The sequence below is a fragment of the Parasteatoda tepidariorum genome, chromosome 2, assembly GCF_982258835.1.
Source record: "Parasteatoda tepidariorum strain Cologne lab strain chromosome 2, Ptep-v5.0, whole genome shotgun sequence".
NCBI classification, from domain to species: domain Eukaryota; kingdom Metazoa; phylum Arthropoda; class Arachnida; order Araneae; family Theridiidae; genus Parasteatoda; species Parasteatoda tepidariorum.
In genome coordinates this window covers 10,378,940-10,451,028 of record NC_141756.1, presented here as the reverse complement: position 1 = coordinate 10,451,028, position 72,089 = coordinate 10,378,940, and the positions used below count along the sequence as shown (strand labels likewise).

Below are 72,089 nucleotides of genomic sequence, written 5' to 3'. Positions count from 1 at the left end.
CTAAGGAAAAGGCCGAAGAACTTGAAAAAAATCTCCAGAATATTAGTAAATCTTTCAGGAACAGAACACGCCAAACATTTGAAGAAAAATTCGTCAATAATTTTTAATTTCTATTATCAACAAACTTGCAACTGATGACTTCCGATTTCGGATACTGTTACAGATGTGTGTATTAAGGTAAAATGCATTTCTTCTGTCTTCAATTCATTACGAATTAAAGTGAAGTCAACATTGCTTTCGTCATTCCAGTGAATAAATATGAATTCAGAACATACAGAATTGTAATAGTTATAGCATATTCTTCTTCGTTATAGAATAGTATATATTTCTGTATCCATATAATTCGGAAAACAACAATAAAAAATTATCCAAGTTACTTGAAATAGTGCCATTTGTGCTGATTCTTAATTAATTTAAATCGTTTTCTTGGTAAGTTTTTTTTAATTTTGAAAGAATAAGTTCAACTAGAATTCAGCTATTCTGTTTTTAGCTACATATTCAAATTCATATCAATTATAAAATTTTGCTGTGTAGTATGTTATCTAAAAGTAATGAAGGTATAAACTATGTATCTATTATTTGAGAATAAAGTTTTCAAACAAGGAACTTATCATTTTGGAATTCTCCGGGAATCATAAATCAGGTAAGTGCAATGATTTTTACAATAAAAAATTTGCTTGTAAATATTTTTTTTTCATTTGATGATGGTTCTCTACAGAATGGTTTTTTACGTCTGATTAAGAACTATAAGAATAATAAAAAAAGAAACAATATGAAAGTTTTTATTTCAATGTTAATAATTCTTAAAATCGTTTTTTTTATCCTAAGAATTCTTTATTTTCCGTTTTTTAGTTTATAATTTTTTGATAAAAATTGTTCTCAAAATACTTTTGAAAAATTAAATGGTATAACATTATGTGTTTATGTATACTTCTTGTATATTCCAATGTTTGAAATAATATGATTCAGAAAAGTATGGAATAAAAATTCGGTACTTACGACGTATTAACGCCACCGCCGCTACAGATTTGGCGGTTTTTAAGTGCCGCCAATCTACACTTAAAATTTTTGCGACAGTTCATAAAATAAAACACTTTATTTGAAATCAAATTAGTTAATTGGATTTCGGTGGAAAATGAGCCGATATAGAGTTTAGCATAGATTCAAAACAATCATATCGCCATATGAACTCTGATGAATAAGATTCCAAATGAAATAACATTTCCAAAACGTACGTTTGCCAAGATAAAGTTTTATGTTGTGGGAATTGGTACATTTTCGTTTTTTCGGTAAAATATTTCCCTCCTGAAAAAATAAAATTGCATCTTGTTTTGTTTTTGGCAAATCCCAAAGACGAATATTAATTCGTAGCACTAAAAATGGCGACAAAAAAGAATTGTTCATTTGTTTTTGTTTCGTCAGCATTCTTTATTTTACGTTTCTTAGTTTCTAAATAATGATTTTTATTGAAACTTGAAATTTTTTGATAAAATTGTTGTCAAAAAACGTTGTTTACAAAATTAAATTTCATAAAATTATGAGGCTTATGTATACTTTTTGTTCATTTTAATTTTTGAACTAATATGATTCTTAAAACTATAGAATGTAAAGTTTAAATGGGCCTTTCATGTTATATCATTAAATTTAGTAATACTATTTCTCGGGCATTAGGTTTTAACTCTTATAAGAATATACATATTTTTTTCTGTTAATGTACAAATATTTTTCCGATGTGTTTTGGATATTAATTCTCTAATAAAAAGAGATACCATTTTGTTTTCGGTTGTACAAGAAAGAAGATCAAGCATTTTTCTTTTTTAAATTTAATAAGCCACATTAAAGAAGGAACGTTGCAATGCTACACGCTACATTAACGACGTCTCCAGAGTAACTGAATGACGGTTCATATGGAAATCGCAGGTAAGCGTCTCATACAACAACGCCCCCTATAGTTCGTTGCGATCGCGAATAGTTATTTATTACAAATATGGCAGTTATAAAAATGTCTGTAACGTGCATGCTTGTCGTAATTTTGCTTTCAAATTTAATGACTATTTACTTGTAATTGTATGTTTTATTACGGAAACATGCTTTAATGAAATAAATATTTTTTTACCTATTATTAACTAAAAATATCATATTTTTTAGGCAAAAAATATGAGATTTTTTTCAGCTTGTTTAACTGTGTAAACTTTTTATTTCATTTTTTTTTTGAAAACTGTATAATCCTTTATAATACATAGTCTTATTTTATGTGTTAGTAACGTATAAAATAAAACACTATAAATAAAATAAAATTAGGTGCATGAAATTTCAAGAAAGAATCAATCAAACAGATTTGAAAGAATAAATCATAGTTTTTTTTTTTTTCTTCAAAAATTTTGATTTTGGAAGTTAGTGAAGGATTTTTCTTCTCCATAAAATAATACTGACTTACAGCTCAAACATTTTTATGTGGCTTATTCACAAAATTAAAAAGAAGTAATAATTGAATAAATTTTACTTATCTAATCAGTTTTACTTATCTAAGAAAAAAATTGTTTTGTGTAATTACTGTCACATTTTTGGATCGTCTCCTAACTAGAATATCGGGACCATGCATTATAGATTTTGACAACCTGATATCTCAGATTCAAATTCTAAATCCAAATAAAATATAAGTTTTTTTAGAATACGAGTGTTCTTGTTCGATAAAATTTATTAAGTTATCATCCGCATACATAAAATTATAATTCTTACCGCATAAGTGTACCTATACTTATCAAAATAAAGTTAATTTGTTGCGATTTTCAGTTTAAAAACCTGGTTATGTGTTCATGACCAGCCTAAACAAAAGCAAAATTGAAAAGTGACTGAATTGTTCCCAACGGAGAGTAAGAAGCATAGGAAGAGATCAAAGATTAGTGATTTATCGAAAAATAACATAGCCAAAAATAAAGCCATCCCCCATAATCAATATAAATTTGAAAATAATTTGGCGAAAGTGAATTGCCAAAAAAGACTGTGAGCATTAGTACTACCATGTAACTGAAAAACATATTTGTGTTAAGAAATAAAGAATAAAGAATTGTAAATAAATTTTTCGTCTTCGGTTTAGTGAATTAATATGTCTTACTTAAGTATTGAAATAAAAATTTAGCCGTTACATTGATTGTTATGATGTTATGAAAGGAATAAAATATTTTTTATTTTCGCTTTTTATAAATTTCAATAATAATTAAATAAATGGTTCAATTTAATTAAAATTCGGTTAAGAACGATTAAAAATAATAAGTTTAAGATATTAAGGAAATTTTAAGAGCTCGGAAATATGCAATGCCTATTGTGGCATCACAATATACATCATGACATTTAGTGCCAGTAACATTAGTTGCAAATTTTTATTGTCTTGCTACAAAAGCTTGAAATTTCTTTTCTTTCAAAGAGTGCAAGATCTCTTCTCTAAGTATTATCAACAAAAAATTCTATTAATTGCATGACTGATAATATTTGAATAAAATAAAAAGTCTTACGCAAAGGCCGAGGATACTTCATCATCTGGTCTAACCAGTGATTAATAATCGCTTGTTTATACAAAGGAAAATGCTTCCTCTGCATTCGATGGAAAGGCGCAAAGGTTTGGTGATACGAATCACTCATAATCGCACTTTTTGAAGCTTTTCAAAATTGCCGTCAAATTTGACAACATACACTGAGTAAAGCTCAAAAAAAAAATGACCAACAAATAATTTTTAATATATTTTCCTTTCTGTTTGTTCTCAACAATTAACTTTTTTGGAAACAATGTTTAAACAATAAAACTTTATGTGCATTTCTCAGCTATTTTAATCTAGGTATTGTTACAAATATACTCTAATAATGCTTTTTTGTATTTGATTATTTAAATAAAATGTGAAAAAATTACATTGAAAAAAAAAAGAAACCAAACTAAAACATTAATCTTTCCAATATTGATTTCTCAGTGAACTGAAATTTATAAAAAAAAATAATTACAAACTTTGTAAGATGTTATAGATAAATTTATAACATAAAAAATAGGTAAAATATTCAGAAACTAGGTGCATACAATTTTTTTAAATAGTTTTTAATAATTTACTCTTGAGCAAACGATACTAATATTTGGAAGGAATAAGATTATTGGCACCTACTTTGTGCATCACACATTTTTATCGGTAGCTTAATTTTCTTTTGCATTGAAAGTACATCTCGTACGACGAAACTCAATGTTTTAAAAACATTTAAAAAGTGGTTATCTTTAGTTCAGTAACCTAAGTAATTAAAAAAAATACAGAACTTTACTTCAAATCCTATCAAAACCAGTTTACTCAATAAGGTAGAGAACAAAAGTTTTATGACTATTCAAATTATCTGGTTTACTAATACATCCGAATACCAAGCGTTCTTTAAATTAAAGTCTATCAGCATAAGTTTGATGAGTTTCCATCCATTATATCATAAAAAAATGTCCGAACACGTTTTAAATGTACTATGCGAGCTCAAATGTAAACATCTGAAAATTGATTTTTTTTTGGCAGTGAAATCAAACTTTTTGATAAAAATATTAAAATTTTAAATTTTGTATATGTAAACAGATGTTAGAAATTTTTCTTTTGTGAAAAATACTTTAACAATTTGTATTCAAGTTTTAAATTTTCTCGTTTTTGAAAATTTGACGCATTAAGACTAAATTCATTTTTAAATTTTACATAGTTAAATCTAGATTTCTGGATTATCGTTCCAAAGGTCATTTTGTTAAAATGACACATTTTTGGCAGTTTTGCTTTAAATTAATTTAACTGTTCCTTACTGACAAAAATTATGTTAAATTTGTGCTAAAGTAAATCAAGCAGCCTGAGCCTTGGCAGAAAAGTCTTAGTTTTATGTAAAACATGGCAATTTTTATGATTTATACTCTTACATTATTGTTTTAACGTTAAATCTTGGTAAATTATAGATAATATTTTATATATTTAAAAAATATGTATATAGTATTTAAAAACAGTGTTTGAAAAAATATTGAGTTTTTTTCGCTTTATATGTGATTTTTATTCAATTATAAAAACATTGGATTTGAAATTTTACGGAGGATTTTAATATAATTTTGTAGAATTCAAATATCGTATGCGAAATCCTTATTTCTAGAAATTCTAATATAAAGTTTAAACAATATATTAATGTTTAGAAAAAACGCAAATTAAATTTAATTTGAGGTGTTGCGTAGAATCCATAATATTTTATAGTTATTGAGAAAATATCAATTGCTTCAATAAGCATTCTATTAATCTTAATTAGTGTTTTAAGAACAGGTTTATTATATTTGTTTATAACCTGCTGAAAAACATCTAATCTCGCAGAAAATAAGAAATTTCATATATTATAATTGCTTTCAGTTCGAAAATCTGTAAATTTGCTTAATAAGAGGTTTATCTTTAGTTAAAATCGCAGTACATTTACTATATAAAGTCGTAATAATTTTTTTTTTTTAAATTCAATAACTTTTAAGTACTAATGTCAGTCGTGAATTTAAATATGTAAAAAGAAGTCCTTCGAAAAGTAGATACTAGCGAATTATTCCGTCAACTATTTCCGCCAACATTGCGCCGAAGTCTTTCTGGCATTTTTAAAATTTATTTTAATTTAGCAATTGATTATAAAGACATTGATAAAATACAAATATTACATATTGCATGCAAATATAGGAGATATTTAAATTTGAACTCTTTCCAAACATAATTTCAGATTTGGCGTAAATGGTCTACGGAATAAAACGTAAGTACCAAAAAGTGCAATAAAGAATTGTTTACATGTCGCATTTGTTTTTTTCTGGCTATGATATATACTTCCATTTATTGAAAATTAACTAACGGGGCTTATATGTACCCTTTTATTTTCAAAAATGTAACAAATACGAAATCAATAGTTTTTGAAACTGGTTAGTTTAATTTAGGAAATAAACTTAATGAAACTGCTTTCAAATTTGAAATAAGACATCGATAGAATAAAATAATATAAGACACGTTTAATAACTAATAATATAAGGCAACTATTAATATAAGACAATGAAATAAAATACGACACACGCTTAAATCAAATTTAAATATAGTTTGCTGATGATTTTAGATAATGATTTTGTTTATTAACTTGATGTAATATTCTTCAGATATTTGAATAAAACAGTTTTTAAAGAAAAAACTTGCGTTTTCAGTTAAATAAAATCGTTAAACAAAAGCAATTGAATATGTTTTAAGTTTAAATTAATAAAAGAATAAACTAATAAATGTATCGAGAGTCTTAGGCAGTCATTGGTACTCTTTATGAAATCGTATAAATTAAAGCTCATTTTCTCATAATTATGATGGAAATAAAATTCGACACTTGATTTTTTACAATTTTTACCCACTTTCGCCTCTTAGACAAAGCACTGAGGGAACGAGACCAGTTGAAAACCCATAAATAGCTGTGAAGAAAATAAATTAGTAAAGCTCTCTTGCTAATATAGGATTTGTGACATTTTATATAGTATTTTTTCATTGTTAATCCTTCACTAACTAAAAATATTGTCAAAGTTTTCTATCACTCCCTTTGTACAACAAATACCTTTGTACAAATATTGTCACTCCCTTTGTACAAAATATTGTCAAAGTTATTTATCACTCCCTTTGTACAACAAATACCTCTTTTCGTTAAAACCATTGCAATCTCATATACTTTGCTCTCGTTCATTTTTATTCGTTTTTGAAAATATAGAATAGACATAAAAAGTTTTATAATTGAGAACATTTTTTTTCTAAACCTTTTCTATGAAATAAAACAAATATCTTAGGGTAAGTTGAATTTTTAATGTTCGAAACATATTCCGAAAAAAATTAAATAATAACGAGTTTTCCTGACTTCACATTTAGCAAAATTAACTATACTTATTGTATTGTGATTTAATAAAATACAATTTTTATTTTTTGTAACTATCTTTATTTTAAAGAAAATTCAATTGATATCCTCTATCAGTTTTAATATTTTTTACCTATCAAAAAATTATGGCCCTGAGGAGGCAATAATTAATGAATCCATTTATTTATAACAATACTATTATAATATATCATATAATTGTACGAAAAATGTAAATAGTATTCAAAGTTCCTTTAAAACTTCACATAAAACATGACTAAAAAAATAGTTTTTTTTAGAAATAACTACGATTGAGTAATTATTGATTCTTCTTAAATTCAGGTACAACGGTATGAATCGTACCTGATATTTAGTTTAGACAAAGGTGTAATGAGGGGATCTCTTTCGGGTTTGTTTTAGTGCTTTTTTTTCCGGTACTTTTTTTCGTGATTTCCACAGTATGCTATTTTGAATATCATAAAAAATATCTAATTAGAAAGGTATAAAGGTATTATTATTGAGTATATTAAACTATGTTTGAGAAAGGAAAATGAAAATCACCCTATCTAACTGATATTTTTAGAGACTTTTGCAAAGGCAGAATAGTTAGAATTTGTAATTCGCATATAAAAAAGAAAATATTTGGAGAAAGAAAAAACTAGGAATTAAGATTTTTTCTCAACCAAAATGCTCCTTACTGTAATAGTATTAAATTTTGAAATCTTGGTTTAACATTAAAAGTTTTTAAAAAAAAATATTTGTTTCATTTTTTTTTTTTTTTTTTGGAAATTTAGTTTCAAAATATCATCTTTAAAATATGACTGTTTAAATTTAGAAACTAATACTTACTTTATTATTCAGTTCAAATTTTACTAGTAAATAAAATATTTCAATAGTCCCTGACATTTGAAGACTCCTCGTGTAGTAAATGGTGACTGATGCACGTTAAATCTGTCGAGTCGCAAAGTCCTCCATGTTCCCATAACAAATCTATACCTCTGGGATACTGAATTGGAGATCGATCGTTCTCTGATTCAGGTCAAAATTAACATCTGTGGATGAATGAATGGGTCTATGAATGGGTTAGCCCTATAAAAGGGTGTGACGTATGTGTGTGGCAGAAGTCGAATTCTTGAACATAGATGGCGACACTGGATAACAAGAACATCGCACCCCACTGCTTAAACAGGTATATGCCAACAACAACAAAAGTCTCTGAAGTATAAAAGTGTTCAAGATCTATCGACGCAATCGTAAATAAAAGTTTATCATGCAGTGAACTATTTATTTTATTCATTCACTTCGGAATTAGCTAAGAAATAAAACATTTTATTCTAAAAGTTTCGAAAGTGTAAAAGTGTTCAAGATTAGCAGACGCAATTCCAATTATATGTCTGATCTGCACATTGAGAAAAATGAAAGTTGATGATTTAATTATGGAAACGCGTCAATCAATGAAATCTCTCTCAATATAAGGCTTAATCTACAAAACCTTTATATAATATCCTTCAATTTAGTTAAATAGCTATCTTCGTCAAGTATTTCAAACTGAACTTATAAATTTTAACAATTATTACGGTATAGTAATAATTTCTCCGATATTTAATAATCTTTTTTTTTTCAAATATATTTTAAAGTTTCTAAATTTACATTAGAAATTAAAAAGAGCCATTAATTTTAAAGTTTTCCGTTCTTAAATTATTCAGTTTATCATGCTGGTATAAATTGTTGATTTTATCATTTATTATTAGATTTTATCATTATCTCTCAAAACATTGTAGGCTCAAGTACTGATAAAAAAAATGTGGATTCCTAAAATAATCAGATGATAGTGAGTTCGAGTTTCAGTAAAAACAAAAAAATAAGCAATTGGTTCAAGTACTGATAAAATAATGACGGGTTAATAAGATAGGGGGTTCATGTTTGAAACAAAAGAAGTTTGAAATATCTGGTTATATATTTTAAATCATAATGTAAACATTTCATGTTAAAAAGGCATATTTAAAGCTCTCGTGGGAAAATTTCACAGTATATAAAATGTACTTTTAGAATTTTGTTCATCAAGCAATTAGTCCCGCAGTGGACTGATCGTTAAGACACGGTTCTCAGCAGATCACCGAAGCCAAGCATCCCTGGCTGCGGTCAGTGTGCGGACCGAGGGTGTGCGGTATTAATCCTCGTTAAACTGTTCTACGTAAAGTGCTCGACTTCGCGTGCAGGTCGTCGGGTTACCGAAGCGGGGAGCCATCCCCTCTTCAGAGGATCAAATGTGTGATAGTATGTCTTCGGATCATCCCCAGGGATGTTTTCCAGACTGTCGCCAATAGCCTATTGTGCAGCTCTAGTGCAACGTAAAGGAACTGCTACCATCATCAAGCAATTAAGAGAAATATTTTCTCCTTATAATTCTACAACTCACATACAAAGGGACTTAGAGCCTCAGTAGAATATAATGTGCTTTTACAATATTTTAATGGGTCAGCTAAGTGTTTTTGTTATCCTCTGATAAAATTTCATAGTCTAGGTAGTGTAAATTATTTTTAAACAGACGAAATGAAAATAAGCTTGTTTAATCATGTTCAGGATTAAATATGAGTAAAGAAACAGGCCTTATAAGCAAGCACGTAGCTGGAAACACAAATCACAACTTGGATGTAGTGGTATTAGTTGTAATTAGTCATGAAGATAATCCATAACTTTGCTTCTCCATAAACTTTGCTTCATAGTGCACAGCTTATTATTTTTTTTCGTTAATACATATTACTAACATCAATTAAGCATCACTAGCGTCAATAATAATATGGCGACATTTTACGTCTCCTCTAAACAAATAAAGCACTTTTCTTTATAAATTTTTGTGTTTAGTTAATTCTTTATTTCAATTATTACCTATTACCGAAATTAATTAATCACCATTGGCATCAAAAATTGCTCTGCAATTTGTTGTGTTTCTCCTAAAAGAGTCAGTACCACTCTTCCATAGAAAGAACATAACTTGTTTTTACATATTAATTACGTCAATTTTAAATTATTTGGTTTATAGTACCACAATAAATAAAATAATCACGTGGTTTCATACAACAATTACAGTGACGTAGTCCACCTATATGTGGTTATGTATATTTCTAGATACTGCTAATGAAATGAACGAGAATGTACTTGTTTCGTGAACGAACATTTAATGACAACTCTCGATGCGACAGAAGACAGAAAACATATTCTACAGCAAATTTACAGTTAAAATATATCAGTTCACAATTGATACATCAGTTCTTACAGTAAACTACAATGACGCGCATGACTTTAGGAGGAAGTTAAAAATTTACTTATATATAACGCAAGAACTCTGGTGACAACGGTTATCCATTTAAAAAGGAACAAAGGATCTTTATTCACCAAGACTTCTGGGCAAGATCTGAAAATGATTGCATTTGAAATGTTCAACAGATATTTTTCTTTTCTCAACAAATTATAGTCAAATAGCAGTATTTTTTTTCAACATTTCAAATGCAATCAGCTTGAAGTATTGTTCCAAAAGACTTCACGAATCAGTATCCTGGTATTTTATCCTATTCTAATTGGTAAACTCTTGCTAATGAAGTCAGTCATTACGTTGCATATAAATTCATTAAATTCCTCATGATCTTTAAAGAAATAGATGGTTTCATATTAAAATCCTACATGCCTGCGTGATTTGAAATACGAAAGTTACCCATTTATAGCTGTAGAAAGGTGTGCCAAATTATGTGACGGAGGCTTCAAATGAATTACATGGGCATAAAACTTAAGATTGATAAATCTGAGCAACATTTATGTCTAGATCATTTCTCAAAAGAAAAAAAAATCAAATTTGACATATGTAAATGGATATCAAAATAGAACAGTAACAAAACAATAAGAGACAAACTCGACGGGAAACCACCTTCATATAATGAGTTCTGGCTTGTTCTTTTCTAACAAAAAAAAGTGAAGAAATGGGCAGTTAGAGTTACCAAAAAAAAATGGTAAACTTCTGTTTTTTTTTCTAAACAATTCTATTGGCCTACTGAATTAGCTTGTTGATCAGAGTTTAATTTATTTGGATCATTTAAACCATTAAATAAGCATAAAAATTAAACTGAGTACAGTTCGAAAGTTTTAGCCAATTTAAAAAAAAAAAAAATTAATGAAAACATCATTTCCTCAAGTTTTATTTGATTTGAAGCATTATACCTAAACGGAAGATATAAATGGATTTTAATTTTGTTTACTTTTTATTATTGGTACAATAAGCAACATTTCCTGAACATTTCCCGTTCCGAAATTTATTTCGGAAAGTACGACTATTCGACGATAGAATATTCGGATTATTCCTACTATTGAGACTTGGGAACGTTAATTTTCAATTTTAAAGAACAATAAAAAAGAAGTTACCAGAAATGGCGCCACCCCGCATCGAGTATTTCACATGCCGGTTCTTTGAATAATAGCGAGCATTTATTATTGCAAAACAAAAACACAGTTATTGCATATTTAAAATCAGTAACCCATAAGTTAAAAGAGCACCAGTAGCTGTGAGTATAAAATGTCTTTGAATGTCGATCATTCCACAAGCCGATATGTAAATTTCTTCCGATTTCTCAATTCTTTCGATTAGAAAGTTTACATTTTGGTCATAGACGCACAGAGTTCTGTTCGTGATAGCAAAATATCGAACTTTATCTTTTACTTTCTTCATAGTTTCGGGAATTTTCGATGCAAAAAATGTGATTGACACAAGTATTGATGCACCAAATCCAAAATTTATAGCATGTTGAAGTATACGAGTGAACAAAGTAGTATTTTTTTCTAAAAATATTTGAGTCATCAGCATGAATAGCGAAGAAAAATTAAAAAGTATGAGTAAAAAGGATGGAACGAAAAAGATAACCTTTAGTGATACAATTAATTTATTCATGACGAAATATCTCTCCAACATTTTCACAATTTCAGAATTAAATTCATTAGAGTTTCTTTTCGATTGTATTTCAATCAAAGTCTGTATGTATTCTGCCAGAAGCTGAGTTGAAATAGTTATCAAAACATTCATAGATAGTGTGATAGTTGAAGGGATAACGCGAAATAAAAATGTGTAAGTAAAGACTTTGAAGTAATTGAAGAAAAAGGCAACGATTTCTGAAAAAAATGTGTAACCGTAAAATCCATAGAAGCTCTTACTTTTGTAAATCATACATACATAAATAATGGGATAGAATATTCCGAAAACAAATATTAATAAATGCACCAGCAGAAAAGCTTTCAGAATTTTTGTATTCCGACAAAGTTGGTTTTTCATTTGTTTATTTAATTTTAAAGCTAAACTGAATAGATTTTTGCGCTTATTGTACCATGAGCTCCATAGACAAATAACCAACCAAATCGATAAAAAATAAGCTAAATCAAGCTTTTTCACTTTATATTTAATGAGATAACATAGCGCATTCATTAGTTGGAACATAGCTGACACTGAGAACACACAAATATACATGTATGATGCATATTTTGCTAAAGTAATTCTCTTTCCCAATCTACAGTTGTTTACCCTCATGGCTAATAATAATGAAGGTTCAATATTGTACAGCATTTTCAAATGTTTTTTCATGCTTGAAAAATGTACATTTTTTATCATGACGAGTCTTTCAAAAATTATTTATTAAATAAATTATTCGAAATTTGTACTTTTCGGTTTAATAAACACTTCAGTTGGAGCCTATTTTTCACAATTTACGAATAACGAGTCTTTCAGATTTATGACGACCATATTATTCCAAGTTAATACTTTTCGGTTTAATGAACATTTCAGTTGGGCATATTTTTCACAATTTACCAATGACGAGTTTTTCAAAAAATTATATGACGATTATATTATTCCAAATTGATACGGTTTGCTTTAATGAATATTTCAGTTGGAAATTTTTTTTCACAATTTACTAATGAAGATTCTTTCAAAAATCATACGAAGACCATATTAATCCAAGTTATTACTCTTCAGTTTAATGAACATTTCAGTTGGAGCATATTTTTCACAATTTACCAATCACGAGTCTTTCAAAAAATTATATGACGATTATATTATTCCAAATTGTCACTTTTCGTTTTAATGAGTATTTCAGTGAGAATATTTTATTCCAAATTATAATAATGGATACTAATTATGAGTTTATAAAACACAATATTACATGCAATATTACATAACACAATATTACATACACAATATTTTATGCTCTTTCTTGTAACTTGTACAATTTAATTGCACTGTTAGAATTTTCTTTCTAAAATTACTATAAAATTACCAGTATCAGACTGCCCAACAAATAAACCGTAAAGTTTACAGTTAGGAAAATTTTTAACCATTACGAAAACCTTTAAGTCAGGAAAAAATAGATTTATTGACATTGTTTTTATTTATAAGTATATTTAAACTATCAAACATTTTCAAAAAATTATGATAATGATTGAAATAATTCGCAAACATTAAAAATAAATTTGTGTATTTTGTGAAGTGTATTTAAATGTATACGATTTCAAATTTTCGAAACTCATTGGTATTTGTAATTTTTGACACTCAAATAAATGTTATCAGTTTCATAATGGCATAAATAAGTTTGCTTTCGTGGAATTGCATTGCCTGCCTTTGTGAAACATTAAATTTATAGAATGTATCCTTCCAATTGAACATGAAATTAATGAGTAGTTTTTAATATTTTTTTCGATTATGATCTAAATAGGAAAAACGTAGCAGCACTTGTTTGTTTTCCATAAACTGCACTATAATTAGATCGTTCTCAAACTATCCATCATTGCGACTATCGAAAAACATTCCATTTTATGCAACCTTTTTATTTTTATTTATTTTCCCATTAAGCAAATCAGATTTATTTTTAATTGTTATCGTTTCAAAATTCATCAATTTATCCTCCCCATTTAATATATTTAAATGTTGGTGTTTATATAAAAAAAGGTTAGCTGTTTTACATGCATTGTTCAAGTTAAAGAAAAGAAAAAGAATATGTATTTTTGTGTTTATTTTATATTACTATAGTTACGTTTTTAAAAATGACTAACAGCTTTACACAGCAGTGCTCTGGTAGAGAAAATGTAATATCATAGAAAGTTAAAAACATAGCGAAGACATAGAAAAAATTAAACATTAATGATAAATAGAGGAGAAGAAAAACAATTATTGAAAAAATATTACATTTAAAAAAAACTTTATAAATCCGAAAAAACAAAAACAAAATGGAAAGATATAATCTCTTCATCAGCTCTCACGACCATATCCGCAAACAAGAATGCTTTCCAAGATTGTATAGCAAAATGTATCAATACAATTGAAAAAATTGTATATACAAAATATATCAAATAAACTTACTTGTTCGGGAAACTTTCAAGAAGGAAATAAAATATTTCGTAATAAGATTGCAAGGTTCAAAAATAAAAAATAGAAGCTCCAAATGAACTAAAAGCGCAAGTGGAAAGAATTTGTTTCATGGCGCGCTCTTAATGCCATACAGAAAAGCATTTGATTTGTTAGTTACCAAGGACTGGCCCGGCAATGGATGTGCGCAAGGTAATAATAACATGCCAGTTGAAAACTTCACAAATCGGTCGTTGAATTCATGCAACAGACAGGTTTTTTAAAGACGCAGAACTGACAGTACAGTTTACCTACACAGCTGAGCACAGTTAACTGAGCATGTAACTGCCCACAGTTGTTCCTAAGGAATGTCAGGATACCACACTCGTTGCGATACGCGCTTCACCCATCAGTGTAGACAACAAAACGGGCCCTTACTCTTATATATATATATATATATATATATATATATATATATATATATATATATATATATATATATATATATATATATATATATATATATATATATATATATATATATATATATATATATATATATATATATACACTGGTTATCATAAATTAAGGAAAATTCACAAAAATCGCGATAACTCAAGAAATTACACATGGAATTTTATGAAACTTACCCACAATATACAACACATAGTAAGGTATTAAACAACATAAAAAGAAATTATCAGACATTAATAGTAGTATAGAAATTAGCACATGTATAAAATAAACAAATTGGAAGTATCGGTTTGCAATAGAAAAAGTACCTTTAATATGGAATATGATTGCCTCTAGAAGCAATACAGCACAAACAGCGATGTGTGATGCTTTCAATTATGCGGTCTATCAGTTCAATAGGAAGTGAGAGCCATTGCTCTTGTAAAGCAGTTGCAAGCGTGGCAAGGGTCTGAGGGGGCGGATTGATGGCAGATACACGCCTCCCTAGAGCATCCCAAACGTGCTCGATAGGATTCAAGTCCGGGGATCGAGCTGGCCACTCCATGCGAGTAATTGTTTCCTGTTGAAGATAATCATCAACAATGCGAGCTCTGTGTGGTCTTGCATTATCGTCCTGTAACAGGAAGCAATCACCAATTGCCCCGGCATATGGGCGCACATAAGCATCAAGGATGTTGTCTCGATAAACCTGAGCATTCACGGTTCCCCTTGGAAAGACATGGAGGTATGTGCGCCCTCCTAAGGATATGCCTCCCCAAACACAGACACTGCCTCTTCCGTATGCATCTCTTTCACGGATGTTTGATGGATGATAACGGGTCCCAGGTTCTCTCCATATCAAATAACGTCTACTGTCACTTTCTAGACTAAACCTGGACTCATCCGTAAAGAGAACAGGCCTCCATTGATCTGACGTCCAGTGGACATGTTGTCGGGCCCACTGCAAACGGTCTCTCCTATGGCGTGATGTGAGCGGCACGCAAATGGCTGGTCGTCTCGCATACAGACCACCTTCGTGGAGCCTTCTGCGCACAGTTGACGTTGACACCAACCTTCCGGTGGCTGCAGCAAGAGAGGATCTAAGATGTGTCGGAGTAGCGGTTCTATTCCTGCGTGCACTTAATGTCAAATATCGGTCATCGGCACTGGTCGTAACAGTTGGCCGTCCTTGACTGAACCTCCTAGATGCCGAATCTGTGGTTTGAAATTGCCTCCAAAGTCTATGAACCACAGATGGACTCACATTTAGCCATCTGGCCACTTCTGATTGACTCTGCCCTGCCTCTAGTCTCCCGATGGCTCTCCATCGTAGTTCTTCAGGCAAATGATGCCTAGAGGTCATTATTACGAATTGGCTATCTCAGATTTTCAATGTCGCAATCACAGTAAAATTTGTGTGCTTTCTCTCAAACTTGGACTTTTATGCTCCAGGCAGATGACGTAAGCCGAGTGCAGCGCCACTAATTTGCATATTGCAATTTTACTCAGCTACTCTTAGTGGACAACATATGCAAATTTTGCACGGTTTGGCTTACTTTTGAAAGAGTTATCGCTATTTTTGTGATTTTTCCTTAATTTATGATAACCAGTGTATATATATATATATATATATATATATATATATATATATATATATATATATATATATATATATATATATATATATATATATATATATATATACATAATTAATCTTCTCGTAACACCCTGTTATTTCAATTGTGTTAGATCTATGAAACTTTAAAACAAAAAAACATAATAAAATTGTTGAGATTAACAAAAGAAGGGTTCAAATAAGGCAACCAAAATCTGCGTATTTCATATTTCATTAACGTCTTTTTAAGTTAATTCCACTCTATTCTATTCTATCTATATTCTATTCTATATTATGTATTTTATATTTCATATTATACACATTCTATTCTATTCGTTATTCTATTCTATTTATCTCGTTTTATTGTTTTCCTGAAATGCTTAATATATATATTGTAAATAGGTTAATGGCTATAATCTACTGGGCGTTTCCTGAGTTTTTGATGTTCAAAGCACGCAACATTGCTGTTTTCGAGAGTGAAAATAATTCTCGCATGGTGTGAAAGCGAGAGAGTTGGGTGCAAAATCTTTCAATTTAGGTTGCTTAGTTTTAAATTACACCTTTTAAATCGTATGTGAACTTCCGATTTGGTGCAGGATAAACAGGATACGCAGGATAAAGTGTTTCTTTACACAAATATTTGGAGAGTTCAATTCCCAAATCCCTCATCATTTTCGGATAGATATTATACCATATTTCTTAGTTTTGTTAATCTTAATTCGAATTTATTTTAATGTTCCCTCTGTGATGTGAGTAGTGTTGATAAACAAGCTAATTTAATTTCAAGTATTGCTGAGTATATGCATTCTAAATTAATAGCTCTAGCTGTAAAACATTTTACTGCCTCATACGTGTAAAAGATTTAATTGACTTTTTTAGGGGGGAGGGATTGTTCAACATCATAGTCGGAGTGAAATGACACCACAATTCTAACAGTGTGCAGCATAAATTTATTGAAATTTGTCTTAAAACCATCATAGCCTAAATCAGTGGCTGTTACCAAAAATATCATAGAATAATTAATTACTTTAAAACAAATTAGATTAAAATCAGTAATCTTGTAAGCTAAAAGATAGCCTTCAACTATAATTATAAAGGGTCTCCGAATTCGGATCATTCCAGAAATCGGTATTAAAATTTTCTCCGTTCTTCATATTCCGTTCCAAAAATTTCGTCCGTTTGCAGCATGGTCACAGAATTGCATGAGTGGGTGTATAAGTTGATGGTAAATAATAGAATATCACCCTTTATTTGAACTTTATGAGTCAAAAAATGTGACAGACACAAGCATTGCTAAATGAAAAGCTAAATCTTTGACTTGTATGAGTATTTAACTATTTTCGGTTCTAATTTTCATTACAAACACTTCTTTTTTATTGCTTATGAAGTTTCCGATTTAAATAGTTTAGCCGGAAGTATAGATGAATCAAGCTTGTCATGATGAAATATGCAAAACATATTTCCAAACATTTTGAAAACTAAATTATTTTCTTATATTCTATACTTTTTCAATAAATGAAAATCATTAATATAATCTGTAATCATTTTATATCACTACTTTGAATTGAGTGCAGAAAAAAATTTATATTTAGAGATTCCCTCTGTATCTGCCTAACGCAATAACAGTATTCGAAAAACCATTATATGATTACCAAAGGTTTTGATTTCATTAAAATTCGCTATTATTTCTCACAGTTTCTTTTCCGCCAACACATTTGAAAGCGTCAGGCTAAGAAAAAGAAATTTGGCATTAAACTTAATCAATTGATAGCCAATCTTTAACTTTCCATGGTGAAAACTATGCTAACGTATACACGACACTCGCATTTTTTATTTCTTGGAGGACTTTGGTATCATGTGGGGCTTAACCCGGTAGTCGCACCTTCCGGGCAATTTTCTAAATTTATTATAGGTATGTAATTAAGTGTACATAAAAATTCAATATTTCCATATGATTCCATATTTCTGAAATAAAATATTTTTATTATTGATCGAATTGAATTCTTCATTAAAGCAGTTCCTATTGTTTAATGACTACTTCAGTCTGTAATAAAATATGGACAATCGGAAGTACATCAATCAAATTCTTCTCCAACTTATGGTTAATACATCTTCAACAAATGGTAATTTCTTCAAGTACGAATAGTTTTCTTGATAGAGCTCTAAATTTGTGGTGTGTTTAAAATCAGTAATCCGTAAGTCAGAAGAGCACCAGCAGCCGGAACTATAAAATGTCTCTAAATTTGGATTACTCCACAAGCTGATATGTAAATTTCTTCCGTTTTCTACTATTCTTTCGATTAGAAATTTTGCATTCTGGTCATACATGCACAGGAGTTGATGGAGGACAGCAAATAGATGAATATCTTCCTTAATTCTTTTGATGGTTTCGGAAATTTTCGATGCAAAAAGTGTTGCAGGTACTAGTTATGCTGAATCAAACACTAAATTTGTGGCAAGTTTAAAATCAGTAATCCGTAAGTCAGAAGAGCACCAGCAGCAGTAACTATAAAATGTCTCTGAATTTGGATTACTCCACAAGCCGATATGTAAATTTCTTCCGTTTTCTCTATTCTTTCGATTAAAAATTTTGCATTCTGGTCATACATGCACAGGTGTCGGTGGCTGACAGCAAATATACAGATGTCTTCCTTAATTCTTTTCATGGTTTCGGGAATTTTCGATGCAAAAAGTGTTACAGACACAAGTATTGCTGAATCGAACACTAGATTTGTGACTTGTCTGAACATATAGGCGTTTGAATAACCAGTTTTCATTGAAAGCAGTTGTGTCAGCAATACAAAAAGAAAACTGAAATGAAATAGTATTAGTAAAAATAGAGGAACAAAAAGTGAATTTTTCAGGAATGCCATTAGCTCTTTGATGACGAAAAATCTTTCTAAAATTTCCGTAATTCGTTCGGATTTCAATCCTCTGGAATTCTGTCTTATTTGCATATTTGTCAGATCCTGTCTGTATTCCAGCAGAAGTGTAGTTGAACTATGCATCAAAACGATCATGGACAAAGTGACGGTCAACGGAAATGCGTGAAATAGTATAGAGTATGAAAAAGACTTGATGCAGTATAACAAAAGGGAAAAGGTTTCATCTGAAACTTGATAGATGTGGAAATCATAAAAACGATAACTTTTAAAAACCACCCACACATACAGAAGAGGGCTGAATATTCCAAAAGCAAGTAATGATAGTAACGCAAATACAAAAACTTTTCGCATGTGTGGATCATTTTGTCTCATTTGCTTATTTAATTTTATCATTAAACTATACAAATACTTACGTTCACTCAACCATATGTACCTTAGGCAAACAATCAAGAATATAGATAAAAAATAACCTATATCCAGCTTTCGTGGCTTGCTTTTCACTAGATAAGTAATTCCGGTGACAGATTGATATGAAATTGATAAAGTAAACAGAAAAGTATAAATGTATGATACGTATTGCACTTTTCTTTTTGTGAAAGCAGAATTATTCATCATCAAGATAAGTGCTATCGTAGGATCTGTATGCTTCGGCATTTGTAAGGCTTTTAGCACTTTGAAACTGTATTTACATAAATACATTTCCATATAAATTTAGATTATCAAATTGTAAAAATAAAATTTTTTGAAAATTCTGAAACTAAGATCGAAAATTTTAAAATGTACTCATCTGTTTTTTTATACTATATATTTGACGCTCTGGACATTCAAGCAATATTTTACAATCTCATTGGTAATTACTGTATTAGAATTGTTTAAGATATTATATTTTCTTAAGGTAACATCACAATATAGTTGTACTAAAAACAATGTTATTAAGAAATTTGTTACATTGAAGAGCGTTAAAATGTAAATCAATTTTTTTTCCTTTTTGTACTATGTTTATAATCCAGTATACGCGTACTGAAAAATTCTCAATATTATTCTTTGATCACATTCCTTATAAAAGTCTTTTTAACATTTTATGAAATTATCCAATAGTTTTTTTTAAAAAATTGTTCCACTTGAAGCTACAATTGAAATCCAAAATTTTGAACAAAACACTCCAATGGAAAAATCTCAATCATATCAGTTTTTCTTATTTTTCGCTGAGGTTTGAACACACAAAAAGTTAACACCCTGTTGAAATGTTAATGTTTTAATATTTTATCTGATTATAAATTCCTTCACTAATTTTCTAATTGCAGTAATATTTGCAATCTAGTTTCTTGTGCTAACAAATCCAGATTATGAATTCTGAATGTTTTTTTTTCTTCTTATTTTCGGAGAGGTTCCTTTCAAAAATAAAGTTAATACCATATTTAAAACTTAATGCTGTTAAATTTTTATTCTTTATCTACCTTAATTTTTCCCAATTAATTATGCAGCAATATTTGTAACCTAGTTTCTCAAGCAAACAAACCCAACTGGATAATCGTCGAATTTGTAATTTTTCTTATGCTTATCCAAATGTAATTTATACTTTATAAAAGATCTTAACTAGTATTTTGTCTACAAATTGAAAGTAAATTTTTTAAACCTTTTCAATTGCAGTAGTTTTTAAAATGGAGTTCCTTGCAAAATCATCTTACTTTTTTTTTCCTTTTTTTTTGTATAACAAAAGTACAAAGCTTATAAACGAGATTTTGATGGATCTATTCATGCAAATTGCAATTGGATTGAAAACTTTTATTCCATTTGCAGATCTATGGATCCTTATCTGACTATACAGTTGCAAATCTACGAATCCTTTAGGATTTAATAAAATCTACAAAAAATGTTTCAGTTGCAGTAGTTTTCACAATCAGTTTTCTTAAGAGCCGAAAATTGATCACTTATGGAAAATCATCGATGATGAATTTTTCACTCATTTACAGTTACTGTTTATTCTTAAAAAGCAAATTGGTAGCTTATCAAAAAGCTTTTAGTTGATTATATTCGTAATCCAATTTCTTGAGCAAACAAAATTGGTGTTAAATAAGAAAATTCTATGTAAATTATATGAAATATTCTCTGCCATTTTTTCTTTAATACCTTTTTAAAAAAGCTTTTAGTCGATGTATTTTGTTGCTTTATCTCATAATCTAATGAAATGTTTTAAAAAGTTTTCAATAGCAGTAATTTTGGTGATCCAGATTCTCGAACAAACGAAATCGACGTTTGTTGAAAAAACTTCAAAGGTATAAGTAAATAAAGTAGGTTTATTTATTGTCATTTGATAAAAAATAATAATACAGTAGCAGATCATCGTTATATTGAAAAAAATTAATCAAGTTTGGTTGCAATTTACTCCTTAAAATTAGTTATTGTTATTGTTACAGTTAAGTTATTATTTTGTATCGTTTCAAATTGTTTTAGCTCTGGTTAATCCTAGATAATTTTTCTTTCAAGTTTTTTACAAACTACTTAATGAACGCCATCTCATAAAATAGTTGCATGTTTCTTATCAAAAGAATTTACAAAAGGAGTACACTAAAGTGCAAAAAGTTAATATTTAAGCTAGGAAAAAAAAATCTAAATTTCGCGAATCTCTACTGAACAAAATGAAACTGTTTAGTTCCCGAAGAAAGCAGAAAAGAGTTGAAATGCAGTTATTAAAAACAGCAGCCAATTAAATAAGGTTCCATAATAGGGTTTCAGGTTATATAAGAGGTTAAAAATTAAAATTAGCAATATACAATTTTCTTACTTAATAATCAGTCCTAAATTTCAGAAAATTCTTTTAAAATTTAGAGCAATCACGTGTAGATCTAATACTTACCTTACTAAACCTGGCACCATTTTCTCTAACTACTTAAATAAAATTATTAACAATATTATTAATGAAGACGGTTTTTCTTGGATTATCACTAATAATCAACCGATTTTAGAATTCATTAAACATAATAAAATTAATTCGATTGCGATTTTTTATTACTAGGATCTTTTCAACAGCATTCCCCTTTCTAAACTAAAAGGTGTCCTTTTGAATTATTACTATGATTTCAAAAATATCCTTTATTGTGATTTTGATTATAGGGAAATTCTAATTAATCTTTGTATTTTTAATAATTATCCTTACAATGGAAAAGATGTTTTTCTTCAAATTGAAGGAATACCACAAGGATCTAATTATTCATCTCTCTTAGCTAACTTATTTTTGCATTATTATGAGAAAAATTATACTCTTAGTATTAAATTTGTTTTTAAATTTATTGATGATTTAATTATCTTCAATTTTCAAGATTATACAATTTTGTTAAACAATATTTTCCTAGAGGAATTAATCTTTCTTCGTAATCATAATGATGATATTAATTTCAATTTTTTGGATTTGGGTATTATAAAAGAAGAAAATATCTGCTTTGTTGATTTATACGATAAAAGAAATGATTTTAAATTTAATATAAATAAACTAATTACTTGGAATTCTAATGTTTCTAGGAACATCTATTTAAATACGACTTTTAATGAAATGAATAGAATTAAAAGAATATGTAGTAATATTTATTTATCCAAAAAAAAAAGATAAACTCCTTCAAAATTTGATTAAAAAAAACAATGGATACCCAACTAAAGTAATTAAATTCAATATAAAATCATTGAGTTAGTTGTATATTATTGTTAATAAATTTTTTTACCATGTGCAAATCTGTGGCTAAAATTATGTGCAAGACAGGCAAATTCATGTTTCTTTCTCTTTTCTATTTTATTTTTTTCTAAAATAAATTTTAATTTTCCTTAAATTATACAGTATAATATTACCTTGCGCACATCCATTTTCGGGCTCATCCTTGGTAACTAACAAATCAAACGCACTTCAGTACTGCAGTAAGAACGCACTTTAATACAAATCCCCTCTATTTACGCTTTTACCTCAATTTTCGCTTTTGGTTTCATATTTTGCAATCTGGCAATCTTGCTTCGAAATTATTTTGAATCATTTTTGAAAAATTTCCCGTTCATGTAAGTTCATTTGAATTCGCTGCTCACTACATAGATTTCATTTCATGTTTTATTCTATTTTTTTTTTATATTTCATTTTCTGTTTTTACGTGATATTTTTACTTATTGTACTCTATTTTATTTGTTGTAATTTGTTTGTAAAAATGCTTTTTTAGTGCTTTTCACACTATTGTATTGATATATTTTGCTTTGGCTATATTGATACAATATTAGAAAGCACTCCTTTTTGCGGATATAATCGTGTGAGCTGATGAAAAGATTATATAATTTATTTTCCGGATTTTTATTCATTTTTTTCCTTTTTCAAGGATTTTTTTCCCAGTTTCTTGTCATTTTTATTATTATTTTTCTTTCCCCCCCCCCCTTTTTCATTGCTCTGTAGTTTTTTCCATGCTTTCTCCACATTTTGAACTTATTTTATGAGTTCTATTTACTTGCAAATATATATATATATATATATGCAGGGTGTTTATAAAGTCCCGAACCCATTAATGTTTAATAACTCATAAAATAATAAAGATAGATTAAAATTAATGACATAAATGGTTAGATAGACTCAAAAAGTTCATGACCCTTGTCAATGAACTGCCACATGTGCCCCCTTCGTCGCACGGAGAATATCAAATTGATAGTCAATTTCACGCCAGGTAGCGGCAAGCATGTCGGCATCCATAGAGGCTATTGCGGTTGTAATTCTGACTTTTAGGTCATCAATGTTCGACACGATCCTCCTGTAAACATTGTCCTTTATAAATCCCCAAAGAAAAAAGTCCAGCAGCGTTATATCAGGTGATCTGGGTGGCCAAGGAATTGGACCTCCTCGCCCAATCCATCTTCCTGGAAAATGGTCATTCAAAGAACTACGAATGATGATACCCACATATACCTTCGTATTCGATGATACCTTCGTATTTCCACAACTAGATGAGCCACAGCCACGTGTTTTTTTGCAACAAGATGGTGCACTACCTCTTTGGGGGTATCATCGCCCTCCCTGGCCGAGTGATCTCCCCGTTCCACCAAACACTATATAGAAGCGAAGTAGCGAGTCCCTGAATGTATCTTTCTCATGTTTTTCGCTAACTTACGTTATCTGTTCGTTAAGCTGACGAAGACTTATAAATTACATTTAATAATGAACACACAGACCTACACATACAGTAAAAAGAAAAGAAAATGAAACTTTCAAAAAATGCTTTATTTATGTGAATAAAAATAGAAATTAAAATACATGTCAAGATGTCTTATCTTTATACAACATTACACAGACAAATCAGTAGTAGATTCTTTCTTTTTTACCATTAATAACTATTTGAAGCCATCTTGGCAAAGATTCAACTAGAGACTTGAGAATGTTGATTTTTTTTTCGTCCCATATTTTTACCAAATCTTTCTTTCATTCTTCAACTATCTTTTATATTTCTTTTTCAAGTTTGTTCTTCATCATTCTCCACAAACTCTCTGTGAGACTGAGATCAGGGAATAAAGCAGGCCACTTTAAAATAATTATTCCAACACTATCCAGCCGTTTTGTGGTTTGTTTTGAAGTGTGATGTTTTGTTGGAACAGAAAGGGTAGAGTGTTTCCATAGTGGAAAGGAGTTTTTGCTAATTGTGCAAAACTCCGATGATCATTTTTTTGAGCTAAGCATGATATTCTACGCTTATTAATTCCTGAGAAAAAGGAAGACCTCCGGATCCTGGTCTTTTTCAAGTCCCTTCGTTGTTTTTTTTCATAAGGTTGTTTCCTAAGAAAAATTTTACATTTTTTTCAGTCATTTCCATCAGGTTTCGGACACCATGCATAAACACACTTATTGAAGTTTGAAGTTTCGCTCTGTATTTCTTTTTACCTGAACTTAATTCACCACTCAAATCAAGTTTTGAAAATGAAATATATTTTAAAACAAATAATGTTAATTTGTATTGAGTAATTATGTTCAGTACTTTAGTTGTTTTATAACATAGTTTATATGCAAAAAAAAATCGAGACAAGAATCATCGAAACTATAAAACTTAGTAAGGCTTAATTATTTTTTGCTCCGTACTGTATAAATGTAACAATAAAGAAATAAATTTGTTTTACATACGTGCTGGCTCATGTCCTCTGTACAAAGAATGACCAGTAGATTCTTACCGAATTGAAGAACAGGTGTGACATAAATTGTGAAACACAGCACAACACTATTGAACTCATTATCTTTATGTTTCAGAGCGTTTTACGGACGGACAATAAATCTCGGTCATGGAGGCCTCAATAATGTTGAATGTATGATTATCAATCAATCCCATGGACCTTCCTCACAGTGTGGTATAGCTGTTTTGTTAAACGTGGAGTGTAGAGGTAGCGGGTTCGAATCCCACCATAACACTAGATGTTTTCTTCATGATGTCTATCTCAAACTTGTACTATCTGTTCTTCAAGTTGACAAGGGTTTTTAAAACATTAGTTGCATTCGCAAGCAAACCCGCATATGCATGGAAACAAATAATAAGATCACACTGCCCCTTATAAATGAAGCTTTAAGCAGATAACTCGATTCATCCGAGTTTACTATCTTTAAAATATTTTATATAAACACTTGAATGCATCATTCATGATCCCTCTGTTATAATTGAGAAATATATTAGAAAAAGAAATAATTGATCGTTTTTTAACTTCTATCAACCACTTTTATATTCCGCCATTTTATACCAACTGTATCAAGATGATCAAATTATACGTTTTATTAGCATTCCATTTGGTATAAGGAATAGTCATCAAACTTTTAAAATTACCAAATAAATGTTAAAAGGGAGCTCTGAAGACGTTATATGACGTTCTGAGAACAAACTGGTTAATTTTTCGCAATTCTTGAAAGTATGGCGTGAAAACAATTTTTTCGTTTAAATTTACTTTTCAATGTTGTATTTTTGCTAAAAAGTATGTGATAATAAGAATTCCTCTTATATAAATAAGGGAGCCGTGGTGGCTCAGGAGCATTCGCCCTCCAATGACGCGAACCGGGTTCGAATCCCAAGGATGGCTAGTCAATATGAATTCCACACCCGACTCGCACCGACCACAGCGCTGACGTGAAATATCGTCAGTGATAGACGGATCATGGGTTAGAGTTCCCTTGTCATCAGGCTAACTGCGGTAGGTTTTCGAGGATTTCCTCTCCATATAACACAAATGAGGGTTAGTTCGATCAATCCTCCACGAAGGCAAATTTCTTCCAATACTTAATCCAGGAGTTCCCTTTTCTCCTGCATTGGGTTCAATTTTACAAGGCTACGGAGTTGAACAATGTCAATCATAAACTAAAAATATTGGGTCGGCTGTTCAACGACGGTTATAAAATAAGACATATAAATAAGGTAATAAGAATATAATATTGAAAACCAGAATTTCTAATAATCCATCACTAAAAACAAACGGAAAAATTACCACACAAATTATTTAAATACTGTAAAGTTTGGTATTAATCTGCTTTGTTTTTTAATCTACTTTTTTCAGTATTTTGGACTCAACACAACAAGGATTCTTACATAAAACAGTTTTAATGAAGATAATGCTATTTATTAAGTCTGTTTTATAGTAGATTTAAAATCAGTAATTCGTTAGTCAAAAGAGTACCAGCAGCCGTAACTATAATATGTCTCTGAATTTGGATCATTCCGCAGGCTATTAACCGTTTTATTTCGTGTGACAAAATAGCCTTTAAAAAAAAGTCTTAATGAAGATAATGATATTAAATCTGTTTTACTGTATATTTAAAATCAGTAATCCGTAAGTCAAAAGAGCACCAGCAGCCGTAACTATAAAATTTCTCTGAATTTGGATCATTCCACAAGCCGACATGTAAATCTCATCTGTTCTCTCAATTCTTTCTATTAGAAACTTTATATTTGTATTAAACAGACACTGAATTCTGTAACGCACTGCAAAGCCCCGGATATTGTATTTGACCTCTTTCATTGCTTCCGGAATTTTCGATGCAAACAATGTTATCGATACAAGTGCCGCCGAATCAAAAAATAAATTTATACTATGCCTGAGCACATGGGCTGCTGGTGTTTCCTTTTTAACAAAAAAAATTTGTGCTAAAAACATAAAAAGTGAAGAGAAATTAAATACGACGATTAAAAATACCGGGATGTGAAGGGATTTTTTAAGTAATATCATAAGCTTTTCGATGGAATAATATCTCTCTAAAACTTCTTCAATACTTTTTAAGTTCAGTTCATAAGGTTTTGCTTTTAACAGCATTTTTGTCAAACTTTGATTATATCTAAGTATAATTTTAGTCGCACTATGCATTAAAATACTCATAGATATGGTTACAGTTATAGGAACCAACTGAAACACGACAGAAAAGGTCAGTGATTTGAAGTAATTTAACAAAACTGCAACGTGTACAGAAGAAAATCGATGACCGAAAAGAACGCGAAAATTGCCATTTTTAGTAATCATGTACACATATACGATAGGATAACATATTTCAAAAACAAGCATTAAAACCAACATACACAGTACAACTATACTTAGTTGTTGCTTACGAGACTGTTTTCGTTGGAGTTGTTTATTTATCTTAACTATCAAAACGAATAAATTTTTCCGTTCTTTCATCCAAGAATTCCATAAGCAAATAACCAGAATGATTGATAATAAATAAGCTATTTCAAGTTTTTGAACTTCATATTTCATGACGGAATAAATTCCATTAAATAACTGCATAGCGATTGATATGGACACTAAGAAAACATATACGTAGGATGCATACTTTACTAAAGCTATTCTCTTTTTGCAACCAATATTATTCATCATGGTGATTATTATTATTGATGGATCCGCTTTGTTTAACATTTTCACAATTTTTTCCATATTAACACTTTCAAAATAAAACTCACTCTATTGATGATTCAGCTGCATTTCGTTATTTTTGGCAAGTCACGAAATCATTCGATTTTTGACGAACATTTAAATATTTTTTTTCTTCTAACTAAGTCATCTTATGCATTTGTGAGTTTATGTATCCTCGCCTGACATGTCAATGTAACAGTAAAATGTAGTTTCCACAATAACTAAATTTTTATTTTAAATTGTATGGCTGGCAGAAATAGTCTATAGTAGTTCATCATAATGACAATTATTATTGATGGATTTGCTTTGTTTAACATTTTCACAATTTGTGCCAGATTCATACTCTCAAAATAAAACTCTCCCTTATTCATGATTCAGCTAAATTTCATTATTTTTGGCAAGTCACAAAATCATTCGATTTTTGACAAAATTCGAACTTTTAAGTATTTGTTCTGTTTTCTAACTGTGTCCTCTTAGTACATTTTAAGAATTTATGATGTTCCCTCCTGTTAAGTCAGTATTACAGTAAAATGCAATTTCAATAATAACTAAATTTTTACTTTAAATTATATGGGAGAAGTAGTCTATATTTAAAACGACATGATAGTTTTCTTTTCATCAATTATGATGACAGGAGTAGTTTCCCAACATATTTATCCAATTTTAAATTCGTGTGCGCATAACAAGATGGCACAGATGGTTTCTCTTGCTCAATTCCTGGCAATGTCTGAATACTCATACCCTTTCAATTTTATGTTTCATTTCGAATCGATATGTAGCATTAAGATGAAATTCATATTTTCGAAAAAATGACAATATCAATTTCCTCACATAGGCGAAATGTTTTCTCTGTGAATTTCCCATATCTTAATGTCTCAATATTCAGCTAGATATGCAAAATTAGATTAATATTGCTTTTGATGAAAATTTAATCCTCGGACAGATGAATACATTAATTTTATCCCATTTGCAAAATGTTCCCTCAGTGTATTTCCCTGGAAACGGTTCCGTCAAAAACGAAGGAAAATTTTATGAAATTCGCTAATGCATATTTTATAATGTAATATTCATCTATATATATAAAATTAGATCAATATTTTTTTTAAAAGAACAACAAATATTTCACATTATTTTAAAAATTGAATCCTTGCACAAGTAAATATATAAAAACAATTTCAGTTTATCAAAATGTTCGCTCAGACCATTTCCCTGGAAATGGTTTCGTCAAAAACGGATTGAAATTTCGTGAAAATCGTTAATGCGTAATGAACAATGTGCAGTTGTTATAATATTCATCTAGATATGTAAAATGAGATCAATGTTGTTCTTCAACGAACATAAAATATTTCAAATTATTCATTATTTTGAAATATCAGTAATGATAAATAAGAGCATATATTTCTGTATTATTCGGATAAGGCATATGGATATTTAAAGTAACATTTTCAAATCTTCATCTGTGCCGAGCAAATAAAATACTTAAATATGATTTTAGTTAAAACCATCTTAAAATAGATTGTGTGGTATCGTTATTGTTTAAAATTACATTTATTGTTTAAGATTACGTTTTCATTGGATTAAAATCGAAATGATATTTTATTATAGTTTGTCCCAGTAGTGTCATGGTAACAGAGGCGTAAAAAGCCTTTATTTAATAGTTTTCAAACTCTCGACTGAATTGTTTGTTATTTCTGATTAATATCTTTTTCAAATAATATCATTTTTTAAAGCAACGTCATAATCAAAAATTAATTTTTAAGTTCTGAATAGAGTAGTGTTTCTTCCCTTCAGACCAATTAGTAACATTGCTTCATAAAAATTATCGCCTTCATGTTTTATTCCACTTAAATCTTCGCACTGTCCATATTCTAAAAAGTGAATAGAACTATCTCTTTCAGAAAAAAATCCTCATTCTTGCGTGATTCAGCAATTTTTGAACTGCATTTTATTATTTTAAACTGTCACTTTATCATAAAATCGAATGAATCTTGACGAAATTTAAGCTCTGACATATTTAATAAAATTGTTTTGTACTTGTGTGTCATCCCCATGCGATTTTTGTGTTCTCCGGCATATTGTAATCGAGAATAATGGCTTGAATTTTGATCCACCATATGACAGGATGGTGCAGTAGTTAAGACGCTCGCTTGGCAAGCAGCAATTTGGGTTTCATATCCTGGTTATGTCGGAGTACCCATACCGTCACACTCTTTTCATTTAATGTCACATTTCCCAATCAACTGTGCACAATGATATGTAGAATCTTGTTCAATGCTTTTGTCGAAACTAATATCCTCAAATAATTAAAATAAGTAATTTTCTCCACTTGATAATGTGTTCACTCGGAGCATTTCCAAAAGAAATCATTTCGTCAAAACGAGAATTCGTTTCGTCCATAACGAAAAAAATTTCGATTTCATTGTAATATCCATTCATGTAATGCATAAACGCTTATATCATACTTAAAATGTTATTTGACAGTAAGCATTAAGTTTTCAAATTCAGAAGATTTTGAATTCAACAATAAATTATTTATATATTCTAAGGAATATTGGTTTTAAACAAAACCTAATTTTTCTATTTAATAAAACGTATGTTGGAATTAAATTATCTTTTTTCCCAGGTTTATTTAGACATATTTTCTTGTCGTTTTAGTTTGTTAAAAATTATGTTTACGTAAAATAAAATAATAAACTTATATTTACAATGTTTTTTAATGGTCTCGATCGTTTTTCGTTAAACGTTTTTACTAAAATCAATGTAAATTTATTAATATAAACCATAGAACTTTTCAAATGAAACTATAAAAATTCCTACTTCATACTATAAGTAAATTTGGTATTGGCTGGTAACTCTGTAAAAAATCTTTTTGATTGTTGACAAATCTCTCACACAAATATTGAATTTATTGAGTCTGTCTTAGATTTGACACATTTTTCATTTATATAGCCTTTTTAAATTAAAAGAAAAATAACAATACTTTTCATCATCTTTTCATATCATTTTAAAGCTATCAAATTGCTTATTTAAATAGACGTTTTTCAAATGTTATTGATTGGATCAGTTTAGATTGTTCGTTCCGTTTTGAAAATGCACCAGCATATTATCATAATAACTGCTATCAATATGTAATAATGTTTATTTTGAAATAAAAATGTTCTAATTTGGCTTTTATACTAGTCTGATATTTCTTTTAGTTTTTTTTGTGTTCGAAAAGAATTTAATAAATTTGATTGTTTTTTTTTAATCGACGTTAAATATATTTAATATTTATCGAGAATGTTTTTTCTAATTTAAATGGATTGTAAAATACTTACTTATATATTTTTAAAAGAAATGTATTCTTAAATTTATTTCTTGAAATTTTATATAATGTGAAACTATTTTGGTAAAAATAATTTATTTCCTAAACCCTATTCTTATAAATCTTATAATGATAACTATTTTACTGAAATAATACCTTAAAATGTAAATGATATGCATTGTTTTGAGAAAACTGGAATTATAAATGATGCAATTGCAGAATCAATTTAGTTCTTGTTTTTAAACTTATTTTATTAAATAAAAGGAGATATATAAACTCTTTGTACTGTAAAACAACACCTAACAATAACATATAAGATATGTAAACTTTAACATCAATTAAAACACACTTATACTAAAACATATTAATGAATAGATAAACAATGCATTAATAATAAGAATCAATTATCTAAAAGTAAACTAATTCACGCTATAATAAATTAATAACTATATCTATCAAATAAAGTAATATCCCTCAAATGTTACAATAACATCCGTCTAATATTGCAATTAGGTCTGCCAAATGTTGATCCGACTAATTTTACAATGACGGCCGTTATATTACGAAAGTATGTCCGTCTTGTTTGTTAAATTATTATTCGTTTATACGATGCTCTTCAAATGATAAACCATAACAATAAAATTTTTTAGAGATTCATTTCATTGTTTTTGGCCAATTATTACTATTCTCAATGTTTCGATAGTTATTTCATCATGAAGTTCAGCACCTAAGAAATGTGAAAAAAGCAACAAAAAACTTTTATTTTTATTCTAGCTACATAACAAGCATTTGCGTGCTTTTTTTTTTTTTTTTTCTTTTCAAAGTAAGAAAAACGTTTCCGCTCATTAACATCAATCATAAACTTTTAGGCCACTCGTTTGAATTCTGCACTCGTCTCGCACTGACCACGGTGCTGACGTAAAATATCATCAGTGAAGGACCACGGGTCAGAATCCCCTAGCCGTTATAGCTAACCGCAGGAGAGTTTCGTGGTTTTTCTCTCCATGTTACGCAAATGCGGTAAGTTCCATCAAGAGTTCCATAGCTAAATAGTGTAGGTTAGTTCCATCAAAAAGTGCTCCATGAAGGCTAGTTTGTCCCAGAACTTAAATCAGGAGTTCTTCTGTCTTCTGAATAGGGTTCAAAATGACAAGGATGCGAAATTGAACATTGCTAGTAAGAAACTAAAAATTGGGTCGACTGTTCATCGCCGGTCATAAAATATAAAATTGTTGCAGCCTTATTGTAAGCCTCAGTCACAAGATCCGAATATTTGTATTTTGTAATAATCAGCCCAAGCCTCTACCACATTTTTGATGTTTGAATTGAGTACGGTTTAAGGGGCTTGAATTATGACTTGTCTTGCGGTTGAAGTGGATGTGTTGCGCATACTGGTAGTTGTAACATAATTAATTCAGCATTCTGGCCAAGTCCAACCGTCTGCAATTTCTGAATGAGTCAAATGACCATTCAAAAGAAGTGGAGCTTGCATTATACGGGAACAGAGAACAAACTTGCATTTCTTTAAATAAGGACTAAATTTCACGAATATTTCACGAAATTTCACGAAATTTCACTATTTGATTTCACGAATTTCAATCTTGTACAAATGGTGTACCTTTTTTTATTGCTTGCTAAATTTTAGGATGCATTACGCTAAGACTAGAAGATATTAAAGTTATATTTCATTTATGGACCCTGTAATAGACTCCTAAATTGTACCAGTACGATTTAAGAGGCCACAAGTAGTACAATTTAGGCAACTACGTCACTTTTTAAACAGAGCGTTATTCCTTGCCTCAAAAAATAGTAAACTACCTAAGAAAATTTTAGAACATTACAGAATAACTTGTTTAAGAATTATCTGATACATTTTTCATTCGCACACAACATTATATCTGCTATATTCTTATACAGGATGCATACAGAAATTACATTGAAAACTTGCAGATTAAAAAATTACATTGAAAACTTGTAGATTAAAAAATTATATTGAAAATTTGTAGATTAAAAAATTACATTGAAAACTTGTAGATTAAGAAATTACATTGAAAACTTGTAGATTAAAAAATTACATTGAAAACTTGTAGATTAAAAAATTACATTGAAAACTTGTAGATTAAAAAATTACATTGAAAACTTGCAGATTAAGAAATTACATTGAAAACTTGTAGATTAAAAAATTACATTGAAAACTTGTAGATTAAAAAATTACATTGAAAACTTGTAGATTAAAAAATTACATTGAAAACTTGTAGATTAAAAAATTACATTGAAAACTTGTAGATTAAAAAATTACATTGAAAACTTGTAGATTAAAAAATTACATTGAAAACTTGCAGATTAAGAAATTACATTGAAAACTTGTAGATTAAAAAATTACATTGAAAACTTGTAAATTAAAAAATTACATTGAAACCAATAAACTTAAATGAAAACGTAACGAGTGCATCCAGCAACTTGATTCTTCTGCCTGGATCTTAACGTAAAGAAGCTTCCTAGTTTATCCTCTAGGACATTCTGCACTCTATGCTTTTTTCGAAATCAAAGGTGGGATGGGGCGATTTAGAGGATTACTGAAAAAAAAGCATTTTCACAAAATATTTAAATTGCGCAAAACCATTTTAAGGGAGAAAAAAAGGTAAATATACGCACACTCAGATCAACACAACGTACTATTGAGTTGTTCAGTTGTTGTTGTAGTTGTAGTTCATTTACGTCGCACTAGAGCTGCGCAATGGGCTATTGGCGACTGTCTGGGAAACATTCCTGAGGATGATCCGAGGACATGCTATCACAATATTGATCCTCTGCAGAGGGGATGGCACCCCCGCTTTGGTAGCCCGACGACCAGCATTCGAAGTCGAGCACTTTACGATAGAGCAATTTAACGAGGACCAATACCGCATACCCTCGGTCCCTATGCAGACTAATCCAAGTGGTCATCACCCACACGCACACTGACCTCATCCAGTGATACATGACTTTGGTGATCTGCTGGGAACCGTGTCTTAGCGATCAGACATGAAGTTAGTTGTTCAGAAGGAAATTTCACTTTATTATTATGAAAATAAAAGACGGTTTTTTATTACTGAATAAGTATTAAATCGATTTGTATATTGTTCATTCTGGTCCAATACCTTTTTTCTTGCAGTAGTTTGTATAAAATGTGTTATTTCAATCCAGGTTATTCCTTACCTATTTGCTTCGAACCAGTTCACCTTTTCTTATCCATAATCTAGTTTGCATAAAATGTGTGTTCTTTCCTGGAAAAAAATTGATCCAGGTTATTCCTTACCTATTTGCTTCGAACCAGTTCACCTTTTCTTATCCATAATATAGTTTGCATAAAATGTGTGTTCTTTCCTGGAAAAAAATTGATCCAGGTTATTCCTTACCTATTTGCTTCGAACCAGTTCACCTTTTCTTATCCATAATCTAGTTTGCATAAAATGTGTGTTCTTTCCTGGAAAAAATTGATCCAGGTTATTCCTTACCTATTTGCTTCGAACCAGTTCACCTTTTCTTGTCCATAATCTAGTTTGCATAAAATGTGTGTTCTTTCCTGGAAAAAAAATTGATCCAGGTTATTCCTTACCTATTTGCTTCGAACCAGTTCACCTTTTCTTATCCATAATCTAGTTTGCATAAAATGTGTGTTCTTTCCTGGAAAAAATTGATCCAGGTTATTCCTTACCTATTTGCTTCGAACCAGTTCACCTTTTCTTGTCCATAATCTAGTTTGCATAAAATGTGTGTTCTTTCCTGGAAAAAAAATTGATCCAGGTTATTCCTTACCTATTTGCTTCGAACCAGTTCACCTTTTCTTGTCCATAATCTAGTTTGCATAAAATGTGTGTTCTTTCCTGGAAAAAAATTGATCCAGGTTACTCCTTACCTATTTGCTTCGAACCAGTTCACCTTTTCTTATCCATAATCTAGTTTGCATAAAATGTGTGTTCTTTCCTGGAAACAAATTGATCCAGGTTACTCCTTACCTATTTGCTTCGAACCAGTTCACCTTTTCTTATCCATAATCTAGTTTGTATAAAATGTGTGTTCTTTCCTGGAAACAAATTGATCCAGGTTACTCCTTACCTATTTGCTTCGAACCAGTTCACCTTTTCTTCTCCATAATCTCATACGTCTTACACTGAAGTTTCTGTTGCTGTTGTCGTAAGTCATATGGCACAGAGGATACAATTGTTCTTGTTTTCCAGTAGCGCCATCAATGAGCAAGAATTTGACTGATGTCACACCCATACGTCACTCCCGTTCATAGGGCGGACCCATTCATTTATCCACAGATCGTAATTTTTACCCGAACCAGAGAACGATCAATCTCCAATTCAGTACCCCCGAGGTATAATTCATTATTGGAACACGGAGGACTTTGCGACCTCACAGATTTAACGCGCACTAATCACCATTTACGACACGGGGAGTCTTTGGTCAGTTTGATGCGAACTCCCGTTCTCACGAACGAGCATGGCTATCTCTACCAACATGGCTATCCCAGCCTTAACATTGATGTAAACAACCCATTTATTCTTCCCAGTGATGACACGCCTTAAAAATTGTTAATTTTTTCGATATTTGAGAAAGAAATCACGGACGTCAGCGCTACGGCACATAATTCTGTCTGTAAAAACATGAGGAATCCGTACGTCGAACTTAAAAATTAAACCAACACGGTTCAAATTATCATTAATTGTCTAATTCGATAAATTGAATCTCTCAGCGATCTCATGAGTTCTTTATTTGTAGGTTTGCATCATTTAATATCTTTATTGTATCTCCATAAGCCTCAACTGTTATTACAGAACTTAGTTTATCTTCAACATCAAAATTTGCCGGATCGAAATTTTGCAAATCAGTTTTGGCACTGGCTAACTGCCAATACATCTTCTCAAAATAAAATAAAATAATACAGATCGGATAATTTTTCTTCTTGTTTGAGCCAGTACTTTTACATTTAACTTTTTGATAATAAAAAAAAATTAAATATGTCGAAAATGTTGTTATACGTATTTGAAAGTCCAACAGCTAAAACCTAATGCGTAGAACTCTTTCGCGAGCAAGCCTTACTATATCAGCTGTCAAAATATATAATGATTATGCGGCATGAATGGCAGTGAGATAATCCTCAATTAAATCCTCTGTTGGGAAAAAAACTAACTTACTTTCTGGGCAGCCCAGTAACATTTACACGCCCACATATATAAAAGATCTTATTACAGGAAAATTCTTTGGTGAATATTCATCAACTAAAAAACCATTGTAAATGATACATTAAATTCATTTACATATATTTTAATTAACTTTTCAACTTAGCTAAATGGATATTGCTTAAGAATTTATAAATAAAAAGATAACTTATTAATAATTTATTTATTAACCAAATCGCATCATTTGACAAATGAAACCAGTCATGCGTTTTTTTTTTCTTTTTTCAAAAAAATTTAAAAAGCAGTGGCCAAAATATTTTGCTGTCACTCTGTTACAGAAAGAGAAAAAGCATTGATAACAACCACATCAAATAAATGACAACGCTTTTAGAGAAGGTATCACGTTAGATTCGGTCACTAACCAACTGAAAATAGTTACCTATCATTTTTTATCAAAAATTTACTACCATTTTCTACGTAGAATCTAGCTTCCAACTGACCGGAATAGGAGTCAACCAAATATTTCTGATTCCAGCTCAGACAGCGACTCCTGAAAAAATTTTCTCAACTACGATTCCTTGATTCGGATTCCAACTGTGACTTCAAGCCATGGTTTAAATAATAACAATCAAATGTTATACCGTTATCTGTCTAATATTAAAGCAATTAAGCTGAAATATTGAAAACATATCCGTTTAGGGTTTAAACAGTAACGGTCAAATATCAAATCGTTATCTGTCTAATGTTAAAACAATCAAGCTCAATATTGAAAACATATCTGTTTAATGTTTAGATAATAATGGTCAATTGTTAAACCGTTGTGCGTCTAATGTTAACACATTGAAGTTCATATATTTGAAGCATACCTGTTTAATGTTTTAATAGTGATGGCCAAATGCTAGACTCGTCAAATGTTAGATAGTTATCCGTCAAATGTTGAAACAATATCCATCCGTAAAATTACTCCTAATTCTGAAAAAAAAAATGTTTGAATATTCTTTTCCACATTTATATTTAATCGTATTTTAGCTGTAATACTATCTGAAACGTAATAAAACTAACAGGTTTTATGAATTTTCGAACTAGCACATAAAAATTTAAACGTTAATTGCACATAATATAAAAAGACCTTTTTTTAATGAGTTTCCTTCGTTTTTAATGCATTAATTTTTTATTTCATATTTTTTTTATTTTTAGAAAAGACGGCTGCACTTTTCGAACGAACACAAAACCTTAATTAAAACTCCATTTCGTCATTTCCTTGCGAATAGGTTATTAAGTAAAGTAATAACGAAAGTAAACTTTAGAGACAGTGAAGAAAAAAAAGGGATAAATATATCTTTGCTAACAAGACGAAATGAACTATTTCAGTTGTTCTTTTTTTTTTCTTCCGATGAACGAGGAACAGTTTTTGTCTGAGTATTTTCATTAAATTTTCTTTTTGTGCTTAATTTATTTACGTATTTTAAAAACTCACGTAGAGAATAGGGTGTTAAGACAGTATATAGGTCAAGGATCACTCTATTTCGACTCTTTGTCTTCTTACTGGTTGTCATTTTCACTACGTTTTTATTTTATTACGGTGTTTGAGAACTGGAATCTTGTGAACAAAATTTCAAAATTTCGGACTAGATAGATCACTTAAATCTCTACTTATCTCCGTGTCTGATTAAAATGCAAGTTTCAGAGATTTCCTGACCGTTTGGGATCCCTTATTCCGTCATAAATTTTTATGGTCAAGGAAAATCCTTTCATGTCTTTCGAAAGTGATGCGCCTTACGTTTTCCCTTTCAGTCCATTAGTTAGGGAGCTAAAACAAAGTCAATTCAGAAAAAAAATGACGGCAATGTTTGTTTGTTTTTTTCTCCTACGGTTTCGATATGAATTATCGAAGTTTTTCCCTGCCTCCGGGGAGGTAAGAATCGAAGTCAGAAAACGTGACCACCAATGCCAACCTTCATCTATCTAAAAGGTACCTCAAGATAGAATCGAGTTAACACGTCTTATATACTAGAAAATTTGTGCTTAATATTCGTAGTGGTAGTTACACCACAATATTCCCCCTCTAGAATTTTATTAGGGATAGAATTCGAGGAACGTACACCACTAGTTGCCGTATTTGTGAAAGACCGGGAGAGCTGTATTAAGTTCACCAGATTTTGAGCCCTTGTGGTGAGAGATATATTAAGTTCACGGTTGTGTGCGTAGTCTCACCTGTGTTGCTATTAGCAGTCGAATATGTGCTGGATCCCGTTGTGTGTGAATGAGACTGAGAAGCAACAGCGTGAGGAGGACAATGTCGCAATCACAAATGGCAAGTCGATTGTTCAATGTGGATCATGAATCAAAGGTGGCGCAACTGCCGAGGTAGGCGAGTTCATATCACGTCGGCAGGTCACCAATGTGGAGCGAGTACTTATCGACAATGCCAACCTTGATCTATCTGAAGGTAAACTCGAGTTAACGTGTCTTATGTATTAGTTAATTCATGTTTAATAATCGTAGTGATAGTTACGCCACACCTAACAAGCAACGCGCACTGCAAAAAAAGTGTAAATACAACATGTAATTTCGCATAAAATGACTGACAATATAATATGTTTTGTTTCAAATATCAGAAATCGAGTTAAAGTACGATTTTCTGCAGAAAAATCTCCTTAACCCCACTTTACTAGCCCCACTTAACACCACATAGTTCTGACATAAGAAATGGCTGATAACAAACAGTAGCAGCTGAAAATAACATTCGTTCTCAAGGAGGAACATACTTTCAAAAAGTCATAGCCATTCTTACTTAATCCATTGTGAATGTTGGCCTAATTGTCATTTTTCATGAAAATTTCATTAGCCGGGATAGCCTGGCTGATAGGGCGTTGTGCCCATGTCTGATAGGTCGTGAGTTTGACCCCAGTAGGCTGAAGACTGCTCGTGTCGTAGATGGTAACTGTTGCACGTTAAATCTGTCGGGTCACAAAGTTCTCCAAGTTCCCATTAAAAAAAAGTAGTATCTCTGGGCGTACTGAATTGGAGATTGATCGTTCTCTGGTTCAGGTCGAAATTAAGATCTGTGAATAAATGAATGATTCCGCGATTTAAAACGGGCTGGGACGTGTGTATGTAGCTGAATTAGTATTCTTGGCTATCGCACCCTCTACTTTAAATGTGCTTGGTTTCACCAAGCAGGCTTGCTGGTATTGGAAACAATAGCAACAATAGCATTGGAAACAATAACAACAAATATCATTTTTTTTGCTAAAATTAGGGCTGAAATGAAGTCAAAAAGCATTTTGTTAACAATATTGTTTGAATATCTACTACTTCCTTGATGTTTCGACGACCTTTTTCCGTTAATCAGTTTTGCTCATTGATGAATTTTGCCTTCACTTTATTTTTGTTTGCCAAAAAAATAAAAAATAATATGGTGCTCTTAATGGGGTAGAAGTTATTTTCGGCTTGATTTTTCTGACTTGTTTGATGACATTGCGACAATTACCAGTGTGTTATTCTACTTCATTAAATTGTGTTATTTCAAACCAAAGTAAGGTGACAACAAATTACTAATTTTAAATAATAAAACAAGAAGATGAGGATTTTACGAAAAGAGAGGATAGAGTTTTAAGAGAAAATAAATATGATTGATAATTTTGTTATATCTCTCGAAAACGAACTCTCAGGTAGCGAATGCCTCCCTCCAATGAATGAAAATGTGACTAATGCGGCTTTCTGCACGACATTGCAATTTCCGCTTTTAATTACCTATGAATATAAGTTTTAATTATAGACCAATATCACCTGGAATAAGAATCTGGGGAGCATTTCTCTTTCAAAAGGATTTCAAAGTGTTTCAAATTTACTGTGCAATAACTTAAAAGAAAATTGTGGTTTAATTTAATTTAATTTAATTTAATTTAATTTAATTTAATTTAATTTAATTTAATTTAATTTAATTTAATTTAATTTAATTTAATTTAATTTAATTTAATTCAATTTAATTACTTAATAATTATTTTATTTTATTTCTTTATTTTATTTTATTTCATTATTTTATTTTACCTCATTATTTTACTTTATTAACTTGTTTTTTTGCAATTTAGCTATAATTTATGATTATGGAGCTAAAAAAAATTTTTGTTATCCCCCTGCAACTATTGATCCATTAAAATCCTGCATTAATTTAACATCCTTTCCAACACTATCATTAAGTGCATTTAACATAACAGCTTTTTTTTTAATTCCAAATGTGACACATTGTTGTATCATGTTGAAGGGCACTCTTTCAAAAATCGTGAGAACATTTGAAGGCGAATAAAAAAAAATTCTGCTTTTTGCAGACACAAAGTCATCCACTCTTTTATCTAAAATACAAACATAAAAAGATTATCTAAAGTAACTTTAAGTATAGCAGTAATAACGGAAATATTAGTATAACTTATCAAAAAGAGATGCCTCTCATTTCGGAATATATCTCTGTTCCATCTGCTGACACAGGCCGGGATAGCCTGATTGGCAGAGCGTTGAACTCACATTAGTGAGAACGAGAGTTTGAATCCAACCGTGTAGTAAATGGTGGCTGGTGCACTTTAAAACTGTCGGGTCACAAAGTCCTCCATGTTCCCACAACAAATCAATACTTCTGAGGGTATTTAAGGAACGTTGATCGCTCTCTGCTTCAAGTCAAAGCCATGATCTGCAGATGAATGAATGGGTCCACCCTATAAACGGGTGTAACGTATAGGTGTGGCAGAAGTCGAAATTTTGACCGTAGACGGAGCCACTGAAAAGAAAAGAACAATCGCACTCCCTCTGCTTTAATGGCAGAAGACAACAACGACATCTGTTGACACTCCTGGTCTAGAGTATTTCCTTTTTTCGGTTCTTCAACATCTCCATCGAAAAGGGATGAAACAGACAGTTTTTAGGCAGACATTATTGTCCCGCAGTGGGCTGATTTTTAAGACACGGTTCCCAGCAGATCACCGAAATCAAGCATCACTAGCTGTTGTCAGTGTGCGGGTGGGTGACCACTTGGATTAATCTGCGTAGCGGTGTGCGGTATTGATCCTCGTTAAACTGTTCTACCGTGAAGTGTTCGACTTCGCGTGCAGATCGTCGTGCTACCGAAGCGGGGCTTCCATCCCCTCCTCATAGGATCAAAATTGTGATGACATGTCTTCGGATCATCCTCAGGGATGTTTCCCAGACCGTCGCCAATAGCCCATTGTTCAGCTCTAGTGCGACGTAAATTAACTACAGATATTATTAGTGTTGTCTAAATTTTATTGCTACAGAAATTGTATCGTCAGATCGTTCTGTTTTAAGAGATTTTAGAAAACAGCAGATCTGTTGCTACATGCGACTAGCTGGAATTTTAATACATAGAGGTCAGACAATCCAATGCCTGAGAAAGAAACAAGGAACAGTTTACAAGGGAAAAAAATACTATAAACATGCACAATATAAACATGATCAAGATAACAAAAGAAACAGGAAAGAAAGCACAGGTTCTGTCTTTTACTTATTCCACCGAGCATATACTTATACTGAAGATCAATTCAACTATTAGTGAATATACATGGTTTTCTTTAGAAAAAAAAATGAAAACTGCTCAAATGTGAAATGACTAGTTGAAGGGTTAAGTAACAAAAAATATATTATCTACAATATGATGTATACAAGACAGAGGATGATACTACTGCTAAAATAAAAGCGTAGGTGTATTTTCCCTAGCATCTCTGATGAATGTTACGGTTACAAATTGAATATTAATGAGTTCAAAGAGGTCCTCTAGTGGTGACTTCTGATTCTTCCACGCAGGTAGTTCATAAAAATTCTAGCAGCTGGCGATTTCACCAAGTGTCGGAGACTCTTATCTAAACCTGGGCACGTAAGAAAGTGTTCAGCATTCAGGATGGCCACTTTAGAGATTTGACAAATATTTGATAGGAGGTAAGGTTACTCGCGTCCGTGATATTTCTGAAATCACGCGAGTCTTTCGGGTGACGGCGTGTGCTAAATGAATAAAAACCTAGGCTGTGGCAGCTCATTAAGAAGCAGGAGATCTTTTTTAAGTGATTTCGAAATCGCATTCCATTCAAACCAGCATCACATGTGCTTAACAACTGCGTCTTGCAATAAACACATCGAAATGTCTCTTAGAGACTTTTTATGTTCTACAAGCAGGTTACGATCTCAGCAAGACTGGTACTTAGTTACTTTATTTACGTCGTGGTAGAGTTGCACATTAAGCTGTTTTGCGACTGTCTGGGAAACATACCTGAGGTTGATCCGAAGACTCGCCATCGCAATTTTGATTCTTTTCAGAGGGGATCCAACACGACAGTTTTTGAGGAATAAACTACCCTTCCAATACATCGAGCTTGATGTATAATGGATTTAAAGTTCCTTTTCATCAACATATAAATAAATGTATAACTCAATGTATTCAATATTTCATCAATACATCATTCCAATAACATTATTCACAATACAGTGAGTTCTTTAAAGTCATCACTGAGCTCGTTTTAATCTTTTACCAAAAGGATTAACTTCTCTTTAATTTCTGTCTCATTCAAATACTGTTCAGCATTTTTTTTCCATATCTATTTTTATTAGGTTTAATGATTTTCCAACTTTTTACTGATCCAATTCAGAAGTTTTCTCAATTCGTATATATATTTTTTTAAAATACACTTTGCAAAACCAGTTCATAGGCGTGATGAATGCGCGAAAAAATTAATATATAGCTATAGTTTGTCTATGCAAAGAATTCCCCCTGCCGTTTGTTTAATGCAGTGGTGGTGGCTATGGTTACGAGGTTTAACTATTTCAATTAGAGGAGCTGGGTCGTTATTCAAAATAGTTTTTGGCTTGGATTGGCGAGAGAACCCTCTCTTTGAAATGCGCTATTTCTTGTTTCCATAGCAGCAGACGGTCCTTAGACTTTTTGGAGGGAGGAGTTCTTTCTCTAGACAAACTTTTCTTAGTTTTTGTTCTGAAAGGATACATGCATGTACCATTTGGATAAAGTCAGTGTTTGAAACAACTGTCTTTCTCCTAGCTTCGCATGCTAGTTTCCTGAATTTTTTAAATTCAATTTTTTGAACTTCTTTAAAGATTAATCCGGAGCAATTGCAAGTGAATTAATTTTCTACACATCATTACAAAGATTTTTTGGGGTATTCACGCTTCTTCCTAAATATTAGGAGGTCTCGTGCTGTTGGATTTGCACCATCATTGATACTTTACTATCCCTAACTCAAAATAAAACCAGTAACATTTGTTTTATCTACAGCAATTTTTTTTTCTCCAGGTTTTAATGACTGATATATCCTATCAGAAATAAGCAGTATAGCACTGTGTAATTTTCCTCGCGAAGTTTTTCATAATTTCTCTTTATGTCGTCATGGTACATACATGTACACTGCCCTACAATAATTGAAGAGACACTTCCAGTTTTAATTTTTTTAATTCTTCAAGAAATGCTCAGAGGATAATTTTATAACTTAAGAGGTGTTTAGGACATGCGATTTCTCATATTTATCAATAACGTTTAAGACTTTCTGATGTTTGTGGACCGTAAATAAATTACGAATGAAGAAAATTAATTTTGATTAGAAAATCTAGCAATAAATTCGCAACTTCTACTGATTACTTTTATTATTATATGCAGTAATTAAATAAAATTTCGTAGGCTTAGCATAAATATTTATGGAAAGGTGGACATTTTTATGCAAAAGCTTTTTTTCTTTTTTAAAGTTTTACGTTTTTAACTATAACTTTGAAAATATCAATAAAAATAAACAAAATTTTTGGATTTATAATTAATCATCAAAAAAATTTTTGAAACTTCAACAAAATTCGTTTAAAATTGTGGAAGATTTGAGGATTTAAAATGTTCTTTTAAAACTGCGCTAAAGCGGAATTTTTTTTAAATTTTTCATTTTTTTTTCCTTTCTCATATTTTTATTTTTAATTCGCATTGGGCAACATATGAAAAAAATCTGATTTGAATGTAAAAAGATTGCAATAATTTTAGTCCTTTTTATACTTTTGCAAAGAAAGCTCGAAATGGATAAGATTTTTCCACGAATTTTATTTTGTTCTATTAAGCAAGATTGTTCTATTAAGACTGAATAACAAAGGACCATACCGAGCAAATGGATACCGGGTAGTGGCACTGAACCTAAAAAAACATCAGTGTAAGGTATACCGGGCAGTGGCACTTAAATAGACCTAGTATATATTTCGAACATTTACCAAATCGACTATGTGATTGTCAACATTCATCGGTGGAAATCAACAATCACCAATTTCAGTCATTCACAGTAACATATACATATTACTTTATATATATATATATATATATATATATATATATATATATATATATATATATATATATATATATATATATATATTACGTCCATTATTAAAGAGATCATTAAAATTACTCTCGAGGAGATGCTGGCCCAAATTAACAACTAATTTGCTCTCCCCCCCCCCTTAAAAAAATATAGTTAAATACTCCTTGGACCACTTTATTTAATAATTTTACTCGTAGTATTTTAAATTTCAAACTTTTAGTATATCATATTTTAAATTTCAGACCTTGTATTTACATTTTTTATGTTTCAAACATCGCTTTCCATTTTACTCAACACTTTTTAAATGTTGCTCGGCTGGTTGTTTTACACTGGTCTGATATTGATTTTAACTGTTAATTATTTAACTTTTAACTGATTTTCATTTTAATTTTTATACACAATTGGCTTTTACCTTTGATTTTGTATACCACCTTTTTTTTTTATATTCATCAAAACACGCTTTTAAATATTGATTTGCAAACATTTTTAAATGAATTTTATAACATTTACGTCCCTTTTGGACAAACATATTTTAATGATTTTAATCTTAGGGTATATTTTATCTATGCTTGTTATTTTATCAACTTTGTCTTTTTACATCTTTATCCTATCTTTTATCCACAAATAATTTTATACCTTGAAATTTTATGCATGTTAATGGCTTTATACAATCGATTTCTTATTTTAACATAATGTTTTAAAATTGTAATGTTTTTACAATTTTCATTTTTACTGATTTTTACAAATTTTATGTCCTTTTAGACAGGCTTGTACTAATGTGTACTTTTACCTTGTGTGTAATTCCTAACTATTTAATTTTACCCAGCAACTAGCTCTAGCTCTCCATTCGATCCTACTGATACCTTACTTCAAGTGTAATATCTAGTAAGTAAAAATGGGTTTGTGATGTTAGATATATTATGTTACTATAAGGGTCTGTTGGCCTGAACGTAACAACACCAAACACGACCAATATTGTTTTAGTTTATTTTTATGCTAAATTTTTGAACGATGTGTTAAATTATAAGGGTCCGTTGACCTTCTTTCTGATGTATTTCAATGTTTTCGTGGCTTGCTGCCATCGTTGTTACTGTAAAATTTTTAACATTTTATTTCTATGTACTTGCTGTCAGGTTGAAAATTGTTGTTCCATTATATTCGGAGTATGGGCCTATTGGCCTAGGCCGCTGAAAAATTTTCAATATATATTACGTTCTTAAAAGATTTGGCAACTTATTTGACAAGCTCGACAAATCTTTAAATTAGGATTTGAAATCTAATATTAAACCCGATTTAAATGCCATTTTTGACCATAATTATTAAAAAATTTAAACTTAACAAATTTTGAAAAAAGTCTGAATTTTTGAAAAATTAAAAGGAAAAAATCCTTTGGATTGATTGGAATAGATAAAATTAAAAAAAATTGTGCAACCAGATAAAAAAAAAATATGTACATATTTCGATACCATTTATTATCCGAGTAAGTATAAATTGATTTATTTTTCTATTATCTTAGAGCAATAAATCTTTTTCATAGGGAAAAATGATAATTTATTAATTTTCCCTTTGAGATGCATTAAATTTACTATTTTTACTCAAATTACTGAAAGCAATATTAAGCAAATTTTAAAATAATTCAAAATCTCAAACAAATTAAAATGAAAAGAAAATCCTTTTGATTGATTCAAAAGAAAATAGATTTTAAAAAATCATGTTGAATTATTTAAAACAGTATTTCGCATTCTTTAGTCAGACACAACAATTCGGTGAGAAGGGGGGGTGAGAAGTGAATAAAAAAAATCAGAACAAAGCCGGCCGCTTTAAGCCCAACAAACAAACGGTTCCTTAGACATACATACACACTTGGTTCGCAAACCCACCCCCCGTAGCGCATGCCGGATGGAACAGAATTGATCTGCAGAAGGTCACCCCTTTTTGCTTTCCCCTACCCAGTGCCTCGTCGCTCAGCCCCAGCATTTCCAGCTGAAGCCCCGGCGAAATCGGACACAGCCCCGGCAAGATTAGGAAAGACGTTGAAACGAGGAAAACGGAGAGAAATACAACAGAGGTAAGTTTGGAATCTATTTTAGATCTTTGAATTTTTTAAAGAGATATATCAATTGAGAAATTAGTTTACAATTGCAATTATGACTAGTTTTATAACTATAACTTCAAGCTCGCTTAAATAATTAACCACCATAAATAAGAGAAGTGCTAGTTGTAGACTTTTTAGCGTAAATAAATAAGAATCTTGTTTTGTGCCTGTCTACATCAAATAAACATTTCTCTTCCTTGTATTGATACGGAGGGGAGGGAAAAACAAGAATTATTTAACAAAAATTATAAAATATATTCTTAAGGATTAAGCTATCTTGTAAATTTTAGTTGTTTACTCAGAAATAAGGTTTTACAGTCTTCGATGTTTACCGTTAATATAATTTGATTAATTCACATATTTGCATTCTTCAGTTAATGAAGATCATTGGACGTGAAAATCACGCATAGAGACATTCCAAATTTGATTGTATTCAGCGTTTTACTTTTTGTTGTTGATTGTGTAATCCTTATTTGAAATGTTCTGCACCGATTTCAGACTTTCTAAAATGTTCGACTCCGACTTATTCTCTGACGTCCACCAAATCCCATTAAAAATTAGTATTATTAAGTAATTATTAATTTCAAACTAAATATTTCTTTTTTTTTATAAACTATTGAAGTAAAACGCACTTAATTTAAAACTAAATTTTGTTGATTTAAAATCTGTTTTAAAATTTTTAAAAAAAAATTAAAATCAAATTTTATTGCAAAAAACAACTTAGACTTTCAACAAATTCCATTAAAGTATTAATACTGTTAAGTATTTATTAATTTCAAATTAAATATTCTATTCCTATTTTCTATTGACTACTAAAGTAAAAGGCACTTTATTTAAAATTAAATTTTGTATCATAGCATAACATTAGCAGTTGAAGAAATAAAAACTCCATATCAAAATCTCTCAGACTTACTCGCCATATGTAAATGTCTTATGCCAAGAAAATTAAGTTAATATGATCATAAATTAGTTAACTATTATAAAGTTACAAGAAAACTATTATACTAGATAATTATTACAAAATATACCAAACATATATTGCATTAAATTTTTTCATAAACTTCGTAACCTGACTTAAAAAATTTTGTTTTAGAATTTACATATGAAAATATATCCTATAAGTAATTAATTTATTAAACTTGCTATTTCAATAGCTTAGCGATTTTCTCTGTTATTTTTCAGTAGTACGGTTAAATATAGACTTGAAAACAGGAGAATGTGATTGCTTAAGTTTGTGATAAGTTATAATTTAAATAATTGTCATAACATTCGTATTTCTGTATTTTGTTTTTTATTTATATAATTATATAATATTACATCTGCATAGTATTTTTGTTTATATAATTATAGATGTCTGATTAAAAAAAAAATTTCCCTCAAAATCCTTTTTAGTTTTTTGTTTTTTTTGGTCTAAATAATTTTTTTCTTCAACATCCATTTTTTTTCTGTCTAAATAATTTTTTTCCTTAAAATCCTTTTTTTCTGTCCGAATAATTTTTTCCTTCAAAATCTCTTTTTTTCTGTCAAAATAATTTTTTCCTTAAAAATTCCTTGTTTTGTCTAAATCACTTTTTCTTTAAAAATTCCTTTTTTCTGTCTGAACAACTTTTTCTTTCAAAATCCTTTATTCGGTCTAAATAATTCTATCCTTCAAAATCCTTTTTTCTGTATAAATAATTTTTCCTTCAAAATCATTCTTTTCTTCTTTAATCTAAAGGTCCTAACTTTAAAATAGTCAGATTTGAAGTCGAGCTAATTTTTCCGATAATATTTATTTTATTTTTAATCTGTAGCGTAATTAATTTTGGAAAACAGATTTGCGTGATATACTTTACAAAAAAGTTAAGTGGTCATGATCTAATTATTTTTGAATATTTCGCATTCTTTACTTCATAAAACTATTTTATTTTTATAACTACTTTTTCTGGATTACTTGTTAATTTTTAAAGCTTATTTTGTTTTGGCATTTGCCGTGTTAATAATCTTTTGAAATTTGGTGTGCACTTTAAAGTGTTTAGAAACTTAACATTCTAAAGTTTTAGGAGTATACTACAATATTAGTGGATATTGTCATGTTCCCATTGATTTTTGATCCATCCAGTATATGAAAATCGTTCATAGTTTTAATCACGCATTGAAATATTTTGATTTCAGTTGTATTTTTTATGAGCATTTCTAATGAATTTTTAATATTTATCTTCTTTTTAATTTCCCAAGTTTTAAATAGTCTGAAATTTGATTTGCATGGTATAGTTTACTAAAACATGACATTTAAAATACTATGTTTATTATGAGTGATTTTCCTATTTATTCTCTACTTTTTGCATAATTCTTTTTTTGAATCAATTATTATTTTTCGAATTAATTGCTCTAGAGGAAAGTTTTACAAAATCTAGTTCTTAAAGTTTCTTCTTTTTTCTACACTATTAGAAATTTTTCGGAAAAAAAAAGGTTAAATAACAATTTATTTAATTGTTATTTTACCATATTCAAACAAAACATTCAAATAACCATTAATATAGTATTTAAATTGTTAACTGTGAGAAGAACCATTTATCAACTACTTTCACCTAATACGATTAAACAACCAGAATTTCATCGCATCCACTAGTCCCACCAAATGAAGCCAATTAGTTCCTTGCAGCTGGCTACATATTATAGCCAAGAGGACTAATCTGTCAATTTCATGACCGGCAGAACTTGGTTCAAGTCCCAGCGTCGACACCTTAGTATTTCCTCCATTCTCTTCAATGCACGAAGAGTATCCGGTGTCCTGCACTAACCAATTTGTGACCCTGGACTGTTAGAACACAATGCTCGCATTCATTCATAGATGGCAGAACCATAAAGCTACTTAACACAAAAAAATTCTAGTATTTGCCACCTCTTACGGTAGATGTAACATCTAGATAAACAAATTAAACTGCATTCCAAGGCTCATATGATAAAACACAACTCAAATACAACCTAACTCCAATGTCCATTATCTAACAAAAGGTCCAGCTTCAATGTCCAGTAAAATTTCTTTTTTACGGTTTTGAAAACATGCTAGCTATAAATGGTTGCAAAACCGTATAATTTTGTTTTCAAGTTTTTTAACCATACTAGTTGTAAACGATTTCAAAACCGTAAATGTAAAAAATGTTCTTTACTGTAAACTTTACGGTTAATTGGATGGACATACTGCTGTCGGTTAGTTTACCATAGTTTTTACAATGAAAATTTTAACAGTATATTTTCATCTCCTTGAGGAAAAAAATTTTTCATTTTAACCCTTGTGCTTCAGTCATAAAAATTAAGAATACTGTAATAAGGAGGGTACAATTTTTTTTTTTTTTAAGTAAGCTGAAACTCGAGCATCTCTTTAAAACATATTCTTCTGTATACTATTTTAAAATCTTCCCCATTATAATTTCATTATGTTCATCGTTAATTTTCATGACGATTTTGAATTTTAGTACTTCATTTACACGGAGAAATAAATTCTGGTAAAATTACTGTACTGTAGAAATTTTTGTTTAAAAAAATAAATAAATATAAAAATTTAAAAAAAGAACATAATTCTGGTTATAAAAACAAAATATACAGTATTTAAACTATTCATATGGTAACGGTTTCCATTCATGTGGTTATGGTTTACTGGAAATTCCGGTTTTCAAAATTATAATTCTTAATACCGCACATTTAGTAAAAAATAGAGAACTGAAAAGTAAAAATAAAAGATTTTTATTGCGTGCTTTAAGATATCATGATAAAATTACCACCCTTAAAAGTTAATTTCATATTTCTGAAGCAGTGAAAAGCATTTTGAAATTTATAAAAAAAAAATTTCGAAGTTCTATATTTGACCCCCCTGTAAAATATTTTAGAATTTTTCCTTTTAATGTGTGCGTACACTGTGAACAAAGTATGGTCAAACCTACCAGAATATGGTAAAATTTGCCATGTTACTGACTCTATGTGAGCACCAAAAAACTCAGTTGGTTTTACCGAAGTGCTTTGGTAGTGATTTTGATTACATTATGGTTTATAATAAGTCCTAAAATTTGGTTAATGTGGTAAAATTTTGTCAGTTTCATCGTATTACTTTAAAAACTTTCTGCACATTAGAAACTTTTTCCCTTCTGCATAAAAACCATTTATTCGGTTAAGTTCGCTTTTTAATTTTTTCGATTTACTTTTCAGTTTGTTTTTGTTTTTTTTATTCAGTTTGGTTAAATTTATTTTTCAGTTTTTTTTACTAAATATGTGTTTATAAGAACTAAAATTGTGAATACCTGAATTTTCTGTTAACCTTTACCATATGAATGGTTTTCATGGTTTAAATACCGTAAATTTTGGTTTTGTTAACTAGTATTTCGATTGTTGTTGTTTTAAGTTTTTTTTTACCAGAAATGTCATTACCACACAGTACGGTTATTTTACCAGAATTTTTTTCTTTTTACAGACATACAATCCTCGTAAATTATGTGGAAGAAATACTTTTACCGAACGAAAAAAAATAAGAATTCGGTGGTTTGATGACAAAGAAGTGCGCCGTCTTCTAATTAATTTAAAATGTAAGTTTTCATTGCGTGATAAAATATAGAAAAACTCTTTTGCCCCAAAACATTTCATTTTATAACAGAACAGAATTCGGAATTGTCAAATAAATTCTCGCCAAACTGAGACTTTTGAATATGCCTTCGCCAAATTTTATTCCAAGAGTTTGCTTTCCTCATTAAAAATAATGTATATATTTTTTGTAATTCTGTCTTTAATTCTCCATCAAAATGTTCTTAAACGAGAATTATGTATATGTGCATTTTATTTATTATAAATGTGATAAAAGTGCGAATACTATAGTTATCATTTGATAAATATATTCCATGCCGAAAGCCAATTCATTCAGTTCGAACAACAAAAAAAATCAAGAAGGAATTAATTTAAAATGCGTCATATACAAAAATCTTTCTCCTAATATTTGTTTTTTCGCAAGTGAATTCAAATTGATTGTAAAAGATGTACACACATTGTTGCGAAATTTTTAATTCAAATAACAACATTAATTTTTAGTATAAATTTTAGTATAATTCTCAGCCATGTGTTGCTTATTTAACTACAACACAAAAGCCATTTAGTATAATAGAAAAAGACAATATCTTTGATATAGCACATGTTAAACTCTACTCCCACATTTTGACCGATTCACAGTGGGCCAGCATCCAAGGTTTCGAGACCAAAATTAGTATTTTGATAAAATGTGTTTCAAAATTTGGGGGGTTTTATGTGCAGGTAAATTGAATTCATAGTTCAAATTTTGAAATACACTAAAAATACCCAAAAAAACATAATGGCAGATGAAATATGGCGAGCAAAAATAAGAAAATTTATATAGTACTTTTAAATAATTATATATAGCAGTAAAAATCTAATAATTTTCGTAATTTTATATTAAAAATGAAAAGCAAATTATATTTCCAAAGTAATATTATAAAATAACGCGAATTAATTACAAAATAACTCGAAAACATGAAAAAAACATAATTTTTGTTTTTCGGTATATTTAGTCCACTTTTGCGATACGGGCAAAATGGGGCAGGTCTTTTTGAAAGAAGAAACATCAAAGAAGACAACAAAAAAAAGTTTAGCTAATTACCTCGTAGAACTTTTTGGAACTAAGTTTCGAAAGTCGTTCAAACATTGTAAAATGTCAAATGATAAGATATAAACTGTAAGTTTGTCAAGAGTATTAACTAATCCAACAAATTGAAAAATTGTGCTATAATTTCAGTCTAATTACTCTGATAAAAATGTAACAGTAAGGTGAAATCCCTATATATATTTCTGAAATAAAAATTTAAAAGTTGCATTTAGAAGAAGAAAAAAAAACGTATTTTTCATTGCATTGTACTCTCGTCGGTCCAAAAAGTAAATTAAAATGTTTGGAATGATTATGAATACTTAATTTGGGCTACATTAAAATTACCTACACATATTTTAGTTGAAAGTTTAATTTTTGACTTTCGACCAAAGATCATGGTCTTCTGGCCCACAGTGCGATTGTTCAAATAGGAGAAAAAGACTAAATTTTTCTTAAAGCGGTGTAACCAAAATTATAGAACAATAATGCATCCCGGAGTTGAACATTGGTTGTCGTAAACCCAGAATTGGATCGACTGTTCTTCGAAGGTTATAAAATAAAATAAAATTGTCTTCTCTGAGAAATTACATTTTAAAGAAGTATCTAATTTTTTCAGTATTTTACTCAAAACCTTTACAGACTTTCGTAAGTTAACTAGCGTTAGTCGACTCATATTAATTCTAATTTTTCGTGTCAATTGATTGATTTTTTTTCTGCAAAAATACATCGGCAAAAAGTAATTTTACTTTTACTGCATTATAAGTACTAGCAAGGGAAAGCAACTTTTACAGAGATTTCTAAATTAACTAACGTCAGTCGACTTAAATAAAGTAATTCTGATTTTTTCTGACAGTCGATTGTCATTTTCTGTTATAAGTATTTAATTTTTACTGCACAAGTTCGTACAATGAAAAACAGTTTTTGCAAAGATTTGTAAGTTAACTAAAATTAGTAATTTTATAATTATTATTAGTAATTTCATGAAGTAATTTTAGTTTTTCTGAGGCACTTTCTGTGAAATTACATTTGTAAAAAATATTTCATTTTTACTTCATTGTAAGTGCTATCAAGGGAAAACATCTTTTACAAAGATTTCTTGGTTAACTAAAACTAATGTGACTAATATTTTAATTCTAATACCAGTTCTAATTTTTATAACCCTTTATGATTGTCCCTTTCTGAGAAATTGCATCTCTAAATAGTATTTCATATTTTTGTGCATTATAAGTCCTTGCAAGGAAAAGAAATCTTTACAGAGATCTGTAAATTAACTAAAGTAAGTACGACTGATATAAAGTTATTCTAATTTTACTCTCAGTGGATTGACATTTTTTGTGAAATTACATCACTAATATTCACTTCATTTTTTCTCCATTATAAGTACTTTCAAAGCAACAAAAAACTTTTTATAGAGATTTGTAAATTAATTTATGTTAATACGATTTATATTGACTAGTTTTTCAAATTTTTCCAACAGACGACAGTACGAATTTTATAGTTGACATTGCAGACGAATTTTTACCGGAAAAAATCCTGGTTAAACTACCACACTGTAAAATGCGCAAAAAAAATAGACTACTCTGAATAACTTTTCGAATTTTAAATATTTTGAAATTTAATTTCTCAGAAACTATTCAACCGATTTAGCTCAAATTCTGTATTCTGCCACGTAAAATTATATTCTTTGAACTGATGTAAAAAATTGTCTATCAAACAATTCGAAATATTTTCGACCCTTATTAAATAAAATAATAAAAAATAATAAATATTTACTAAAAATTATTTTTTGCGAATTTTATAAATGTGTGCAATTTTTTTTTTCAATTTGCTTAAAAAGGTTTCAAGATGTAGAGAAATACGCAAAAAGCAAAATTTTACATTAAGGGGTCCAAACTTTGGAGCGCTCTCATGACCAAACTGTTGGGACCATATTTTCCAGATTGCAGCCGAAAAAAGGATATGCTTATTATTTGAATTCATCCCCTCAAACTATTAACATTACGTCCTAGAACGTGAAGATCCGATCATTAAATCAAAAGTTCTTCAGGTCCATTTTTTTTCTTGCACATTGTGCAGTAAGGAAAATTTTGGTAAAATGGTCCTGGTTAATAAAATCAAAATATACAGTATTTAAACCATTCATTTAGTAATTTGTGCGTTCACATGGTAACGGTTTATTTAAAATTCTGGTTTTCAAAATTATAGTTCTTAATACCACTCATAATGTAAAAATACATAACTGAAAAGTAGATTTAACCGAATAAATGGTTTTTATGGAAATGTGGTGCCTTCGGAAGATACTTTGTTTGTCACACCATTACGACGGTCTTGGCAAAATGTCTTAAATGTCTGTAAGTTGTTGTCTAGAATTTTTATGTAATAACCATAAAACCACAATAAACTTCAAATGTTTTTAACTGAGATGTTCGTTTTTAATTCCAGAAACTCCTTAAAGGGATTTTTTACTTTCATTTTCTGCGGAAATCTATAAAAAAAGCCATAAAAACGTGTTAATAAATGTTTATTAACATTAACGCAGATTCTTAGACTTTAGTTATTATTCTTTATTTATAATAAAAAAAACAGCAGGGCTAGCATATGTTTCCAGTTGAAGGAGGAAAATTGTTATTGTTTATAGTCTATTCCTGTAAATGTGCAAACGTATATTGGGTGCTCGAAATTAAAATATGTTTTAGGGGTCAAATGATTTACGGGGTGAAAAAACATTTAATATTTTAATCTAATTGTAATTGTATTCACGAAAAAATAAAAAATTAGACTTTATTGTTTTACGTAAGCATTACTCATGCCTCCCCTTTGACAGCAAAAATGCAAAAATTAACGAATCATAAAACCCCTTCCCTTTTTAGGTGCTTACATAATATTGGAACGGCCCCTTATACTTTTCTCTATTGTTCAAATAAATTACTTAAGAATGAAATATCTGTGGTTAATTGAATTTCATTCGATGATATTTTCTTTCAATGAAATTTAGGATAGTTCACGATGTAAGCATTATTTAAGTATAAATGATAGATATGGTAACCCTTAAAATGTATCAATGTATCATGGTAGAATAAATGTATCAATTTAAGGAAAATAATCCGTTTAGAATATACTTTTATGTTCACCCATTTTTAATGCAATTAATTTTTCCTTCGCTACATAATTTACGAACTTTCTCAGTATTTTATGAGAAATAATTTTTTTTCATTCAAATATGCGATGAATAGTTTCGTTATGAATCCGAAATTCAATTGCAGGACTATTGAACTTTTTATATGCGCGATGTCTTTTTTTAAATATTTAAGAAAAAAATCCCGCTGAATATGTTTCTGTGCAAGATTAAACACATTTAAGATTTAATCTGCGATGTAAAAACTCTGGTATGATAACTTTCCGAACACGTTGTTGATCAACCCAAAAAAATTTCGGGAATGAACACTTCAATTCAAGTTAACATCGCATCGTGTGTTCATCCAAAACTTAAAGGGTGCAGTTAAATCTAAACGCAAATAATAAAAAATTTGTAACAATTCATGAGATGTTTTTGGTCCTTAAACACCAAGTTTGGCGTAGTTTTTATATCATCAATATAATGTTTACAACCAAGTATGATGAAGTAGCGTGAGTTTTTTGCTATTTTGTAAACTGAAATGCATGTAAAGAAGCTAAATTTCCCGGTAATAGAATGTATAAATGTTTTTAGTATTAATAAAGATAATTGAGTCATGGTGGCTCAGGGGATGGAGCGTTCGCTTCTTAATGAGGTTACCCAGGTTCGAGTTGCAGTGGTAGCTGGTTCATAAGAATTCTGCTCCCGGCTCGCAACGACGACAGTGACGTAAAATATCCTCAATGGTAAACGCATCATGGGTTAGAATCCCATTGCCGTTGGGCTTGCTGTTGGAGGTTTTCGTGGTTTTCTTCTCTGTGGAACGCAAATCTGAGTTAATTCCATCAAAAAAGTCCTCCATGAAGGTTAGTTCATCCTAATACTCGCTAAAGGAGTTTTCTTGTCTTCTGAGTTGGGTTCATAGTTACAAGACCACGGAGTTGAACACTGATAGTCGTAAACTCTGAATTGGGTCAGCTGTTCACTGGTTCTGAAACAAAATTACAGAGATAATTATATTTTATTTTTTAAATGTCTGGCAATTGTATTAAATATTTTAATAACATTTCATTTCGATGACTTCTGTTCTGTTAAACCTAATTCGGACAATTAAGTCTAATTTTGTTAAGCTTAATTCGTGTCTCTTCTGTGCAACAGTAAATACTGATTTGCAAACTAATTTTGCTTTAAGAATTATTGCGCGTTCACCCTAAACTAATTGTTCTTTTATTTAAATTGTATTATAAGGATAATTATTCGTAATCTTATTGTTATTATACATTTTATTGTGAGGTGTGACCAGTATAGCCATGTTGGTAGGGCATTCTGCCTATGTCCAAGAGGTAGTGAGTTCGATTCCCGTTGGCTCGTTAAATCTGTGGGGTCACAAATTTCTCCATGTTCCCATAAAAAAAATCATATCTCTGGGCTTACTGAATTGGAGATGGGTCGTTCTTTGGTTCAGATCAAAATTACGATCAGTGGATGAAGGAATGAATGGGTCCACCCTATAAACGGGTCGTGACGTGTATGTGGCTGAAGTCGTATTCTTGGCCATAGATGGTGCCATTGAAAAACAAAAAACGCACCGTCTGCCTTAAATTCGCTTGGTTTCCCCAAGCAGGCTTGCTGGTATTGTCAAGAGGCATTAGAAACAGCAACAGTGTGGCAATCACTTTACACCATAAATACTGAAAAAGAACAGGAATGGTGCTTCCGTACATCAAACACCAATGAATTATCTCTGGTTTTTTACTACTCAACTTTTATGCAAATTAATTGCCGCCATTTTCGCAGCGGCTACCATTTTCGCAGCATACATACGTGTAGTTGTTTTAACATAATACTAACCTTTTCTGTAACTGTAATGTCTTTTCAAAATCGAATGCTTTGTTTTATTTTAACGCATGTACAATTTGTTACTGTTTTAACATGTTTAGATTTTAACTCTGATCAGAAAAAAATAAAACATATTTTTGAAATTTAAAATGAATTCTTGTTTTTTTCTTCAAGCAGAGATATCTGAGAAAAGCATATCATTCTGAATTTGTTTCCGATTATTAATTTAATAACATTAATTCTAACAGTTGTTAAAATGAACGAATTTTTTTTAACTACATAAGTACATAAGCTGGGGATTTTACAATTCCAACGTATTACTTCCCTTTTTGGATGAAATGGGTGAAAAGCAATATACTTTCAAAAATTTTAAATGCAATCGTTATTTTTCGATATAATAAGGAATTGGATAATAATTTAAAAAGAAGTACTGTTGAAAATATGTTATTTTTACACATTAGCTTAAATATTAAAGATATTATTTAAAGCCCGTAATAATAATTTAACTCATTTCAACCATTTTATTATTGTCATTATTATTTATTATCAATATTACTTCAATGAATCGAAGAAAGCAAAATCTTTCTTAAAGTTTAAAATATTATTTTGTTTTATCTGAAAACAAAGAGACATGTAAAAAAATCATTTCTCTTAGGAATATTTTGTCTTCTACTAGTTAATTTAACTACTTACATAATTTAAGTAATACCGTTGCTATTTTAACGTGTCTTTTTCTAAGTTGCATTTGAAACACTGTTATATCTCTTTGAAATTTAAAATCAAATGCTTTGTTATCCTTTGAAGACTAAATTATTTAGAAGAAAAAAATTTTTGAGATCATGTCTCTTTTTATTACAATGTTAAGTAATGGTAGGAAACTATCTTTTACGAACTGAAAAATGAGATAAAAAACAAGAGATTAATCTGTCTTCTGCCCCAGACCATAAGACATCCCACGGGGTATAAAATGAATTTTCTCTTTTCTCTACACAAAAGGACTTCTCTCTTCAAAACGAGACTAATAAATAAGCCATAGACCGGTAAGTGGCGCCGAAGAACTTCTCTCCATCGATTTGCTGCTTCATCGATTGTTCATCGTGTTGACACTTTATCGATTATTCCACCTTCAACAGTAGCATCCAATTCAATAAGAAAAAGTAAAAAGATTACGAATAGTTGAATTGATATTGTTAATTGAATATGTGTGCTCAATAGTAAGATTATAAACTCGAAATAAATATTTAAAAAAAAACTAATTTAAATATTTGTTCGCAAAGGATTTTTGGTGATAGCTTAATTGTAACATAATTTAATAATCTTATGATTCGATAATCAGAGTTTATCTAATTTTCAATGAATCGTCTTAGACAAAAGAAGAAAAAAACACCTTGAAAAGATGGAATGTAAAATTTAATTAAACGCCAGATGGGATTTGCGCTAAATATAAAAAATTTCATGTACTTAAAATAAAAATAACAAAATATCTCGCAATGAATTTTGTTATTTCAAACCGAAAATTTAAAATTGAGTAGACGGTATGCAGCTATGTGTAAAACAACACATCTATTAAATGTTTTACAGTTTAAAGACATCTTGCAATATAATTTTTAGTTTGAGGAATATAATGGCCAGATCTCGCAATTGAAACCTTACATTACATAATTAAATCCCAATAACTAAATTTTAGTCTCAGATCGTCCCAAACACGCTCTCATCGTATTTTAGATCATTTTTGGTATCAATATGCCGATGAACTCAGGTATGAAGGGGATTGGGATTTAGTTATCAACTATGTCAATCTTCATCTATCAAAAGGTACCTCTAGATGGAATCATGCTAACATGTGTTATATACTAGTGAAATGGTTTTTAATATTTGTAGTGGTAGTTACGCTACATTACTCCCTTTCCAGAATTTTATCTTTGATAGAATTCGATGAACGGATTCCACTAGTTGATTCATGCTGTTTATTTATTTACAACATTTTTGCTCATTATATTTTGTCTTCATTTCTTTATTTATGGCATTTCGCTCATTTTTTCTTTTTCATTCCTTGTTTATAGTATTTTGCTCTTTATTATTTTTTTTCTTCATTTTTTTTTATTGATCGGAAGAATTGATTTACTTCACCGGATTTTTTTTTTCTTTGAGCAGTATATTTTTTAGGTTAATCAACTGTTTAATGTGGAGCATAAATCAATATTGGCAAGTTCTTATCACGTTCGCAGGTCACCAATGAAGGTAAGTTTAAATCAACTATGTCAACCTTCATCTATCAAAAGGTACCTCTAGATGGAATCATGCTAACATGTGTTATATACTAGTGAAATGATTTTTAATATTTGTAGTGGTAGTTACGCTACATTACTCCCTTTCCAGAATTTTATCTTTGATAGAATTCGATGAACGGATTCCACTAGTTGATTCATGCTGTTTATTTATTTACAACATTTTTGCTCATTATATTTTGTCTTCATTTCTTTATTTATGGCATTTCGCTCATTTTTTCTTTTTCATTCCTTGTTTATAGTATTTTGCTCTTTATTATTTTTTTTCTTCATTTTTTTTTATTGATCGGAAGAATTGATTTACTTCACCGGATTTTTTTTTTCTTTGAGCAGTATATTTTTTAGGCTAATCAACTGTTTAATGTGGAGCATAAATCAATATTGGCAAGTTCTTATCACGTTCGCAGGTCACCAATGAAGGTAAGTTTAAATCAACTATGTCAACCTTCATCTATCAAAAGGTACCTCTAGATGGAATCATGCTAACATGTGTTATATACTAGTGAAATGGTTTTTAATATTTGTAGTGGTAGTTAAGCTACATTACTCCCTTTCCAGAATTTTATCTTTGATAGAATTCGATGAACGGATTCCACTAGTTGATTCATGCTGTTTATTTATTTACAACATTTTTGCTCATTATATTTTGTCTTCATTTCTTTATTTATGGCATTTCGCTCATTTTTTCTTTTTCATTCCTTGTTTATAGTATTTTGCTCTTTATTATTTTTTTTCTTCATTTTTTTTTTATTGATCGGAAGAATTGATTTACTTCACCGGATTTTTTTTTCTTTGAGCAGTATATTTTTTAGGCTAATCAACTGTTTAATGTGGAGCATAAATCAATATTGGCAAGTTCTTATCACGTTCGCAGGTCACCAATGAAGGTAAGTTTAAATCAACTATGTCAACCATCGTCTATCAAAAGGTACCTCTTCATAGAATCACGTTAACATGTCTTTAATATTTGTAGTGATAATTACACCACAGGTTCAACCAGATTTTAACGAAGAGCATTTAAGTGTAGTATTACTGAGATTCAATCGCATTTGCAGAGACCGAGATTGGAAAAATCATTAGCCCCTTCAGAACTAGCGGAAGGAGAATACCCACATGTTCCAAGTTAACACTTTCTATAGAACACGTATACTTGCTACTGTTCGCCGAAATGGGTGGTTGCTGACTTCTACCGGTGAATGTTGACAATTACATAGTCGCTTTGGTAAATGTCAGAAATATATACTAGGTCTAGTTAAGTGCCACTGCCCAGTATGCATTTAACTGGTACTCCAATCCGAACACTGATGTTTCTCCTAATCTATCCTCAGCAGATATTAAAATATCGAATAAATGTAATAATATCAACAAATAAATTAATATCAAATCGGGTCTGACAAATATTTTGGACATTCACCAAAGCGACTGTGGGATTGTTGACATTCACCGGTGAATATCGACATTCTTTTGTTCTCGATCATTCACGGTGTCATACTTACCAGTACGAAAAGCAATACAAGTCTGAATGATATTGTGCCGCTAGAATCAGAAAAGCTCGTTTCATGTGAAACCATGAAGAGCACGTATTACACGACATTTTCGATTCGCTTACTGCGCCACTATGGATTGTGCCATTCAATCGCATGAAACTTGTTGCGAGATGTCATCATGAAATTGTAAGCCATTGGTGATGAATGAAAGTTAAATGCAGACTAGTTCTTTGTCAATGAAATCACTCCACATTTATGGAAAGTTTTTAATTTCTCATAATAAATAATTAAGTTTCTCTGCAGTTTATAATTATTTTGCTTAAAGAATTTGCATTTAGTAAGTTCAACACTTGATTCAAGTTCATTATTTCAGTTTATTAAATCAGATTTTGCATCAAGTTTAAAATATTATAATTCTTCTTTAAATTCTTCTTTCTAATAGCGTAGTCAGATAAAACCCGACACTTTTCAGAAAGATGCCCCTTTTCATGGGGTCAGAGGTTTAGCCAAAAGTCAGTTTCCTTGCAGGATTGAGGACTTCTAATTTTTGCAAATGTCCAAGCAATCTTATACAATATGTTTAATGATTTAGACGATGTTGGGCTCTTTAAAGTTGTTGTAGTCGAAACGCATTTGCCATATGTAATTTTCCTTCACAGGAACATAAATTTTCCTCAAAAAATTTCTTTCAAAGATGAAAGTTTATAATCTTATTAATTGTCCTTAGTAATTGTCCGAAAATCGCAGCCATACAGGACTAGTGGTCGAATTAGAGTTTTATAATTACTGAGCACGTTTGAGGAGTTTAAATGTAAATATTTTTTTCAGCCCATAATATCTTCGGTTTTCTATCATAATGCGATTATCGATTTCTGCTGCTTTGTCATTATTTTGGTTAGTTAACGTTCCCAGATTTTTTAATTTCTGTAATTCTATTTAGTCTGCAATCATTTGTTTCATGAAAATTATGGTTGCCCTTTCTTTTAGTGATTCTATCTGAATGGCTTTTTTTTGCATTAATGATTTCAAAAATCAATTAAGTTCAACTATTTTTAAATTTTAATAAATTTGTTATTCTTTTACAAAGGCGTAAAATAAACAAATGATTCTAGAATATTAACAACTCAAAAGATAAGTCTCTATTGCTTTCCTCAATGTACAGGATGTTTCGTAAAGATTTCCCTTAGTATGTAGTTTTTCGAAAAACGTTTTCGAAATTTGATAAATCATGGTACATAAAATTAACAATTATTAAACAACGAGACAATTTTGATTGTGAAAGGAAACATACAGGGATTCAAGAAAGATTTTTTGAAAAATCTTTTAGTTTCAACTTCCAATTAAACCTGTTTTTCTGTTTATTAACTATTGTAATAGGTAAAATACTGATAAGGTTTTGTTTTTTCGTACATTAAATATTATGTGCATAATTTACATTTTTTGAAGGATTCTCAAAATACATATTAAGGGTGATCTTTACGAAGTACCCTCTATTCTTTTATTTTATTTTCCTTTTTTCTTTAATTAAAAATCACAATATTTGAGATAAAATTTCAACTTAATATTTTTAAGGTTTTTAAACTTAACTTAAAATGAAAGTTTTATTAAAAATGATTCTTATATACAAGCAAATCAATTGCGTTCGATATTCTAAGAAATATTTAATAATTGTTTTTGTTAATTCTTAATATTGCTCAGTAAATTATAGATTTTTGTTTCTTTCAGCTTTTGGATAAATATTAAATATTCTTCAATATCAACAATGAAGTAAATTTTCGAACAATGTTCTAAGAAGAGAGGATGTGCTCGAGTGTCAAGACTTGTGATGATGGCACATATCCATCCGGGCTTTCCTAATGATATGCTCATTGTTGAAACAAGATCAAGTATTCAACGTTCGTGCAATTTAGTCGTCATCTATCTCATCAAACAATATGTTAGGTAAGTGCTTATCAAAAAATTATTAGTATCGCCCTCACACAATTTATTCCACTGCTAAAATAATGATAAATGGAGCAGAATTAGGAATATAGACTAATTCTGCTTCGTCTAATTTTACTAAATGTTATTAAATCAGACAATTTATGGCATTTTGATATTTTTTTAAAAGTATTATTTTTCATTCGTTTGGTTTTAACTAAATGAAATTTTACCTGTTTGTATTAAAGTAAATTAGGATAATTTTTGGTAGAGTGATATGGTTTTGTTATTAGGGGGACCGGAAAGTAATGTCGTTTCGGTGCATTTGATATTTGTTATCAAGATTTTATTTTTAATCAATAATGTATTCACCCTCGTTAACAGCAATCTTTCAATGCCCGATCGAAAATGAATCGGTATTTAAGACTAACGAATATTTAATTCGCCGAAACGGCATTACCTTCCGTTCCCCTTAACATAAAAGTATATTTAAATAAGTTTAAAATGAGTTATTTAAAAATCGATAAAAGTTTCAGCAACTATTTAAACAACATTGGAGCGTTCCCTTATCACAAATTAAAAAGGATCAAAACGGAAATAATGAGGAGAAAGCTGAAAAAATTTTAAAACCCAAATTTTAAATCCAATATGGCTGCCTAAATTTTACCTCTTCCCGAATTGAAGGAGAGACTTAATTTAGATATTTTTCTCTAAAACTATTGTGAGCCTTAACTCTTCCAAAAACTGATTACAGTTTCTGGAACATTTTATTCCTCCTTTTTTTCATGGCGCAGAAAAACTTTTAAATTATATAGTTGTATCATAAAATTGTCATATGATTGTCAAAGGCAGGATGATGGAACTACTTTCATATCATTGTCATATATCGCTATCATTTTAATCGTTGTTAGCTGGTACATGCTTTAGCAACTTGAATAAACGTGACGATCCGAACTTGAACTGTGACCACAATGAAATATTTCTTTCTGATAACGGGTACAGAGATACCAATATTCGTCAGCAAAAATGGCATTAAAAGAGTTTTTTTTTTTTTTTTTGCAAGATTTGCTACCAAAAAGGGCATTAGGAGAATACTTTCTTTTTTTCTGTTGTTACCGGAAAGCAACAAGCTTAAAGCTTGTAGCAGATCACGTCTTAACAGGTTTAAAGGGCAGACTCATTCATTTGGGAAGCAATATATTTCTGCCTCAAATGCAAAAACAATTTTCCAAGAAACATGTCATGATTACGATTTAATACGAGACATAACAGTCAATAAAAATTGATTTTGACACTAAAAGCTGCTATTTATATTCTAGTTAGATAGTCACTGAAATGTGACTAATAGATTTTCTGATAATTAAAATTGTCAGCAATTTTTAAGTTTGACATTTCAACTCAAACAATTTAGTTATAAGAACTCGAGTTTCTTTCAACATTACAGAGAGTATGTTCACGGAATAAGAGTCTGAAAAGCCATGTAAATTTTAAAAGAATTTCCAATTTTAATTTCAGATCACAGAACATTTGCTCTATGATCTAAAATAATTATTAAAAATCTATGTATTTGTGACTCAGCCTAAGTTTTTATTTTTCAGAAATCGATAAGGAAATGATACAGGTGGTTAAAGTGATCGTCCTTGGGGCACCAGCAGTGGGCAAAACATCCCTCATCCGCCAATTTGTGTTCAGTGAATTCAGCGAAGACTACACGCCCACGGACACAAAAACTGTGTACAATCCCACCGTAGTTTTCAATGAACACATATATTCCATGTCACTAGTGGATCTCCCAGTCATATCTTACTTCCCAGCAAACTCCATAAACGAATGGACAGACTACAGAAACTACGGACTACGCAGCGCCTCAGCTTACATACTAGTGTTCGACCTAAATGACCTTGAGACTTTTCAGTATGTTAAAAGTATTCGCGACCAGATATGTGATACGAAAGATATGCACAATATTCCACTTTATATTGTTGGCAACAAGCAGGATGTCCTGAGGGGTAGAGAGCGGCGGGAGGTGGCAGGTTTGGTGAAAAAACATTGGAAGTGCGGTTACGTGGAATGTTCTGCTCGCAATAATTGGCACGTCGTGCATTTGTTTAAGGAACTTGTAAGGGGTCTGGACTATGCGGAGTATGGGCAAAAGTTGTCATCCTACAGCTCTCCACGCTTTGAGAGTTTGCACGCCCATCGAGAACGGAGAGGTGATTCTGTGGTAAAGTGCTCCATAATGTAAGGATTACTTTGATTAAAAACTATTGCTTTTTTTTTAATTAAAGATTGCTTTTCTCCATTGTTAAAGTACCTTTGTATTTTTCTAATAAGAAATGTGTTAAAAACGGCTTTTTAATTTTACATAACTACTCTTGTAGAAAAATTTAACCAAATGAAGATATGATATACTTTGTGCTACATAAAAAGTAAAACAATATGAAAAAAAAACACAAGTTGCAAAAATGGAGATACAATAGTTTCGGTTCCATAAAAAAGAACCTTCCTCTGTGTCTAAATACAAAATGACCGTAAAAAAAAGCACAAAAATGCTATCTTATCTCTTTTTATTTCTCATCTATGTTTTTGTTTTCACTTCTTTTATTATCTCTTTTAAACCTGTCCCACTTTCTTTACTGCCTCTTTATCATCCTATGGTAAGTCTCGTTACTTTTCGACTGTAATTTCGCGTTTAAGCGCTGAAAAAGTTTCTTGTTTATAGAACCGAAACTGTTGTATGTCCATTACAGTACTTTTATTTGTGCTTAATTCCCCCCTCTTTCGCTTTATTCGTGCAAAAAACATTAAAAAATATCTTTACTTTGTATTATTTATTTTAATATTACACAAATACTACGAAGAAATTGAATTTTTCTTTTTGAAGAAAAAAAAATCCAAAAATAATAAATGTTCGAAATTGTTTTTTAAATATCAGTTTTGACATTTCTTTGAAAAAATAAAACTTTTATGATCAGAAACTCTGTTGCCATTTTACGGGTGAGAAATTGTTAAAACTAAACTTTTGTGTTAAGCACCTCTATGGTGCTCTCATTTATGCGTGAATGAGAATGCGTGGATGCGCATTCCAATAGGCCAGGGACGCCAATTGAGGAGTGTAGCGCAATGGAAGCTTTTTATGCGTCGAAGGAATGGAGGAAATAGTGGGGTGTCAGTGCTGGGATTTAAAAGGTCATTCAAGATGGGGGAAAATTATATTAATTCGTAATCCTTATCACATATCTCAGTTTCCAGCTTTCGAAGCACGTGAGCTCTGTTCTCATTAGCTGTGTTTCGAGTTCGTGCAGATAAAAATCTGGTTGTTTAACCGTTTTAGGTGAAAACAGTCAATAAACGATTTTTCTCATAGTTAATAGTTTGAATACCATCTTTTTTTATAGTTACTTGACTGTTTTGGTTGAATAAGTTAAAATAACAATTAAATAAATTGTTATTTATCAGGGTTTTTTTCCTAGAAATTTCCTCCAGGGTATTTTTTTAACAATTTTTGAAAATATGGTTCAATGATCATAACATTTTTTTAAAGCGTGAAAATGTGTTAAAACGCAAGAATAACGTTAAGTTATTTGCTTAAGCGAATATATCTAGCACTCTTTAATGACTACAGAACTATTTGAGAAATGTTGTTTAAAGCACGTATATTTTTGAAAATCAAAATCAAATCGGAATATATAATTCTAATATATTGCAGCCTCTCTATAATAATCTATTAATTGTTACTTACTTGTTTACATCATTTATATATCGTTCAATATACATATTTGTTTATTTTTATATATTATGCTGATACTGTTTTATATGCCACTTATTGCATTATATGACCTTTGTAAATATAGGTTAAACTGTTTTTACAAAATAGGGATGATATATATTATTGCTTAATATTTGCATGAATGTTCCTTTTAACTGCAATCATACTCAAAAGCAACTTAGCAATATTGCTACGAATAATTATTTTAAATAGCTTGAGAACATAATTATGGACCTGCTTAAGCTTCTAAAATTTACTATGAAAAATTACTATTTCTTTTCATTTTAGCGGTGAAGGATGGTTAAGTTCTCATTAATCATAATTTTAAAAAAATCAGCTTCTTTTCCTTTTTTTCCAATTTCATCTAACTTTCTCCTTTCTATTTTTTTAGTAAAAAAATTGCTTATCTTGCCGAAAATTAATGATTTTTTTAATTATAACTCACACTGGCAGTTACCTCCATTTCTTATACTGTAATTAAATATTCGAAAAACAGTTCGTAGCCAGCTTAATTTAATAAATGTTTTTAATTCTCACAAAAATTTACAACATTTTTAAATGAAAACTATATTTAAAAGTTTATTCAGATTCAATTGACTGAGAAGGATATACTTCTTGATTCTTCGAATGATTTTTCAGTCGAAGTACGAATTTGTTTAAATATCAAACAGATACACATAGGAACAGTACAGTAATCGCCACCTTTAAGACATATTTTTAGAAGTTTTGTCAAAAAAGGAAGCTTAAAAATTTATACTTCGAATGTTTCAAACTAATATTAAGAGGCACCATTATCCCAGAGATTATCTACAGCATTTTGAATTTTAGGTTAAATTTTTATTTAGCATTTTTTCGATATTTTTTAACAAACTTTTGATGATTCGCCATTATGGTACGACAGCACTATCACTATCAGAAGAAATTTAAATAAATGGCTCACTTTAATAAATAAGGAGAAATAGTGCTTGATAATTTTTAGAACTTTTGCAGATTCTTTTCTCAAAAATGTCAAGCAATAAAGTTATGCCATTTATGCGATTGAGTTGGTTATTTTCTGCACATTTGTTTGTCTTTTTTTGGAATGTATACATATATTTCTCTTCTACGGCAACAAAGAAAGTCCTCTGTTCTTCACGAAGGTAAATTTCTCCTAATACTTGATCCTGGATTTCCCTTGTCTTCTGGATTGCATTCAAAATTACAAGGCTACAGCTTTGAACATTGGTAGCCGTTAACTCGAAGTTAGGTTGGCTGTTCGACGACGGTTATAAAATAAAATGTAAATTACACAAAATAAAGATGTTTATTAAAACTAAGCATCCTTTCGAAAAATAGTGATTACAGAATGGTATTAGTATAATTTTTATCAGAAAAAAAAATTAAAAAATTGTTAAAATACCTTACTTCTCAAATTTCAATTTGTCGATGGCCTTGTATTTTGCATGTTTCGAAAGATATTGCCGAATAGTAATAAATAACCACCATCAGCTTATTTTTGAAACTTAAATAAAAAAGAATAAAATCATAATTACAATTTTCCCTCCTTATCTCCCACCCTTCGAAATTTGAGTTTGGTCCAAAGGAAAAGACCTCCTAAACGTTTAAAAAATTAAAACTATCAAAACCTGACGCGTCACAGTGGAGAAAGTGGCTTTAAAAAAAAAAGAAGAAAAAATTAAAAAAAAGATCAAACTTCGCATGATTGTTCGATTGAATTTAGAATATTTTTAATAATCGCATTTCCTTTTCGTCTCATAGATTTGTTCGATTGAATTTAGAGTGTTTTTAATAATCGCATTCCCTTTTCGTCTCATAGATGTGCCAAACAGGTTGTGATGTTCACAGACAACTTCATTTTTGACGAGGATTCTAAAAGTATAGATTAAAGGTAATGATTAGAGAAAACCCTATACAATACTCTATTTATTTATTGTATTACAATTGAAGACTTGATAAGTTGAATTATCTACACTGAGAAAAAAAACTGTGGTCAAAACTACCAGAATATGGTAAAAATTTATGGTGTTTCTGGCTCTATGCCGACATCAAAAATCACAACAACTTTGAAACGAAGCGTTTTGGTAAAATAAGCAATAAAAATATATTGTGAAATTAAAATTTGGTAACTTTATCATGATACCTCAAAGCATGGTTTAAAAATCATTTACTCGATAAAAGTTACTTTACAGTTTTATATTGGTCACTAAATATCGTGTGGTAAGCAATGCGGTAATAAGAAACATAATTTTAAGCCACAAAAATGGTTTAAATTCCTTATATTTTGATTTTATAAACAGAATTATGTTGTTGTTGTTTTTCTACCAGAACTGTCTTTACCATGCCGCTCGCTAATTTTTTCCCTGTTTAAAGGACCTATGGAGAAAGCTCTGATAGTTTGAATCTATTTTAACTGTAATAAAATAAACATATCTTAGCAGCAGCGACAGCGGAAGTGTCCCAAGAGTTGGGGGGGGGCTCCCATATATACATATATATATATATATATATATATATATATATATATATATATATATATATATATATATATATATATATATATATATATATATATATATATATATATATATATATATATACGGATCTAAATTATCTGAACCTCACAAAATGGACAATCATGAATTCGAACTTGCAATTTCAATTACATGATTCGAATTGTTTTAAAATTAAGTTAATTAAAAGAATTGTGTACCCATAAATTATTTATCGCTCATTTAACTGTATATTTTTTTTATTCTGTTCGCTGTGACATTGATCTCTCACGTGACATCTCTCACGTATATTTCGTCTGCGGGGGGGAGGATTAAGGGATATGGTTTGGTAGCAGATTTCACCAAGGAAATGTTAAAGCTCGCTTGAAATAGAGACATTTTTTTTTTAGAATTCAGACACACAAAAAAAATTTTTTTTAATTCTAAATTTAATTACAGAAATATTGAGTGAAAAATTATAATCTTAGAAAGGGCTATTCCCCCCTCTCCCACTTCCGCGGTCCCTGCTTAGCAGTCCTATAAGAAAAGATGCTTTTGAGTGAATGATGAATATTCATACTATTATTGTTGTGAATGTGTCCTCAGTAACAATTGCATTTATTGTAGAATTGTAAATTAATAGTGAGTCAGTGTTCATAGTATTTTAATGTATTACAGAGATATATTTAGTCTTATTTGCATAATATAACACCGCTTTTTAATAGTTTTAGTACATATATTTTATACAAATCCTAGTCTAAGAAATATAAGACTAAAAACATCTCATGGCAGAGAAATATAGGTCATTAATCTAAGCTCTGTAAAAAAGAATTTTCTCAAAACATAGAAAAAAATGCATCGAAATAGCTACAGAACAAATAATAGTCAAATTTGAAATCCTTATTAATTCTAAATCGAAACAGCATTTACTTATTTTTGAGCAAAATGCATAGTCTCAAAAGTGATGAATAGGGGAAGATGTAGAAAGCACCAACAACCGCCAACCTATCCATCATTGTTGTAGAACCTTAAGGCTGTTTTTCGGAGTTTTTTAAAAAAAATTTATAACTTTTAAAATATTTAAGTCATTTGTCTGTTCAAAAGCCCAGATAAATCTTCAAGACAAGATCATATATATAGTTTAAAAACATCGCATTGCTTCAAGTGTAAGACCTTTAAACTATGGCTTTTCTCATTTTCTTTGGCGATAAACCTTGAAAACAGCGTAAACCAAAAAGTGTTAAAAAAAACTTTATATAGTGACATAACACATCACAACAACATACTGCTTTCTAATTCCATATGGTACAAAAGGTTGCAATTTGGAAAATATGATTGCTCGTAAAGTGATCAGTAATTTTAATTTTTGCTCATTGCTCTATAAATTAAAAACACTTAAGTGAATGTAATATATAAAGCTTCCTAAATCACCCTGGACTAGGTGGTATTAGTAGTTAGAGCATTCTACTACGAACCCGGAAGTTTGTGGTTGGTATCCTGCCAACAAACATCTGACACGTTTTTCTCTCCTCGTAACTTTTGAGACTATACATTTTGCTCAAAAATTAGTATATGCTGTTCCAATTGAGCTTTCAAATTCGACTACTAATTGTTTCAGAACTATCTTAACTATTAATTTTAAGAGACTTTTTTTACAGTGAGAAATTCCGTTATGATAGAAAATTAAGAAAAATCTTATTCTACAAATCTACAAAAATTTTACTATTATGGAAATTAATAAATAATTATTATAAATAATTTTATCATTACAGAACAATAAAAATCATTTATCTACATATTTTGATTATACAACAGGAAAATAAAATCCATTTTTCTGCAAAATTTGATCATGATGAGACATTATTCTTCAAAACTTTATTTAGAGATTATTAATTCTTAAACTCCATTTTCTAATCATATTCCTATGAATTGCTTTCTTCAAAAGCTCTATAACTTTTAAGAAAGATATTTATTAAACATTCCCTTTTAAGAATAATGAACTAATTTACGAACTGCTCGTCTATAAAATAAATGTCATGTAGGCAAACAATTAAAATAAAATGAGAAACGTATTATTTATTTATATATTTTTGCTAATTGTAAAACAATATATAATCAAAAAATATATTGGTTGAAAAAAAAAATAGTAGCAGTTACGTTTAAATAATGTACGTCAAAATAATTGCGACCTTTGGTGTGAAAAAAAGGCAAAATCTTCAAAGCCATTTTGCTTTTTAGTATAAATTAAGTGCTCTTATTTAAATATTTTACTGCAAGAATTATTTCAACGTAATTAAGCTAACAGCATTAAGCTTTTTCATTTTAATAAAAGAAAAAAATGAACAAAAATGCGTGATTTTTTTTAAACGTGAAATTGTTTTCTTAAGTATGGAATATTTTTCTGGAAACGTACAATTTTTAAAACTTATTTGATCAAAAATAAAAGTTCAAATTATATTCGACGATGAATGGTAATAACTGAGGCTGCGATTTCCCATACTTTGCTGACACATTATTTTTCTAAAAAGTA

The 72,089-nt window shown here is 30.0% G+C and overlaps 1 protein-coding gene across 1 annotated transcript; it reads left to right on the top strand.

Moving 5' to 3' along the window:
- The first annotated feature begins 46,824 nt into the window (after window positions 1-46,824).
- Window positions 46,825-68,592, top strand: LOC107456397 (ras-like protein family member 10B). The gene is made up of 3 exons (XM_016074254.4): window positions 46,825-47,002; window positions 63,107-63,322; window positions 64,900-68,592. Exons 2-3 carry the CDS (start codon window positions 63,316-63,318, stop codon window positions 65,544-65,546), a joined length of 654 nt encoding a protein of 217 aa, XP_015929740.1. The 5' UTR covers window positions 46,825-47,002; window positions 63,107-63,315; the 3' UTR covers window positions 65,547-68,592.
- The last annotated feature ends 3,497 nt before the right edge of the window (window positions 68,593-72,089 follow it).